The following is a 60,948-nucleotide window of genomic DNA, read 5'->3' as shown; positions in this document are numbered from 1 at the left end:
GATCAATGTGTATACTTGGTCGTACTTTCTAATTTTTCCCATGAGTTTATTGTCACAAATTAATGGTGAAAAACTTACCATTTGGAGCAAGAAAAACATTTAAAAATTAGTGATGAACTGGTACATTTTTTACCGCTTGGAAAATGATGTCAGAAGGCCCTACATATGATGCAGCACAACAGAAGCAGAATTTATAAGGTGAAAGAGAAAGCAGCATACAAAAGCCCTATGTAATTCTATTAATACATATATCGTACCACAGAGTCTATTCATTGCATAGATTCCATGTTCTCATGACTTGAATGCTAGCCAGGTAGGTTGAAGAGGAGAGAATTAAACACCGTTCACTCAGAAACTAAAACTTCACACAATGCAAATGCAATTTCCTAAGCTACAGCACATGATGGTATAGATGAAGATATTTGTGTAGTGTATATATTGGTAAGCAGCTACTAGAGAGAAGAAGAAGAAGAAGAGTTTCACTTTTAGGTAAGAGAACTGAAGGAGATGGTGATTAGAGAGAGAGAGTATAGTGAAGAAAGTCAACAAACACTTGCGGCTAGGCTAATGATTATACGTGGAGGAGAGTGGATGGAGTTTATAATACTAGTAATGATAATAATCATAATAATAAAGCAAAAAACACAAAGCTAGATAAAAGGATGATTCGATGGATGGATAATTGTAACGATAATAATAAATTATTGTACTTTAAGCTGCTGCAGTAGGAGGATTCTTTTTGGCGAGATTGTGCTTATTGTTGTGCATCCAAACCTTGAGCACTCTTCGCTTGACCCCAATCTCTTGGCAGAACTGTTGCACCACGGACTCTTCTTGTTTCTGGATTTTCCAGCCAACCCTCTCAGCAAAGTTGAGCATTTTCTCCTTCTGCTCCTGGGTGAACTTTGTCCTGAACCTTTTCTTCACTAGCTGGGAGGGTCTAGGCTGCACCATTCCTCCACCGTCTTCTTGTTCATCAGACTCTGAAGGGAGGTGACCAATGCTGTAGGGCATTATCATCTGGTGTGGTGGGACACTTCTAGAAGGAAGGATGTTACCCGTAGGGTAGCCAAGAGCCTCGGGAGGGAGGAGGTTCTTGTGAGGGCGCAGAATGAGTCTTCTTCTGTTGAAGGGGTGGTAGTCACATGAAGACGGCTCACCCTCCACTTCCTTTCTGTGGAAGTTTCTGTGACAATGGCAGGCCGAACAGTTCAGTGCCTCTATGGTGCCCTCTTCTCCACTCGGCATGAACTCGCCGCATCCATCAGTGGCATTCCCTCCCATGGCCGCTGCATGGTTTTTCAGGCATTCTCTGTATCTCACCGCTTTCTTGTACCCATGATCCTCCTGATGCATAGTGGGTGTGCCGTTAGTAGGAGCCGTGGAGGAGATAATGTGGTTGTGATGTGGAGGGTCATGGTGAATCATGAGACCATGACCGTGTCCATTACCGTGTCCCCCACCATAAGTAGTGCTGTTTATTGGGATTGGGATTTCTCCTTCTTGACTCGAAAGTTCCATTCCCTCCTAGCTACCTGTTTGCTTCTTTAGGGTATAGTGTAGTGCTAAAATGATTGCAATTCTAAGTTTCAGAAATCCTAATCTTTCAAAAGCTGGCTAGGAAGAAATGAAAATTATGGAGTGGTGTTGGAAGCAATTGAGTTGAGTAGCAGCACTATGGCACTACCACCACCGACCTCATTATCTTCAGGTGAATTAAGAAGAGAAAGTAAGAAAGCACAGACTCAGAAGTAGGGCACACAGGATATGGTCATGAGAAGACAACTTTTTAGGCAAACAAGACACTTTCCCACTCTGGGTATTTTCTAATTTCTATCTCTTGAAAAGGAGACACACAGAGAGAGAAAGAGAGAGAGAGAGAGAAAGAGAGTGTGGCTACAGACAACTAACCGTCTCTATATCTCAGCCAGAAGATAATCAATGAAGACAGCTACAAACAAACCCTGTAGCTTTCTTCTTTTTTCTTTTTTTTTTATAATTTCAGCCTGCTACAAAGTCAATTGAAGAAGAGGAAGAGGAAACTGACATGGATCAAACAGCTTGTGTTGCAGACATGGTTGGTTAGAAGGAAAGAAAAGGATGATTTGGTTTAGAGGGGAATCACAGTAATTAGAGTAATAGAAGAAAGCAAGAGGTGAAGAAGGAAGAGAGAGAAAGAGAGGAGGAAAGGATGGAGAGTTTTGGCAGTGAAACACTTAACAAGAGGTGCTTATAGAGGTGAGGTGGTGTGGGAGGACAAAAAGAAGAGGTCAAAAAAAGCAGATTTTAACAGACAAAGAGGAATGCAGAGTTGAGTATTTGGAGAGGGAGATTCAGATTAGAGACTCCAAAAAAAAAAAAAAAAGTGGGGTGCTTGCTTTGGTTTGCTTTGCTTGCACTATCAGCTATCGAGTTTACGCCATATAGAGGGGAGCAGTGTGTCAGATAGTGGTGAGGACAAAAGATGGCAGAGAGAGAGACAGACACAGAACCTTTCTCAAATTGAATTAACTGAAAGAAACGTTTTTTCAAAGTAAATAACTTAAACTTTCCTTCTCTATGCATCACAAATGCTCTCTTCCAACATTAAGCAAACCCACTCAACTAAATACCATTCATAATCCAATGGGGGACAAAGTTAGACATCACCATAAATATTTCCATCAAGTTCGTTAGGGAGTCATTAACTTCAAAACAGCATATAACTCTAAAGACTAGTATATTTCAGGTGAAGATGCACACATGCTTATTTGCTTCCCCTTTTTTAAGAATTCAATGCTGTTCAAATACAAATGTCTCCATTCAAACTACCTATCTCCCTTCTCACGTGGGGTTAACGTTTTACTACAAACTAAACTTAAATGTGTTAGCCGAGTAGAGGAGAAAATAATTAAAAACTATAAATAACTCTGCGTGCGTGTGCCTCACTTAATACTATTATTTTTTTCTTAATTACAAAAGCAGATAACGGATGAGCATATTAATTATCTTATAGTAATTTCCCATGTCTGTGTACTCATTACTGGCCACATACAAACAGCATTTATAGGAAAACATCAGAAATGCAGTTGTTATTTGATGCTTAAGAGATGAATTAATAGCCAAAACACATTTTGGGTAGGAGAAATTTTGGTCATAATTAAAGTGGGTGACGAAGGCATGCAAAAGTTAAATGCAGTGGTAGGGTGAGCTGAGGTGATAAATTAGGTTTTATTACTCCATTAATCTATCTGTGGAAGATGTAAATAAGAAATGAATATTATTATTATTATTTGGTTTGGTTTGCTTGTTGTGGTGTTGTGTCAATAAATAGTTGGCTCAAGATGTCAATGATGTTCCTTTGGAATAGAAAGAGCATTGAATTCCATTCAGATATTTCACATGTGAGAGAGAAAGAGAGAAACAATGGTAAATTGTTGTATTAGAGAGTGTTTTAGCAGAAGTAGAAAGAGAATAATAAAGTGGGATTAAAGAAGAAAGAAGAAAGAGGTGATGAAAAAGGTTGACAGTGGTACGTCAGGGTTAGTCTGTAAAGCTGTTGTTGTTTACTACATTACAATACATACATATATATATATTCTACTGGGAAGTAGGAAAAGGATTCTCCTTTTCATCATATATTTTTATTTGTTTATGAATCATTCATCCAAATCACTTTATTCTTTTATTATCCTTCCCTTTATTCCACTCTCCACACCACATTTAAGGCTTTATCCATCTTTACAATTTGTTTTATCTATGTTGTCTCTTCTTCTAGTAATTCTCCTCTGCATGGATATTACTTTTTCTTTCTTGCTTTTCTTTCTACTTTCTGTCTCAAAGACAAAATTATTCTCTACTTCTTTCCCTTTTTCCAATTTCTTCACAGCTACGCCCACATATACATATACATGTATCATCTGTCATATCATCCACTTAAATACAAATGGATTATTATTAGATGGGTAAATTTCTTCAACAGTTGATAAAGAATAGAAAGTTAGAAAGAGAAATGGTTATGGTGTTGGGTTGATGGGATGAAGGGTCCACATGAATAAATAGTGTTCATGACAGATGACAAAGCCTTGATCACAATTTTCAAGATGCTTCAGACCCCTCCAATACCCTTTTTTTCTTCAGGAAACATCTCTTCTCAACAACACTCAACACTATTTTTCCATAATCAAAATCTTATATCTCTGTTTTAAAAAGTAGAAGATGAAGTTTATTATTATATTTATAAAAAGTAGATAATTAAACTGGTGTGATTTAAGATATATATTTGAAAAAAAAAATGAAAAGTGAAGAGAAGAAGCATTAATGGAGAGGGTAAAAGACATGTACTGTGAGGTGCAGAGCAGTTGTCCAATCCTCCAATTGCATCAGAGTCACCAATGAAGATTGCATTGCACGAGTGAGTACACACAATAACACACCTCGGCCTCAGCTAAGGAATTTATTCACTTTAATCTGTACCGATTTTCTTTTTTTACTAATGTTTTTCTTTAATTACTAGTACTGTTAATTTATAATTTATTGGTTCAATCATAAAATAAAATCTCAGCCAAACTTTTAGATTTTTTACATTGAATATTGGTTTGTTTCAAAAGTTGTTTCTAAAATAGTTAAAATTGAAGAAAAATGGTTCAATGTGATAAACAATAGTTTTTGTTAGTTTTGTAATGGTTCAGCACTTTGCACTGGTTTTATGGGTTTTCTTAGCTCTTTTGATTGTATATGCAGAATCGATAGTAAGTTATTTAATTATTTCACATGTTCACAGTACTATTTTTATGCTTATAAATAAAAATAATTATCAATTAAAGTAATACTATTTTCATACTAATAATTATTATAATATCTCAATTTATTTTGTGTTTATATATATATATATATATATATATATATATATATATATTAATTTTATCTTTTCAAGTAACATTTTTTAAATTTAATTATTATTTTTATCTAACCATTTTTTTTATAAATTTAGTATTTTTAAATTAAATAAATAAAAATATTCTACAAAATAAATAAAAATAATCTACAGAATAAATAAAAATATCTACAATTAAACTATAAAAATTATTTATATTTACTTTTACAATTATAATTTCATAATTTTTTTTATCATTGAAAAAAAAGCTTATACTGATATATATGTATAAAGATAATAAAATTAAATTTTCATTTTGTTTCCTTTACGTAATTTTTTTTACCTGCACAAACATTTTTTTTTTATATTAATTATGATATGATTACAATAATTTTTTTTAGAAAAAGCAAAGATTAATATATATATATATATATGATTTAAATAATTTCATTTATAATATTATACCTATTCATTTATAATATATAATGATGAATATTTTTTAATTGAATATAATATTATGAAATAAGAGAAATTTGTTGGAAGATCTCATTCTCTTCAACAAATTTGAAAAAATTTGGCTAACAACATCCTCTGAGCCCACATTCAATTCTAAGAGTAGATACCTATTTAATGAAATTAATTATGTATAGCAAGTATGTGGTTGAAAATTTAAATAAAACATAAAAATAAAAATTATCTTTTACAAAACATTGGTTTGTCGTAAAATATAAATTGAGTATATAAAGTGTAGTATGAAAACATTAAACTATTTTTAGTTAAAAAAATATTATTTAAAACATATGTATAAACAATTTCTTAAATTTATTAGCGATAAAATGAATTTTAGATTTAATAAAGTTTTAAATTCTTAAAAAAATTGGACATTTGAATTTTATTAAAAAGTTATGTTCTATTAAATAGTAAAAAATCTTAAACTTTTAAAATTGGTATATGTCATTTAATTTTCTCTACAATATTGAATAAGGTGGTTTTATATCATACCATATTTATTTATATATATATATATATATATATATATATATATATATATATATATATAATTGAGTTCTATTGAAACTTTGTATTTTATTAAATATGTAAAAAAATTATATTTTCAGTTAAGTCCTTATCATTTAATTTTACTGTTAAGTGAAGTAACTTGATCATTTTACTTTTAGTCTTAAATACAAAATCACAATCCCGAACAACAATATAAAAACATATATAGGACCTTAATTATTTTTATTAAAATTGAAGTATTTCTTTTTTAAATTAAATACTAAAATCGAGTATTAAATATTAAATTTAAGATAAATATTAAATATTCAATTTATGATAAAGTTAAAATTTAATTGTATTTTTTTTAATGAAAACTCGTGAATAATAATAATGTAAAATAACAATCACAACAATCAAGCCAATGAAAAAAAAGTCCAACAGTCAATTAAAAATTATAAAAACTTTGAAACATAAATTCTTTAACCAAAACATAATTAGAAATTAAAAATATTTTGGACATAGAAAAAATTATTTAAAAGAAATTAAATTAAAAATAATTAAATTTAAATAAATTCAAAACTTAATTAAATTTAAATTCTAATTAAATAATCAAATACCCAGTTGCCTCATAGTACAATCACAAACGAAAAGCTACAACTAAACAAATTACATATCGCTTGAAAATATAAGTTAATTGTATCTATATAGAATAAACCAAACAATTAATAATATTACAACAAAAACAATAGTAAAATTTCAAAGCCTATATTGAATTGAAGTAACTTATACTAACGTGATTCATTGTAAATAGGAAATTGAATAAAAGTAAGACAATATGCACGAAAGAAAATTATATGTGGATATCTTTGTTCAACTTTCTTTTTGTGAAGGGACAATGTGGTCGCCCTAAGAGCTAAAGAGATTATATGTTTAGTATTTTTGAAATGTGTTGAATTATATTATTTAAGTGTGACAAGAGAGGATATATAATAATAACTTACATGTCTTGTGAAAGCTTTGGGATATTATTTTCTAGAGAAGGTGTCACTTAAGCAAATAAATATTATTTTGAGAAAGCAAAGTCACTCAAGGGACCAAAGAACTTAAGCGACATATGCATATAATGATTTTTGTGATGAATTGGTGAAATACATGTTTTGTATGTGTGTGCATAAGATGATACTATAGTGTATTATTGATATATATATATATATATATATATATATATATATATATATATATATATATATATATTATGTTATGTGATATTATATGATAATGTGATTGTGTTTGTTGATACTTATTATGGTACTTTGATCTTTTATGAGTGTGGTGATACCTATGATGATATTGTGTAATGTTAAATACAACTCATTATAAATAATATACACTGATAAAGATAAAGAAGATTAAGACATAAGTGATTAGTATTGGAAACCCTAGTCCGAGATTAAGATATAAATGATAAGTTACTTCATTTTATTAAAGTGTAACTTGAGATTCTAACAATTTTATAATTTATATCTTCAGTTATGAGTTGTGAATTGAAGAATATACCATTTAATCTATTATCTTTTAAAACTAAGAGGAAGTTTAGAGAAGATTGAGGAAAAGAATAGTAAAAGTAAGTAGAGATAGAACACAGCAAAAGGTGTTGCATTGAAACTATCAAAATGCATAGAACAATACATGTATGCGTTGTTACATCATGCATGATTTAAAGTTAGGTTAGTGTTGATTTCTGGTTTATTCTTTTCTTTTAGGAAGCCGACAAATGGAAGGAATATTATATAAAGAGTAAGAGGTGTTCGGAATGAAAAGTTGAAACCTTTTTCTGCTGCATTAAAAAACAAATTGTTGAATGTCCAAAGTAAACAAGAAAAGTAAGCAATTTTGGATGTAATTGAAAAGCAGATTATTCCGGGTCAACTAGATCCTCTTGATAATTTTTTGCAAGATGATGTTTCTTCTAATCATCCTACTATGCACTCTATTTCCTAGATGCCTTGTTTTAGGAAACAAGTGGTACCTTTGTTAAGCCAATCATTTTCCATTAACGAATGAAATTACCGAAGTTGGCTTCGATTTGAGCGTTCCCTTTGGATGATTTGTTTTGTACATGCTTGTCATGATGAAGACAGCTTATAATAATTGCTTTCCATTTAAAGCTACAAACACATGTGTTTTAAATCATGCAGCAGTGTTTGCTCATTTCAAGTTTTTGTTTCTTTGTTTAGATTTATTTTATGTGTAGGTGGGTGGGGGGCTGGTGTTCTTTGGGGTTGCAGGTGTTCTTAAGCACACACACACACATGAATGAATGAATGAATGAATGATAGTTATTATTAATACCTAAACACTCAACAATGTGCATGTGTCTTGGCAAAAGACAGACACATGAGATGTTGCAGAGTGCAATGTATTGCTATCATATCATTCTTGCTACCTTCATACTCATGGACAACTTTTCTGTTTCAGTCTCTGTGTCATAACAGGAAAGGATCATTTTACACTCTTTCAAAAGCATATATGCACACTTCCAAACTCTTTTGCTTTGGTTCCTTGTGTCTCAATTGTTCAGAGAGTAACCAATTTCTTTCCTTTCAAACTCAATCTGCCAGACTGGACTATCATTTTAGCTCAGCCTCCACTCATTGTCTTTGTTTATCACATTCTTCTTTCATACTACTTTCAAAAATAACAAATTAGGCACCCAATGCACAACATCAAAACCAGAAAAATTAATCAACAGTTTTGAGCCCAGCCACGTCTCTATCATGTACATAAAACTCATTCATTTCTGTCATTTGGGACCTCACTGCTTATGATAGATTCTGTATTTATATGAATCAATGTGTTTCCTTTTGTTTTTAAAAACGACTGAAAAGCAAGGACTAGCCGTTGGGAACATTCCCACTGCTTTTAATTTTTGTCTGGAGCAACAAACAAACAAAAGGGCACCCCACCATACTTTCTACGTGGCCTAGGCATAAGATTCAAAGCAACGCCATGTTCAAACAACACATATAAACTATTATTGTTAACATTATGACCAAAACCAAATCAACAAAAGGCAACACTTTTCCTTGTACACGGCTCTTTTATATCCCTTCCACTTTAATTTCTTCTCCAACCACCGTCTTCCAGCTAACATGAAGGACAATCCCACGAACCAAATTCAATGAGAAAAATTAAGCACAGATGATGTAAGGTCACGTTGAGTCATATCACGGTTGAACTTCTGTTTCTGGTAAAAGATCAACAACATGTGCATAGCTAAAGAAATGCTATGAAACTATTACCACTGGGTGGGAACATATATAAAATTTGCCTGAATACATACATAAAATGAATTCCAATTTGGTAGAAGATGCAAAATGGGTAAGAAGGAGGAAGATCGAAGTGTGGTACTAGTAGTATATCTGAAATTGGATGATTGGTTTTGAATTTGATTTGATTTGGCTTATGTATTGAATGCATATCTGGAAGAAAAAGTGGATAGAATTATCCTATCTAGATCTTAATGAATGATAAGGTGGAGAGAGAGAGAGAGAGAAGGTGATGGGTTTTAGACACTGACCATTTTGATTCAGTTGGGGGGACCATAAACCAATACTTGAACACTGTCATTATTATTGCATTTATGCTAAATGAAGAAAAACATGACCAGTTTTATGCATTGATTCATATGAAGTCATTTATTGAGAATGAACTAAAGACCATGACCATTCATTTGATATTTAAGGCTCTCTCTTTCTATCTCTTCTTTCCTTCCACACAGGTAAGACACAACTAGGCTCACAAATCCATCTAGGTTACTCATTAATACTTTATCAGTTCGTTTGTCTTTTTCCTGTGAGTTCATCAATTTCTTACTGTCCTACTTATCCTGTCACGTATGCATCGGTGAATGCTCGTGTGCCTCAGCTATCTACATGTATATGTCAATTCAGTATTTCCAATCTCAAAAATGAGTCAATTACTTTCAAAACAAGTTCTACGTGCTTGTTCATACTAGTGCTACTATTCATCCTTCTAACGCTCAACATCCTCTGCTGTAAACATATTTTTAGACTTCAAATCACAACAAATTTTATTTCTCATGTTCAGCTTATGTGCTATAACTGTGTATTGAGACACCGTGTTTCTCACAAGCGTACAAACAAAAACACACACACATATAGTCCAAAATGAATAGAAATAACAAAGTTAAATACCTTATAAGAAAAAAATACCTTTAAACCTATTGTTTTAAGAGTTTTCATTAAAAATGATGTTAATTTCTTCTTTAACTTGAAAATGATATTATATATATAAAACCTCTTCAAATATTTCTTAAAAAAAATATCAAAACTATTTATTAAGAATTATCTGATTAAGAATTATCTGATTGTGAGTTTAAATTCAACATTGAATAAAAATAACAGTTAAAGTGCTTATAAAGAAAAAGATCTATAAATTCACTCCATTAACAATTTATTAGATTAAAATTGATTTTAATCTAAGAATTAACATAACCTTCAATTCAAAATCCAATGTTTTTTATTTATGAATTTTAGTTCTTATGCTTACTCTTTAATTTATATATATATATATATAAAATATAGAAGACTTATATAAAATTTGTTTAAATTTAATTTATTAAAAATAATTTAAGTATGAGTTTAAGTTTCATGTTAGAAGATAAAAATAACAAAGTTAATTTTTTTATAAGAAAAAAATATTCATAAATAAATCGAATTAGGACTTTAAATTAAAAGTGATCTTAATAGAAGAATTAACATCACCTTAAGTCCAAAAATCTAATGTTTTTTATTTAAAATTTTTGGTTCTTATGATGCTTACTTTTTAATTTTTATTCTCTTTATATATATAATATATCTCTCATGAATTATTTTATCTTAAAAGAAAAATCAACCCATCATAATCCATAACACAATGCAAATAATTTGAGTTTTGTTTCTTATATGATTAATTTTTTTATTTTTACTTTTAAATTCATTTGAATTTCCAGTAAATATTAGATAGAACGATATAATAAAATGATGATATAATATATCTTTATTTCACTAGTTAATAAAACTGTTTTATGAACATTATTAAAATCTTAGTTTGGAATGAATTTTGTAAGCGTTGTTAATATAATAGCTGGTTAATGTATATTGTGTTGGAACCTATTAAATGATTCCTATGAAACTAGTTTCAGTAATTTTAAGTTTGTAGCAGTTGAACACGATTGAAGGCATCTATTTCCCGTGAACGAAAGGTTTAGTTTAGACATAGAAATACTTGATGTGAAATTATGTCTTGCTACAAAATTACAAAATTAGGTAAATGGTACTGTAAAAGGTTAAAAATGGGTTATAGAAAATAAATGAAGTACAGTGAAAAATTAAAATTAAAAAATACTAGCAAATGGAGGTGAGAGGGACGTACGCATGCGAAAGGTGGCATCATCATCATCTCTCTCTGCATTCCATTCAACTTTTTCATTCAAGTGTGCATCTTCCATGGTCCCACCAAGCTCCTCCTCCTTCACCCATTTTTTTTTACTACTGTTACTTTCTAATCAATGTTTGCTTCTTCCTTTTTTTTTTCCCATTATACTGCTACTTCTCCCAAAAGAAATACCCTTTGCATATCTTATTTTCAATGAAACATGTTATAATTGCAACCTTAAACGACAAAGACAATTTTAAAAGAATAATGACGTTGAAGATGGGAAGTGTGATCTGGATACGTTAAGTATAACAGTGGAAGCCATGGAAGAGCCGGTGTGCAATAAGTAAGAATTAGAAAGAGCAGAGCTGACTTTTTGGGAGTTGATTAATTTGCGTTGTGATGAGTGGAGAAGGGTGAATGGTTGTTGCAGAAAAAGTGGGTTGGTGGTTCAGTAGGTGCAATAAATAAAGAAAATACAAAATCCAATTCCCTATGAACGTGGGTGTATTGAATGGTTTTAGTGTGGATTTGGCAGAAATGAAAAGACAGTGTTGTGTAGCATAGTAATGTTACCATAAGGGGAATCTAATGTCATGCAATCATGCATTTACTTGAACCTTGTGAACTCAAAGTGTTATGTTACGGTGGATGGATGTGGCGTGTAAGAAAACTTCTCAGTCTCAGACAAACGAGTGTGACAACCAAAACAAAAAGTACACACACACACATATATATATCTGTTTAATATGCAAAGCTCTTTTTGCTTGCATTCATCTGCTGCACAATCTGCAACTGCATATCAATCTCCTGCATCACCTCTCTCACCACTGCTTTGCCAAAGATTCACTCTCTGTTTTATACACTGTGCAGTACACTTAAGATAGAAAATAAACCTACAACAGAAGCTGCCTCCACTCATACTAATAATTTTAAAATAGAATTTACATGAATATTGAACACATCAAAACTAAATTTCCTATATTCATAGTCATAACATCACCTGTTAATTATTATAGTTTTTTAAACATGACAACCATAATAATTTGTTGATGTTTTTTCTTCCATTACTGCCGTTATTAAATTAATTACGTTGTTATTATTATTATTATTATCTTTATTTACATTATCGTTTTCTTTAATATTATTACTATCATTATTTTATTAAGAGAGTTTATAAAAATTATATAAAATCATTAATGTTATGAAAGATATTATAGTTTCGAGAGAGGAAGAATAGTGACATTATGTTTGTCCATAGATTCTTAAAAGTAATCATACACCTTGATTTTGATTACATTTATTACACAGTGCAAGCCACACGATTTTGGACCATATAGTTTCCATAGATTCTTTTACACTTTGTTTAAATTCGTAGAAATAGGTAGATGAGACAAAGTATATTAAAAAAAAATATAAATGATTGGTTTAATTAAAAAGAATAATATAAAATTGTAACTTTTCTGATGAAAAGAGAAATACATTTTTAGTAGATTACGTTAGCCATTTTTTTAAGTTGGTTGAAAAGGTTAAGTTTGACAAACTTTTACTGCAATATTAAGTTTGTCCTCCCTCCTGTCACTCTATTTCTGATAGGTGCAACAAGAGAATTTTATCATTTTTAAGAAATATTTTTATTGAATTAAATTGTTTTAAATTTTGTTATCTCTTAAACATTTCACCGTTAAAAGAAAAAAGAATTTCAAAACATATAAAAATAATTAGAAGTTTAAAAGAATGAAATGTTTTATGAAAGAGAAAAATGAATTTATTTTATATTATATAGAATTTTATAACTTTTAATTGATAAAATATTTATTCTCTATTTACATAGTTAAGGAATATTAAAACATGTTATTTTGTATTGAGTATTTATCTATCAAAATTTCACTTCACGCATACAAATCATGGCTTATTTTGTAGTACTCCTAGGCATGCAGCAGTGATCTAAGCCATTGAATTTATATCTAACGGTTGTTAAAAATGATTGTATAAGAAAATTGATTATGCAGATATGGTGCTGCAACGGCTGCAGAGCAATAATGGAACTCTATACATCACCTTCTTTCTTAGCTCTTATGCCTATGAACCGTAGCTGCTGCCGCTATGAATTTCTGGTTACTAATAATAACACTTTTATAACTTCTATTTCATACAAAGTAAAATCTTCCGCACATGCAAGTTGCAGCGTAAAATCAACAAAAAAGAAATATGCCTAAACTTGTTTGGCTGTCTCAAGTGCTGCGGCATCTACAACAGAGTGAAGTTTGAAAAAAAGAAATGGTACTACTTAAATTTAACAGTATTATTTGCATGTGTGAATATGACTATTATATAAAAAGTTCAGTGGTTTAATTCCATAAAAGAAATTGATTAAAATCCCTTTTGACTTAAAGTTTTAAGGATATCATAAGTTAAAATCAGTTTTGTGGTAATTTGCGTGTTTTATTTATAGGTACAAAGATAAAGATATAAATATAATAATTATATATAAGATTTTTTTTTCTGTAAAATTGAATGGATTTAGGTTCAATTATTGAGTGCATAAACTATAGGTCACTTATTGAGTCCAAGTGAACGCATCCTTAATTCATAAATAATGAAACTACCCAAAATTAGTGACAAATAGAGGTTTCTAATAATTTCACGATGCCCTTTTTGGGATGCTAATATATGAAAAAAAAATAAGAGGTCATTTATTTCATTAGAAAATACTGGAACTAAATAGTATTGCTCTTCCCGGTGTTTATTTCAAAACATGTAGGAGCAACGAAGTGGTGTTTCCCCGTTATTGTCACACATTTGTGTCTGCATTTGAAGAAACTTCTAATCATTGGCGTGAGATAACATCAGCTATTAAACCATATTTTTTTAACGAAATTAATCTTCAAAGAACTCAATTCCTAATATCAATCAATGACAGATTACTCGTGCACACACAAGCAAATTCTGGGGCTGGTTGTTCAGCAATTTGCAGTCCCGCATCTTGTATTGGTATGTAGCAGTGTAGATATACCGAAAAAGGATAATGTTTTGTAGTAAGCAAACTAACATAGAAAAAGTACCGACAGGTCAAATATTACAACGAAAATTTTCATATTCAAAAATTTAATGTCAACTAGACTCCAAAGTTATTGTTAAAACACAGTGATGGAGGTGGGAGTCTCGCAGTTCTTGGTTCTCCCAGACATCCACATATAAAAATCACATGGGCTTTTAGAGTGAGGTGATTCTTTAAAATAACTTCTATTCTTTGCTAATTGATTGTTATTTCAAGTTAGACAATTTATCTTCTCCGTAATTTAAACATTTTTCATTTCATTTTTTTGTGCACCCTAAATTCAGTAGAGTATGCAGTGGATAATCACAGTACATGAATAAACTGGTGATATGTGGTATTGGCATGATTTACAATTTTGCTTGAAACAAAACTCCCAAATTTTGCCTATGTATCCGTAATGTTACGTGGAATTCATTTCAGAAAAACATATATTTGCAAAGACCATGTTCTGTGTTAGCTTGATATTCAGTCCCCTTTTACGGGGACATAGAGAAAAAATGTACAAGAACATACACCTAACAACCAAAATGTCTACCTTTTTGTTAGGACTTATGTACAATGGGAGAGTCTAACTCAAAACTGATTTATTAAGAAAGACTGCCTCCAGCTTTAAGTATGATATCAAGTAACTCATTTTATTCGATACGAGACTCGTAACATCGTCACCTCACCCCTTTGGGGACAAACTTTCACCCTATTGACCACTTGAGTCACTTGTCAGTATTAGGTTTAAACCTTAATCAATCTATTTGTACTCTCTTTCGTAGTCTAATTCACAATGAAAACACCAATAACTATGATTCAAACCAAGAGGAGAGCTAACTCAAAAGACTTATTAGTTGGAAGGGTCTTGAGACTGAAATATCAAGTCAAAACAGTTTATCTTACTTAAAAGTGAGACTGCTAACACTATCATCAGAAGAGGTCAGGAAAGTACGAGCTAGATCAAGATAAACACAGAAATAAGGTTCCCCTCTTTCTTTTGCTGATTTACTGTATTGGTTTTGTATTTTATCATGGCCATGATTCTGATTACTGCCATTTCTTTAGCTTTACTGTTGAATTCTCCATGCGATTAATTGATCAAGATGAGCGTGTCAAGAACAAACTTAGATACACTCTTTCTAACACACTATTATCAGATACAATTCATTAATAAGAATCATAAGTGATACTCATAAAAATGAGACCAACAAAATTTTGCATTTTCCAATAGATTTTAACTAATAATAAAGTTTGTTAGTGACATCTCTCTTCTGTTATAAATGCTTTTTTGTTTTCGAAACAGAGGAGGCTAGAGTTAAGCAACTAATTCAACAACCCGAACCAAGACACTACTCCAACGGAGAAGTCCAATTCAATTACCCAAACCAAAAAAAGACACTACTCCTACAGTTCAGTTTTCTTCCACACTCACAAGAGGGAATTTCACATATCTTGTGTGAAACCTCAATTTTGGTCCCTAAAATTGGCACATCCCAGTCCTGGACATTACTGAAGGTAAATTCAATCCCAAAACAATTGATCAATTTTATTTCCTAATAAGTCAGGGAGTAAATCAACTCACAGTTAGCTGATGTTGCTGGAAATACGAATATAACAAATTAAGGGATGGTTGAGACGTACAGGAATAAATTTGATGTCTGCTGAAAAAGGCGGAGCCATTGAGGCACATACAGGCAAAAACAGGAATGCGATGGAAAAAAAAATGGTATTTTGCAATGTCAACTATGCAAGAAGACATAAAATGTGGCCATACAAGACATGCTGAGAGGCAAAGAAGGTAACATAGTCTGAAATTTATACATTCAGTGAAGGCTGCGAGAACATGGATGAAGACAAAGCTTATTATGAAAGGGGGGAAAGCGACGATGGAATCCAATAGTTGAGATTAGTGGTGGTTCTCGGCTTTCACCTGCAAGAGGACAAAAGATAACAAATCATGTTCAATTAGCAGTGATAGTGTGTGGATAATTAGTGAACTGAATAGGAATAGGAGGAATACGAAGAAACCCTAATAAGAAGGAGAAGAAGAAGATAATAGTACGTGAGCATGAGAATCGGCATTGAGGCGATCGTAGACTTGTTCGCCGACGAGATAGAAGCCAAATGCAACGAGGGCGATGCCAAGGCCAGGGGTGGCGTGCCGGAACTGATTGATGAGCATGGGATGCTTCCTCCACGCATCCCTTCTTCTGAAGAACTCTGCCGTGTGTTTTCCCGATCCCATTTCCTCTTCCAATTCGATTCTCTCGCATTCTCTCTCCATTTTCTTTCTTTCCATTCTTATTGGGCTCTCCTCAACCCAGGCCCAGACCCATTATTCTTCTTTCTAATACACTTTTATGGCCATTGCTTTCCGCACCCATATGGTGGTGGTCAAAAGACCGAACTGCTCCCCTGTGCCGCCAACCACATTAAAATTAAAATTTAGGGAATAGAAATGGGCCTCTGGTTTTGCGTGGATGAAGCACATGAAGAAATAATAACGTTTGGTTGGTGGTGTGAGGAACAGTAAGGAAGAGTAGCAGAGTGAGTCAGAGATGGCCGCCTTTACACTTCCCTTTCATCTCCGTCTCTGTTCTTCTTCCTCGGCTTCTTCGTCTCTATCATTTTCACCGCTGATTCACAGACTCCCAAACACAGGCAAGTCTCTGAATGCCTTCTCCTTTTCTTTCCCTGTTCCTCCTTGCTTCCTGCTTCACTCTTGCTTCTTTCATATTCATCAGCTGCTCCCACTACTCAAATCTGCTCAAAGAGAAATGCAAAACCAAGCCTCATTTCCTGCTCTGCTCAGTCTCAACCTCAACCTTTGCAAGTCAGTGCTTGGATTCAACTTCCACCATTATATTATATGAATGAATTAACGATGTCAATGTGTTATGTAGGAGCAGACGGTGGAGTCTGGTGGTGATGTCGTGAGAGAAAGAAGTGTGTCGGTTGTCCTGTTGGCCGGAGGGCAGGGCAAGAGGATGGGAGTCTGTTTTCCTTCTTCCTAAATTCATTCATCTATCAATCCCATTTTTTACATCCTTCCCACTTTTCTTCAAATTTTTTTTAATTTATTTAATTTCATTCTATTTCTTTCCTATCACAGGCTATCGTACCAAAGCAGTATCTTCCTCTTTTCGGTCAACCCATTGCTTTGTTTAGGTAATCCTATCCGATCCTTATGTTTTATGCCATATGGCTTCAATTCTGTGTTTCAACAATCATTACATGATACATAACTCATGCGAACCATGTATTATTGCATTCTGCGTACCTTCATCAACCATGCATAAACAAGTCTACTCTACTAGTGCAGATTTGTTACTCTGTTCCTACAGATGCTTTTATATCATCTTTTATTTATTTTTGATACAATGAGGTCCGGATATGCCAATTCTTTGCAGTTTCCACACTTTTTTTCACATGTTTGAAGTGAAAGAAGTCGTTGTGGTTTGTGATCCTTCGTACAGAGACGTTTTTGAAGGTTTCCCCCACCTTTAGCTTTGGTTTCTTTTGCAAAACATGTACTTCTTCGTTATTAATACTCTTTTTTGCTCAGATGCGAAGGGAAATTATGAAGCGGAACTCAAATTTGCACTGCCTGGAAAAGAAAGACAGGATTCTGTTTACAATGGCCTTCAGGAATGTGCTGTTTTTAAAATCACAATGATGGGTTATTTTCAAGCTTTTTCTGTCATTTCATTAGTGTTACGTTTTACTTTTTTTCTTCCCAAATAATGATTATTAGTTGGGAATGAGTAACCTGACATCAAGCCCCTCCCTCCCCTGACAAAAAGGAAAAACAATCTGAAATGTGGTTGGACAACCAAGATTTTGCTGGCTAAGAAAGCCGTTTTCTTGGAAATCTTTCCAGATAACTATATAGTTTTTTCTTGCAATTCTTGGTAGAAAAAACTAGCTAACTCGCTGCTAAAATCTTTTCTGGATAAATTTGAGCATGGACGGAACTATATTGAATGAAATTAATGAGAGAGGGGATATCGCCCATCTAATGCAGAACAAGTTTTCAATACATGCAAAATTTTATATATTTGCCGCCCTTGTAAATTCTCATCTTGCATCCCTTATTACTGATATACAATAGTCAATTTTTCACTCCTTTTAGTGATATACATGGTACTTTTAGATTTGTAATTAATGCCAGTTTCTGTGTACTTTTTTATATATTATGCCTGGCAAAAGTTAGAGACAATAATTTTATCTTTTAGAAATGTTTATTCGTGGTATATAAGAAGCTGGTTGACGAAATATTAAATACTGTATTCTATTTATTCTTATACTTCAGTTTCAAGTGTCTTTTCTCAAACTGTACTTCCTTTTCAACCTTCAAAGAAACTTACAGGTCAATAGTAAAGTTAAGCAATATGTTTTCTTTATTAACTTGTGCTTACAGTGAGTTTTTTTTTTTTTTTTCTTTCTTTCTTTCTTTCTTTTAAATATTGCATCATTTTCTCATACAAACATTTAACTACTTTTTGAAATGTTTTCTCATAGGATCTTATTTTTTTCACATTTATATTTGATTTGGTCATTTATGTAGTTGAATCATGTTTAGTTCTAATGTATCATCACACTTTATTATATTGGTTTGCTACTTTGTTTTATCAGGGAGTTGAAATGTTGAATTATTGTTAAGAATATTATGCTATGCATATATGTCATAAATAAGCTTCTTAACATTACTTTTTATAATAGGCAGACTCTTATGATTTTATGACTTGATTCTACTGGAGCTCCACGAGCTTACATAGGCTCTCAAGTTTGACAACCTTGTGTGGTATCATTGAGTTGTTGAAACCTTGATTGAATTATTAGATGTTCTTTTTTATTTTTGCAGGCTGTTGATCCGAGCTCTGAGCTTGTTTGCATTCATGATTCTGCAAGACCTTTGGTGTTATCAAGCGATGTGAGAAAGGTCTGGATCAATTACATTTCTCTTGAACAAATTTAATTTGGCTTTTTGATTTTTTTTCCCTTGAAGTTACATATTCATTAAGGAAATTTAACAATATTACATTAGTTGGGTGTGTGAGATACCGAAGAATTCATGTCTTCAAGTTGTTATTTAGCCAGGAAAATTTCAATTTTATGTTAATGTTAGTGTCAGGGATGCACAGACACTTTAAAATAGTATGCTTTGTTCATCAACTTCAACCATGTATCCTTATTAGGACATCTCAGGGACACTTCAAAAAGTCCTAGCCAGAGTGCATTTTATAGTTTTTTGTTATTTTTAAACTTCTAAATGAATACTACAAATTGAAATTATTATATAATTTGGTGGATTGTAACACGAATTTTTTTTGTTAATTTTATATTGATTTAAGACATTGTATTCTAGTCGTATTTGGTCCAATGTTTTATGACATTTGTTATAATGCTGTGTTTGAATTGTATCATATCCGCATCCTGTGCTGTATCTTCACCTCCTAGGTTGATGTCAGTGATTTAAATGGAACAAACAAATGCCGAAAAGAACTCTGGGTTGTTATTAACTCCACAATCACACTAGAGTCCATAGTTCATGTAGAAGCTTTCATGCTATTTGGATCCACATGTGTCGATATGTATCTGTACTATTTTGCTTGATTTAAATAGTTTGTGTTTTTGGTCGGGTATTTTTCAAATTCTTCCGAATGCTTATTAGTTAACCTACCCACCCACTCCCTTGCCTTTGGGGTTCTCTCTCGATTTACAATTCAATGGATCGGTAAGAGGATGCTTAGATTACACCTTCATATTCTGTTTTAGGTCCTTGCAGATGGATTATCGAATGGAGCTGCGGTTCTTGGTGTTCCTGTGAAGGCCACAATCAAAGAGGTATTTACTATCTGTTGGTATCCGAATGTTAATTTCCTCAATTGGTTTAAGAGGTTGATGAATTTTCCTTTCTATAGAAGTGAACTTTTCATATCCCCTATCCACAGAAATAATTCTGTAGAAAATTTCAAATCCAAACGTGATCAGCAACTTTATGCAAGAATTCGCAGCTGTGTTTCCTTTGAGTCTTAATATCTGATTACTGTTCATTAAGGTTGACTACATTTTCTGTTATGAATTTGAACAACTAGCATTATCTTCAAACTTTGATTTTTTTTTCTTTTATATTTCCTCTCAATCCCTCTTACCTAATTGTGTATGGTAAACAAAGATGTAGGTTAATGAAGATAAATGTCTTCCTTTCAAGTAAAGTATTTGTTTGTCTTTTTGTGTGGCTATATTCTCTCCTTTTCCCTGCTTGTTGAAAATGTTTTATTTCATTTTTGTTATGGCATCTGATGACCCACAAGCTTGATTTTTATATTTCTCCTAAATTGCTTTTATATGTAATTTTATGTGTTATTTCCCTCACATTTTTGTAGCTGCTGCTCAACTATGGACAGTTTTTACTTCAGCTCCTTTTGTGTTTATACTTGATAGAAGTAGCAATAACTACATGAAATTTGTGCAACAAGAATGTTTTCTTTTTTCGATTGAAATTGTTGTACTGAATAACTAATATGTGCATGAGTATAGCCCTTTACTCTGATTGATGGGTAAGGGTACTGATGTTTGTCTTGCAATCATTTTGCAGGCAAACAGTGAATCATTTGTTGTTAAAACGTTGGACAGAAAAACACTATGGGAGATGCAGACCCCACAGGTCAATAATAATAATAATAATAATTTTATATATATATATATATATATATATATATATATATATATATATATATATATATCATCTTTGTCTGAGAACTTGGTCAATTACTTAGATGCAGTCCATTTTTACAGGTTATTAAGCCTGAGTTGCTGAGGAAAGGCTTTGAGCTTGTAAACAGGTAGTTTCTCATTCTCATACTCAATTTAGTTTAAACTATTTAAAACGTTTAGAAGCATTATCTTATTATTATTATTATGTTATGTACGATATCAAAGTATAAGGTATACTGTCGTAGTGTCATATTTTACATGGGCCCGAGTGCTATGCAAACACTAGTTGGATAGTTGGATGAGAACCCACCACTAAATTGGAATATGAAGTTACAAGTACATATTATTTGGTTTCATTAATTGCATCAATGTTTAGAAGATGGAGTGCTTTTCAGAATCTAACTTGAATTTATGCGCAACCTCGCTTGCAGAGAAGGTCTTGAAGTTACCGATGATGTCTCAATTGTTGAGCACCTTAAGCATCCTGTTTATATCACTGAAGGATCTTATACCAACATTAAGGTAAGCAAACTTCTCCCTATTTCTTCCCTATTAGAATTTGGAACCTTGATGATTATTGATTAGCCATTATGAATTGAAACCATACAAAGCCTTGTATTGTAACTCACGTCATATGCTGCCATAAGATGTGACATGTAGCCAGCACTCACTTTAGCCTGACTAAACCCAAAAAATAATTCAAGCTCAAGAATTGAAGCCGGAAAATTTGACCTTTTTCATAACTTATCTTGGGTCGGGTTATGTATAATAGAAGTCGGTTTGGTGGACCAATTTTAGGATATTTCTATTTGAATTCTACAAAATTCTACCACACCTTCCATTCATTCCGCGATGGACTTTCTGGACCCATTTTAGAATTTCTAGGTGATGCCTAAGAATTTTATGGGGATGCAGAAAAAAAGGCCCCAGTTTTATCTAGTTAGGCTTTTATTTTGCTTTTCTTGAGTATGATCTCTTTTACTTATGTTATTATGAACATGACTTGTTTCTCGTGAAAAACATATTTGGCTTAAAAGAAAAAACACTTTCTTCTATATAACTTACGCTTACCATTGCCAATAAAATAGTTACTCTTGCGCTTTATCTTAACTTTAGTTACAAAATATATAAACTGATGCGAACTGTTTTGCAGGTTACTACGCCTGATGACATGTTACTGGCTGAGAGAATATTGAATGTTGATTCCGAAGAAAGTATAGTGTTGCCAATTCACCTTTGAAGGGAGATCATCGATTAATTTTTTTTCATTATAGATTGATTACTTTTGATTCCGCTAGGTGCATGCCAAGTGTTCCTGCATGTTAGCCAAAATCCTCTTCAAATTGTAATGCACCGTGCCATCAGATTGTAACGATCACACGTGATATGGTCTTGTTTATCATGACTTTCTGATTTTTGCAATAGATATTTTTGTAATAAAATTTGTCTGAAAACACTAACAAGGTAGTTTTCAAGAAAAGAGTTGGATGAATTTTGCGGAAAAGGGTGCCAACACAGTTATTTATTTAAACCAAAGACAAAAAAAAGCAAGTGTCAAAAGACTTGGACTTTTTTTATTGCACACGCAGGAAGAAAGATTGAAAAGATAATGAATGGAAAGGAATGTAGAAAGCTCAAACGTGGTCTACCACTTTTGTTGCTCATTCTGAAAGTTTTGATGTGAAAACTTTTTTAAAGTAAGAAGATTAAGTAACGTGACTTGTCTTGAAAAAGACTCAAAAATGTATAACAATATGTTTGGATTCATTATTAATTAAGCATCTTTCCAAAAGATTTCGTTTGAAGTGATAATAGTTGTAAACTTTAAATTCTTAAGATTGGAAAAAGTTATTGGTACTACTATTCAAGAAAAAAAACAAGAAGCTAAAACAGTGAGTTTTTACCTATGTTAAAATTAAGAGTTTAATTGTTATGCATTAGAAAATATTTCATTAAAATTTTAAAGCTATTTTATATCAAAAAATTTATTATATACAGTAATTTGACAATTAATAGCGTGATCATTTGCATTAGAAAGTTACTATAATTTGCTTTAGTAATTTTTTACAAGTATTTAAAAAAAAAAACTAATCCATACTAAATATCTAACATCATCAAATTGCCTTTTATTGTCACAGGCCACAATATGCTAATAGTTTCGTAATTTTTTTTAGTTATTCACTTTTACTTTATAACATTAATTATATCAAAATGTTAGAAAAAAATTCTTAAACTATTATGAAGGATTTTACTTTTATCATGGTTGATCAAGGTCCAAGTTTGTGGGAAGTATAAGTAAGAATTATTTGAAAAGGCGTTTTAAAAAGGATTTTGTTGATGAATATATATTAATAATTTTTTGTATTATTTGAAAATGATGAACATTTAAACTTACGTTTTTATTTCTTTCAATATATACCTTTAATAAATAATTAACCTGATTCTATATATATAACTATAGTTAAGTTAGTTCTGAATAATTATCAATGTTAACTATGGAGAGCGGTTGAAGTAAGTTAGTCCAACAGCTGTAAAAGCACAAAAATAATGAGAAAACGTGAGGTGCTTTATTTAGTCTGATAGCTTTTATATCGTGTTAATCACTACTTAATCAATTAATTAATCTGCTTTATAAGGAAACCGAAAAGGTTTAAATTTCCTCTTTATTACTTGTTTGATAAAGGATGAACCACATAACATTCTCATTTCACGCTCTCATCCTTCAAGAATGCTCAAAGAAAAAAAAAATTAAAAATCCTTTCTTTATCTTTTCCGCTCCCTTTTCTTTGTCTTACCACAGTCACCGAACAACGCAAAACTTGCCCCTCTGCGCGCTCTAACTGGGGTGCCACCTTTCACCTGCTCACAACAAAAACAAACACAGATGTTATCTTTGTTCAGTTTTTTCAGAAACATGGTTATTCAGAGCAACATAATATAATGAAGTTACCTTCATTACCCTTCTCGGCTTCGACTTATTCCAACATAAAAACCCACAACCACCAGCTCCTGACCCCGATTCATATCCCCTGCAGTAACCAACAAATCAACACAACTTCATTTTTTTAACCACCAACCGTTTCTTGGTACGTCTCTGTGACTGTATTGAATGCATAAATCAGATATAAAGCAGCATCTAATATACTATAAGCATGTATGCCAACCACAAAATTAACTAAAACCAATCCGAAGTGTCCAAATAATAGTATTAGTAATTTTATGACATTTACCATTTAAATTCTACCTTCTATAAATTAACCACATACTCGTAGTTTCTCAAGGGAATAATTCAATGCAGTTTTTTCCATTGAGTTCAAGCGTCATTTTTACCATGGTGTCAAGCATCTCACAACAGTGATGGACAGTATAATGCAAGGAGTTCAACATGCAATATGTATTGTTTGTACAAGAGAGTGGGAATTGCAATGTTGAAGGAAGAAAGACTTACGGATGGTCTTTTCCAGAAATTGTGGCTAAGCTGGTGTCATGCAATAAACTTGGGGACATGGGATAACGATCTGCCTTTCTACCAGTCTGGTCCTTCTGAGGGACCCTTCCATTTTTAAGGGTCAAAACTTTGAGTTCATTATTGGGTTCGTCTTCCCAATGCTGGTGAGAGGAAAATCTTGTTGACTCCATGGACTCCATCGGGTCTACACCATTCTGTGGCAGTACTTGATTCTTTTCGGGTCTCAAACGATTTAATGATCCCGGGGAACCTTTCTCTACGGCCTGTAACCAGGCACTTTCCAGCCTCTGCTCACGAATGATGGATTCAATTCTATGCATCGGATTATCTTGTCTCCTCTCCCTCCCACCATTACCTTCACCCAAGATATCTGATGAAGCAGTCCTAGATTGAAGGTTTCTATCAAGTAAAGGAGGCAAAGTAGAATAAGACTCCGTTCCATTCACATGACCCTGTCTTTGTTCCTTCTCACTAGCCACTATTGACTCACCCTGCTTTACACCTGTTAGATTAACCTTGTTTTCACCTTCTCCACCTGCCAAGTGGATTATTCGGACCTCCACATTGCGCCTAAGAACCATTTCCATGGAGTTTGTGATGCTTCTTAAAAACCTCTCAGCCCGAACTTTAATATCCGCGTCACCAAAAGCAATATATGCTACCAAAACATCTGCAATGAGGATTATATTTTAGGAGGGAATTGTGCATGATAAAATAAATGTGTCATTATGGTGAAAAGCAGCTTCTTGTGAAGATGCAAATGATCCATTGTACTAAAACATTGCTAAAATATCTTCAGAATATCCTAGAGGGTGAGAATGATACATAATAGAAGATGAGTTGTGTTATTCTAGGGATACTTTTGTTCCTTATTTTAAAAATCTTTATGTCATCAGAAATTAAACCTTTTTCTTAAGGAATCTGTCATATTTTGTTATTTATTTGTTACCTCATTGGATTAGGATCAGGAATCTAGTACTTAACCTAATTCCTGGTATGAACAAGGGTTCGGGATAGTAATTCTTTTCTGTATTAGTATCCTGCTATTCTGAATCTCTACTGCCCCTTTTTTTCTCCTTTACCTAAATCCAATCATTTCAACAAGCACACTGAAGAAATATCAACAGCAGCTTGATAAACCATAAAAGATGGGAAAACTTCAATTTCGAGCAAAAAATGTTATTAGCTTACCTTCTACTTCACATATGGACACAAGCTTTCCATGATGGTGCAGCAGCTGCCTCAATGTCTTAGAGTGGCACTTCTCAATACAATGCACCCAGATGTCAGATAACTTCCCTGAATCTATGCACCTATACATTGTATTCCCCACCATAAGATCATCAGATGATACAACTGTAGAGCCATCATCTAATACTGGGCTGTTTGAGGGCTTCGATTTCAAGCTGAAACCTTCAATCTTTGATTCCTTTTGATGTTTGGAATCATCATCTACTGCCTTTTGCTGGGATCCAGAGAAAGGTGACTTTCGAGGCACATACTGAGGGTCTGACTTGTGCGTGCCAGAGGTAACATCTCGTGAAACACTTGATGGATCATCTTCAGTTGTCTTGCAGCTCTGCCTTCTACTGCTGCTTGACTGCGTGAGATCAGGAGAAGGTGTAGAACCAAGCTGCAAAAGAGTTGCTGTGAACCATGTACACCGTTCACTGGATGTTCTTAACTGTTTCTCGGCCTCAGAGAGAAGCTTCAAAGCATTTTTTAACCTCTCCAACTCTGATTCATTCACTGAGCATAAAAATACAAGTGTGCATTTCAATAATCATTAGATGATGATAGATTTTTCATCATAATATCACATTATAACAAAAATCAAAAGGGATACAAAGCACCCAGGAAGTCCAGGAAAGAACCAGAAATATAAAAACTCAAAAAGGAATAGGTATCAGAGTCACAATTATCAAATCTTATGATTCATAATTTGAGACACTTTGGTCACCAACCAATTAGTATTTGAAGATAAATGTTAAAAGATTTCATGTATCTTATGATACATGGATGAATGTACACAATTTCGTATTATGATACAATACGACTATTCATATATTTTTATTTTTTCAGCAATTTTTATAAAAAAAAATGGTAGAAAGTAGTGTGAGCAAAAACAGGAACCGGAAAGAACACTTGGAAACTTATCCTATTTAATTATTCCACCTTTGTTTGTCATTGAAACATTCAATGCATGTATTCCATTTAGCTGTTCAAATGTTCTATTTTCATTTCAGTAATAAAAACTTCACTAACTTGGACATAATTAATAGTTTTGCTTAGCTTGACCTCTTACAAAGTTGTTTTATCTATTTGTAGTTCAAGTTCTTTACGTTGAATACTATATATCATCTATATCATATATTTGAAATAATTTTTAATTGCACCTACATCTTACAATTTGATACAAAATTACAGTTCAGAACAAATAGCTTGGTGATTCATTATCTGAATCTCGATTTAACAACCTTGTTCAAAGCCTACGGTCACAACCGAAAAACAGGATTTAGAAGCAGATCCAGACTCTTTTACAGTTGACAAATGCATGTTCCAATAAATACAAAGCAAAAGAACATCCTAAAATAGAAATAAGAGAGCATAACTATAAATCACATAATACACATCCTTCTCTTGGTTTTCCATTGACGATTTAACTTGGATGATAAATCAGTAGCCTAAGCACAAGCATGATATCATTGTATCAAATGCAATATCCTGCTATTTATTCACGTTTACCAATATCCTTTGGCTATAGATGAAAGTTCATGAACTTATTGATCATTATAAACTTTTGAATAGGAACAGGCATTGCACTAAATAACACCGAAGTTATTTTATGTGTTTTAAGATGAATGACGTATTTTGGTGGACATTAAGATAAATAAATATATAAGTGTTAACAAATCTAATTAGGGATTGTACTCACAACTCCGTCCACCAAAGAATGAATCATCAGGTCTTGTGTCAACGACTGCATATGACCCAGCAATGATGTCCATGATAAGGCCAGCAAGTTGAGACATCAAAACCATTGGATCAACTCCAGAGTCCATCAATTCTCTAGCTCTTTTCACTGTCTCTACAGTATCTGACGACATTGCCAACTCCAAAAGTTCCAACAATTTTTCATCTGAAACAACTCCCACCTGTTGCAGGTAATATAGAAAACAGCATTATGTTTCTACATAACCACTTACGCAAAAAAAAAAAATTGTAAAGTTAAAAGCATTATTAGAACTGTTGGGCGTATTTAAGATCCAAAAGGCTGTTTTTGCCTATTTCCTGGGACAGCTGTTAAAATATGATCATCTCATAATTAGGTGTTTGAAAACATGAATATGGCAAAAATTAATAGTCGCAACAAACTCACAAGTTCATTGACAAGAGAAGTAGTAATTCTCTTCCCCAGCAAACTAAGCTGTTCTAACATTGTTTCTGCATCTCGAAGCGATCCATCTGCATTCGTAGCAATGAGGTCCAGTGCATCTGCTTCAACATCAAGGTTCTCCTGAGTAGATATTTTCCTCAACCTGGTCACCATATCCACATCTTTAATTTTATTAAAAAGGTACTTTTGGCAACGAGATTGTATTGTCCGTGGTACATTGTCAAGATCAGATGTTATAAATATGAATACAACTCGCTGGGGTGGTTCTTCCAGGAACTTGAGAAATCCCAGCCACGTCTTTGAGGGCAACAAGTGACACTCATCAATAACCAAAACTGTATATTGTGGTGAGGCTGACGATGACTCAGTTGACAATCTTTTCAGGAGATATCTAGCCTTATCAATTCCTCTCTTATTGGTTCCATCAACTTCCAAAAGATCACTGCTCTTACCAGAAATGAGATTAGTGCATTCCCTGCAGTAGCCACAAGGTTTATTCTCATCAGGACTTGCACAGTTCAAGGCAGCAGCAAATATCTTAGCGGTTGACGTTTTGCCAGTTCCACGGGGACCTTGAAACAGATAGACAGGAGCAATGCGTCCCCTGGAAACAGCATTGATAAGTGACTGAACAACAATATTCTGCCCAATCAGTTCGCCAAAGAACATCGGCCTATACTTTTGGCTGAAACAGCGACTATTCTCCGGCGTGCCCTCCTCTTCCCCTTCCCCATTGAGAGCTACAATCTCCAATCCCTCTTGACTCCTACAACTAGATGACCACCTTCTTCCATCCAAGCGGCTCAATCCCTCAAGATCAAGCTCCCCAAAGTTCGTGGAAAGTTCATCATCACTCCTTCCGGTTCCCACAGACGACCCTTCTCTGGCATCACCACTGTTTGTGAGTAATGGAATGACACCTCGAGCACTCCTCTGAGAAAGTCTTCTCTTTTGAGATGCCGAAACCGATCTGCGGTGTCTGGGATAAATATTTTGACTTCCACAGAGCATGCTACTCCCTTTCCTCCTTAAAGTGTCGGACAGTGAGGGAGAATAGCAACTCCCACACATCCCTTTATGTTTAGGAGTCCTCTTGGACCAATAGCAAGGAATTCCACATCCTTGGCGGCCAGGCAAATCCAAATGATCATCAATCTCATCATCTCCATCGCCATCATTCACGGAAGTGGTGGTGCCATCCCAGGATCCAAGGGTGCTGGGATAACGGTGACCGTACCGATTGTAAGAACTAGTTGACAATGCAGGGGTGCTATAAGAATAAGAAGAGTCCTCTTTTCGACTTCTTCTCAAAAACTTCGAGGAAGAGCGAGACCAGTTCTTTTGCCTGAGTTTGAGAAGCAAAGGGGAAGTCCCCGAAATCGGTCTCACGCCCTCAGAATTAGTGTAATCCTCGGTATCATCAGAGAACTCAACAGAGTCATCTCTGCTAAAAAATGGCAAAGAAGAATGGCCCTCGAGCATTGCCTTCGAAGAACTCACAAAATTTCTCCCTGGATTCGTTTGTCTATGCTGTTGATATTTTGCTAAAAAATCAAAATGAGGGTTATTTTGCTTACTCTTTTTCTTAACGGGGACAGTTCTTCTCGAAACAAGATTAGCATCCCCACATCTGAAAATAGAAGAACGAGTCCCACCACCGCCACCGGTACCACCAGCAGCCAGGTATGTATCACTCTTAGAGTCGCAACCATTGCGAGCATCACTCAAACTGTCTCTGTCTCTGTCCCCAAGAAGCGACGAAGACCCCCCATCATCACCATCATCGTCATCTTCTTCCTCGTTGTATTTCTCACTCGAAGATTTGTAGTTCTTCCAATTGTACAAGAACACCTTTTTCTCCCTCTCCTTCTCTTTCTCTTTGTCATTGTTGGCAAGTTGAGAGTTGGTGCTGAGCCTTCTACTTCCACTGTCTCTGTTCCATGCAGCCACGGATCTTGATGAACTGAGCGGTGACTTCCACGAAGATGTGGTGCCAGGATCTCTGAGAACTCGAGCAGCCTTGCGTATTTGGGTGAGTTCCTTTTTCAAGTGAAGCTCGGACACCCGCATTTCTGACATCTTCTTCTTCTTCTTGCTCTTCTTCAACCTACCGGCACCCACAAAGAATGACAAATGCCCATTTACCTTTACTCACCCTATGCACTACCCATTTCAGAATGCAGAGTGGAGTATGTGTTTACGGTGTAAAAATCACAGCTTTGTGAGTGGGAAAAGAGAGAGAAGAAGCAGATCTGACAGATGACACAGTTGAGCGTGTGTGAAAACGAAATGGGTGTCTTTTTTGGTTGACTGCTCCTCTCTTTCTCTCTCTCTTTTCTTTGCTTGTTCTTAGTGAGTGAGTATTTTTCTCTTAATAATACGTTAGGGTTTCATTTTTCTTTTGGCGCTCCGAGAAGTGAAAGTGTTGAATTGAAATGAATCTCTGTGAGTGTTTGTTTGTGTGTGGGAGGATTCAGTGGGTCGTTTGGTTGCTTTTGATGATCATCGAAAAAAGAACCAACAATTAACGTAACATAACGTGCGATGGGATCAAAATGAAAATAAAAATAGAAAATGGCCCCTACAAACACGGTGACACTCCCAACTCACATTTGGTGCTAACAAAGGAAATCATATAAGCGAATTCAAAAAAAGATTCTTCCTTCCTAAAATGTCTTTTTTATCATCGCCTTGATTGATTCCTGTCTTGTTCCTCAAATTTTTGACTTTTTGTCCATCCTAATTCCACCCTTCTCTCTATTATTTCATTAACATCATATCCATAAACAATAACATCTTTTTATGACAAAATAGCAACATTCCCTTTTTATTTCTCTCTTCTTAAAACTCAAATTTCCACTTTTTAATTATAGATCGCCCATAAAAACTCCAACTTTCCTCTCACCATATTTTCAATTAATACCCATCTTCCCATAAATAAATAAAAGTTATAATAGAATATGACTTGATTCTCTATTTCTCTGATCGAATCTTTGATTTGCCTATTCAAATAAAAATTACTATATTCAAGTATTCAAGAGAGAATCATGTGAAATATCTCAAAATTTTCATTAGGAAACTTAGCTTTAGGACAAACAAACGTAACCAAAGAAAGTATCTTGTTGGAATCTGTGGCTAACGAGGTCCATATTACTGGTTTGAATTTTGATGTGGGCATTGAAGTGTATTGGTGCAATAGGAAGGAATAGTGTTTGTAGAGTTTAGTTGCATCACCGTCCTAGATTGAGCACGCAGCTGCTGTTATTGAATGCATGGTGAGTTGATCTACGTCGGTTGAAGAAGCTACCTAATGATGTGAAATTCTTGTGACACTTTATGGTTTCTTTGTATTGCTTACATTATACCATTGGGAGATACCTGCCAATACCAGCCTATCACCACCCACTCTTCTTATCATTATTCCACACAAACAATAAAAATTAGGCACCACACTTAGCCTCTAAAATAATTTGGCAAAACAGTGAGAATGACAGCTTCACACCAGAGGGTCCTCATGTATAGAATTAGCACTAGTCTTTATCTTTGTGTCCACTAGTGCGACCCTACAAAAGTAGGCATGTGACTCAGATAGATACCTTCCCTTGTAGTTTTCACTCTCCATTTCTTATTCTTAGTATTCTCTTTAACCAAATAAACTTCCAACTTTCAGTCCAAGAAATTTTCCACACAAAATCTCATACCTCAATACATTTCAATTTCCAGTATAATATTACGTGGACTAGAGATAATTCAAATCTCATCTTATAAACCAATTTTGTAAAACTAAATTAGGTTTAAAATTCACTTCTTAGTATCAAAATTAGTTAGACTTACGATAAAAATAAAATCAATCTGTTTCACAACGGTCTTATCTCAGCTCATGTTTCTTATTGATAGGTGAACAATGCAATGGTGAATTCTGTTTCAAAATGATAGAAAGACCCGACATCAAAGGATAAAAAACATCATCGCTGTAGATGTTTGGCTGCCACAAATCTGTTATCCTTATAGTAACTTTTCTTCTCACACCTCTAACTTTAAATTTCGAAGAACTAATTAAGGATCAATAGGCCACGTTTTCACAATTCAGTATTGGAAATGAGAATCAAACCAGTTTTTTTTTTATGATGTGATCTAATTCAGGTCTTAAGAGTATTAGTATGGTATGTTCTGGGAATTCTCCTTCTTATGTTTTCCCTTGTTCTTGTAATAATCAAATCAGATTGATGTGAATCATTATTAGTAATGAAAAAAACAACATTCATTACTGTATTTGCCATAATGAAATGGTTGGTGGATTTAATTTCACCCTCTGAACGTGCATGAGTTACCACTGACAGATCACACTGTACTGCTTACTGTTCACAAAAGTACGGTTTAGACATGTCACCTGTTGAATTCGACGACAAACAACTGCAGAATCAATCTTATTAGAGGTAACTGTCGTTTGATTTTATTTTATTAACGTAAAAACAAATAGTAACTGTTTTTTTTGATAAATTTCACTATTGATAAAGATGGTAATTGCAGAACCTACCTTCACACTCCAAAAATGATGGGAAAGGGAGACAACGGTGCAGGTAAAGGGGTTGAATGCAGTAGGTATGGCGCCATTAATTAGATGTTACTTTAGCAGCACAATGTTGTTGTCATTATTGGGAAGGTCTTAAAACATCCTTGAAAAAGGAAATTTAAGATGAAGTTAATAATTAGCAGCAGAAAGAGTTTTAGTTTGTGGGACATTATGGAATCAATTAGGGCAATTGCAACTCTATTTTCGATAGTTAGAGCATTGATTTTGGTCACATTCACTACGTAAGATCTTATCCAAGTACACACATATTACTCATTCATTTCTTCCATATCACATTCCGTGTCTACAACAAATATAGAAATTTATCATATTTTTTCCCAAACAAACAAAAATTATTCATTCTTAAAAATCATAATTATCGTGTTTTTATGTCTCTTAAGGGTTCGTGATTTTTCTTAGGAGTTTATGGACACATTATATTTTAAAAAACAAAATAGCGTAAATGAGCAAATTGGATTTACATGCACTGTTATCGAACAAATTATGATTCAAGCATGTCGTGAAAGAAAAAAGATAAGTGCAGAAGTTAATTCAATAATTTACTTCAATAAAGCTTTTGTGTTTCATGGCTTCGTTTTTCACTAAAATTGTGTAAATGGTAATAATATTGGGTGGGGTAGGATGAGAATGTAGGTTGAGCATTTTTGTCCGTTTAAACATATATTACCATATTTTTTCATTTAATTAATATTTCAATCTTTAAGTTGATTTTCTTGTTTGTATTTAACATTAATTGTTAAAGTTTTTTTGATAGTTTAAATGATATTTTTTTTATAAAATATTTAACTTTTACATATTTATTTGATGAGATAGTAATATTATATTTACTTAATTTATTTCAATTTTATTATTAATAATAGACTCATAGATTACAAAAAAAAATTATACAACATTAAAATAAAATTATTATTACAACATTTATATAAATATTTTTAATTCTATTTATGTGTATTAACTCATAGGAATATGAGTTAATTAGTATGCAAGATAAACAACAAAATTAATGTGCATTTTTTATATGCGACTAAGTAAAAAGAAATTACTCATAATTTTTATACAAAATTAACTAATCTGTTTTATTTTTAGGCATTTTTTTCCTACTTTTCTAAACATTTTTTTCACTTCCAAACTTTCTTAAAATCTCAAAACTATCATTTGTAAAAAACAATTAACTTAAAATAATATTTTTTGAGTTTTTCTCTTTTTTTTCAACGAATTTCAAAATTAGTTGAAGCCTAAATAAATTTCAAAAGTCTTCTAAATCTTTAGTAGAGTTCGAAATCTATTTTCGAAAATTGAAAATACAGAAAAAAAACGTTTGGAAATGCTGAGAAAAATGTCTTTTATTTTTTTATAGACCAAATATGATATGGCCAAACACGAGATGGTATTACGATAGTAAGGACCAAGAAAACAATGAAAGAATGTATAAATTTAGTTATAAGATTTGAATTGGCAAAGAAAAGAATGGAAGCAAAGACAAATAGACTACAGTAGTCCTACCTTCATTTCAAAGTTCTTAATAGAATGCTAAAAGTCGTGTTACTCATCACCATTATTTCACCCATGTTCTAAAATGAAAATTAGAGATAAAACTGCTCACCTTATAATCCCATTTTTTTACTTATCTAAGGTGGTCCAATAGCAGCTCAACCAGCTTGTAGGGTGAGGTTTGCACTCACTTATAAACTATAAATTCACCTTATTTCTAGTCGATGTAGGATTTCCAACAACATTCATTACCATGACTAATGGCAACTTGATAAAGAGCACAGAGGAAAAGCTAAAACAATTATTTTAACTTTCTGTTAATGCATCGATGTTTCTTTTAGAAAAATATTACTAATTATCATCATGATGTATGTTATTATTTGTTCTTGAAGAGAGAGATTTTGGTAAAAAGATTCTTAATACATCATCAAAGTGTCAAACTTATTACTTAGGTCTTATACGATTCATAAAAGTTGTGAAAAAGAATGGAACCTATTAGGACTCAAATAAAATAAAGTTTTATAATGTAACTCTTATTCTAGAGATAATCCAATAAATTATGTACTTTTATTAATAAAGTTACAGGGATTTGAATCCCTTGTGCTGTTTGCTTGTAATTTAGTCCAAGGCCTTTCTTCCTAAGAGAAAAAAAGAAGTATTGAGAGTAAACTTTAAGCATCTAAACATGGACAGTTTCTTATTGCATTCTTTGCACTCCATAAATTATTCTAAATTGTGTAATTTAAAATATAAATTTTGTACTTTGAAATGTGTGGATCAAAATAATTTTTGAATTTCTAAATTTCTTCATGCATTTTATAAATTTTTATATTTTAAATTGTACAATTTAAAACCTAACTTTTATATTCTAAAACATGAAATATACTTTTTTTATATTTCAAAACCTATAATCTAAAATATATTTTTTTTACATTTCAAAATACACAATTCAAAATACAAAAATTGTATTCCAAACCTAAAATACAAAAAATGTATCATGAATCCAAAATATATTTATATTCAGGTTATGTAATCTAAAATGTATTTTTTATTTAAATTTTATATTCCAAAATATAAATATTTACGTGAAAATTGAATTATGGGAGTGCACGAAGAAATGAATTATGAAAGTGCAGAACGAAACGAGCCTAAACATGAGTCTTCTAAAAATAACATAATAATTATGTAGGAAGAAATGAATTAGCTTGGGTTTATTTTAAACAACGTTGGGTAATTATGTAGGATATATAGAATTAAATAACATAATAATTGTTAGCCTTGATAGTAAATTTTGATAATTGGAACAGCTTAAATTTTGCTTCAAAGTTGAAATCGAAGAGGCACTCAAATTTTCTTTTCACCCTATTAAAATTGGGAGCAGAATATCGGTTCCAAGACAAGCATTCTAAGCATATTGTGACAACCTCCGATCGATATTCAAATTGTGTTCGTTCAGTATTCACCAGAAACGACAGAAAAAGGAGTAAAAAATTACTTCCTCCGTAGTGGCTGAATCCAAGCATGCCAACCTTCTTGCTTTAATCACTACGGAACCTGCTAACAAGACTAGCCTCCAATAATGGAAAACAATATTTCGTTCTACAGAACATCGTTGTCCTTTTGCTTTTCCTTCCTCAAAATGAGAGAAAATTAGACTAACAAAATTAAAAACCGGCTCAGGCAATATCAAAGCCCCTTTGTGGGCACTACTGATCTTGGAATTGAATTCCGTTGAAGCCACACTATGTAACCATGGCTCCCACCACATTATAATGCAGAAGTAAATAATATGTTATTAAATCAAAATCAGAAACTGCATAATATATTCATATAATATCTTTGTTGTCAATGACTACTTAACACAATTCCCAAGAAGATTAGACAGTAGGAATGAACACAGTAGCAAAACTTGAAATTCCATCTGCATAGTCATTAAAGAGCACCATTGACTAGAACAGGAAGCAATTTTCACTGGTAAAAATGTTATCAAACATTCTAAATCTTGTCTGTTTAATTGCTGATGGGTCCAAAGGTTAGAGCTTTCAAACTCTAACCCTCTTGTTACTGCAGCTAGGGCACTTGTATTGCTTGATGTGCTCAGCCTTAGCGGGAGTGATTTTAACACATTTACCATGGAACCATCTTTCACACATATCACAACAGATCCAGAATTCATCAGTGCCATAATTATCACCGCAAGCACCACATGTTGCACCTTGTTCGTCATCTTCTTCTTCTTCCTCTCCACTATCATCCTCCTCTTTAGGTGGTGCAGACATCTTCATCCCCTTGGCTTGAGATTCAGACTGACGGGACTGTTAACAGGAAGCATCCAAAACAGGAGGACCGAAGTGACTTTCCACACAAGGGCAGCCATACAAACATAAATTAAGAAATGATTGAAAACTACATACCACCTTTCCACTCGATTTGAATTTGCTACCATTGTTGTGAGCAGCTGGTTGATCCTTTGATTGCTTAACACTTCCAGTCACAAGTTCGAAGATTGTTGGCAGATCATTTATCATCTGAAAAAGCCTTTTCCTGTAAATATCCGTTCGAACCAGAATTAGAAGAACCTTCAAAAAGGATATCATATACGAACTTCAAACCAAGTTTCTCAAGATTTGTAGCAGTGTACTTTTTCTTCTTGCGCTCCTTGAGTCTTTTTTTTTTTCTTTTCATTTTGTTTTACTCACCCTCCATATGCCAAAGGACCAAACTTTCCGTGAAAGATACATGATTTATCTCCCGACTCTGGTATTTAATTCACTCGGACTAACTTTGTACTCAGATATTACATTGAGTCACTGCCAATGGTACATAGACTATAAAGGGACCAATGGGAGGCTCAAATATACCCAAGAAGAATATAAGTAACCGACCTTAGTTCAAATATATAGAAAATATCTACAACTAATATATTGACTGTATCACACAGTATTTCTCAACACGTAAGAGAATACTATTCAAATTTGTGTATTCTTAATTTCTTTCCCCAATAGCTAGAACCCTATAATTTCAACAGGGTCCGTAAGAGAACTCCCAAAGTTGTTCTTTGTCTTTTAACTTTAGTATTAGTGATACATTTCATTTTTTATGATTTAAGCATCCATATTCCTGCACAATTCACCAGTAAAAAGCTGCAGTATCCCTACCAACGTTGGGGGACCTTCAAAAGTTTAAAGAAGCCACAAACAACTATTTGCAACTTGACCCTTTGAACCCATTCTTCAAATTTTTTTGGCTTAAATATATTTTTCATTCTTATAAAAGTATCCATTTTTTTTTGTTTTAGTCCCTAGACATTTTCCATGATGCTTGATTTATTCACATTGTTATTTTTAGTCCCTGCTGTCGTAATATTATTAAATGACGACCAGGCAAATAATTTGCCACATTATCGTGTATACATGGAGAACTTTTACCGTGTCACCTTCCAAACCCACCATTGTATGGTAGTAGTCTCTTACCATGCTCCAAAGCCACTTTACATTCGGACCATAACTACTATCTATAAAATTTCAGTCAGTTCCTTCTCCCTCACACTTAGAAAACCAATTTAACTACACCACAAACCAACTTCGCACAATATTGATTCCACTGTTCAAGTACACAATCAACATGCACTGCCATTCTAGAGCTCCTCCAACGACCAAAACCACAAGTAGCAACCCTCTCTGCATACACCATCACAAGTGGGCATGAATCCCCAAATTGCAAAACTAAAAACTGTCTTCTTCAGGTCTTTCCCAAATCCCCTTTTCCTAATTACACATTACTAAATCCATACAATTTTAACCACCATCCAATATACTGTTGTTTCGTTGGTTCTAATATACTGACCCCAAAGGAAATACGGGTTATCGTCAATTGTTCACTTTCTTTCTTACGCCAACCTTTGCTTCACTTTGGTTGGCTGTATTGACTCTTCAATTATCACTTACGCTTGGCTTTGGTTTAGAGTTATTCTGTGGAATTTAAGGACCTTGGAGGCAATTTTGATCAGCAACAAGTTGACAACATGGGGTTTGGGAGACTAAGGCACAGAGGGGGAATACCTCCTAGGGGTAGTTTGAAGGTTTGTGTAAGGGTGGATCATTTCCATGGTATTTGGATGCAACGCAGCAAGAAGCTTCAATAGTGGCATGGAGTATTGACAGAGGCAAATAGGAAGAAGGCGAGATTGCTTTTGTTTTCCCCATGCTTCTTAGTGCGAATTAGAGGAGGATGTGTGTGAAAACCCCTACCTAATTCTAATTTCTGTGTTGCGCTCAATTTCCTCCCTCTTTATTTTGCTTTGGCTTGCTTACTTTTGAGGTTAGTTTTGTTTGACTTGCCTACGGAAAAAAAAATTATAAAATATAGTTTATCCTATATATTCACCATCAGTATATCACCAGACTCCAACGTTTCATACTTTACTATTAACAAGTATAAACTTCAATTAGAGTGTGAAGTTAAATGACAAGGAAAATGAAGAAAGGTTAAAACTGAAAGTGGAGAGAGAAAATTAAAACATAAATCATGCCAACAAATCAGAAAAGGAAGTTCCTCTAGACAAATATTACAGATTTAACAAGTGATTATCTCTACAGTAAAAGAAATTTCCAATATTAAAGAAACATATAGTCACTGTACACAAAAGAGTTAAAGGGCGAATAGGGGCGATACATTTAGGCATAGACATGGTCAGTCAGTATCTAGCAGGGTGAGAAAAAAATGATTGAACATGCAATTTATAGACAAGTATAAACCTTAAATAGTGAGAAAGAATATGAACGGTCATGCCATTGGTTTCTTGACAAGATATACATGAAGAAAACCGGTATTTTGGTCTCTCAACATACTTTTTACAATGATAAAAAACTTTCAAACTCATCAATTAACTATATAATTCTTCAGCTGAACCCAACCACCAATGAAATTCCGCCTTCAATCATTGGGCGCATAAAAATTTTGTCTTAAAAGCACTGGATTAATTTGGAGACTGTGGTGACACTTGACAAAGTCTTTTTTGAGAACCGTGTTGAATTAAATCCATTCTTCCAAGAACCAAAACATAAATTTAATAAACACGAGATTTATTGAAATTTCCCTATCCATTTCTATAACACTCTTTTTCTAATTATCACTTGCAATAATATTTTTTTTTTATACAATAGCCTTATTTTAAGTCCATAAATAATAAATATGCTGTCATATTTTTAGTATTTAAACAATTTAAATGTTTTTTTAGTATTATTAACTACTGACTATTGAACAATCAATTTAAATGTTATAATAATTTCAGTATTTAAAACAGTTCTAATGTTTTATGTTTTACTTTGGACACAATTTAGCTTAACAATGCAAAAGAATAAAAACATACAATGGTAAAAAAAAATATTTTCTTTTAAAAAAAAATTGACAGGCGGAGTTATCTATGGCTTTGTGAAACAAGCTACAGATTTGAAAAACAAATCATTTATTTTGTAGGCCGGATTTATCCAGCCCATTTAAAACACAGACTTCATGGGTCAAACCTTAAGTATACCCACACCTATCTCTTAGGAAGATTGATAGTACAAGAGTTTAATTTTTAAAATTAAAACTCCACCACCAATATCTTTCCATCATTATTTACTAAAGAGAATTTCGGAAAATATTATAATTACTGACAAATTAAACATTACTAACAGAATTATAACCAACTTTCTTAAAAAATGTGAATTAGTTATTCTTAGAAAATGGATTTAGGGCTTATTCAACCATTCAAAACAGATTTGTAGAGTAAGGTTTGTACTTGTGTATATAGACTGTAACTTGATCATATCTCTGATCGATATGGGGTGTGGGATCTACAAAGACTATCAATGTCATGTATTTAGGAATGGAGGGATATGAAGTGTATTATCTTGATCAGTTATTTTCTAACAATTCCATCCACAGTATGCTTATCCTGTAGAATTAAAACTGAAATTAAGTCTACAAATACACACAGAGAAGAGAACCATGACTTGCATTTGGTGCAGCGTTTCATGAAAATTTACTCGTATTGCTACGTTTCATCTTTAACTGTGGACTGCAATAGATTATTGAAAAACATAAAAATCTTGCAATATCTCACTGTCGTAATGTATAAAGTAATTCAACTAACGATAACTTTTATTCCAAAATCTTTGTACTGCAAGTAGATGTATCAAAGAAGTTCAAAACTAGCAGGGCTGTGAAAAGCCTTATACTTATTGGAAAAATACAAGGAAAAGATGGAAGCAAGTTTAGAAGGAGGTTGTAGTTCTACAATAAATAATATAAAACAAGTTAACAAGGATAATAAGAATAAAAATGTTCTGCAAGTGTATAATAGAGAACGGGATTCTTACCTTTCATTCTTACCAAATCCAAAGCGGGCACCAAAGTAAAAAGCAACAGCAAGCAGCCATGAGTCACTGTGAACTGCAACCAGTGATAGCCAGTCCTTCTCTTGCATGCCATCCCTGGCAAAGTTTATACCTAATGCCGGCTCAGGAAGTTCAGGAGGCACTTCCTCGACAGGCAAATTTACTTCCCAAGTTTCATTTGGAAACCCATATAGACACAGATTCTCCTTCTCTACAATGAGAATAACATATTGTTAACAAAAACATTTAAATAACACTTCAAATACTCACTATTTTCGGTTCTTCCTACTTAGGAAGACAATTTCTGTAAATTAATAACATAATGTTAACAAAACATATTTCATATAATACTTTAAATAATGGCTCTTTTGGGTTCTTTCTATTTTGGAGGTCAAATCATGTAAATTACTTCAATAACAATTTATGTTTTCTATTCAAATCACATTTAACTGCTGAAATTGTATTTTGGCATAGCACTTTAGGATAAACAATTATTTGAAATTGATACTTTGCTCCCATTTTCTTTTTAAAAAATTCCCTTCATATAACCATTAATTTCTTTCTAACAACTTTCAAACATACCAAAGTCAGAAAGAAAGGACAAGCCATGACGAACATTAAAGACACCCAGTCGAGTGCTCACACTAAACCTTGTAGAAATGACAGTTGTGCACAGTGACAACCAAATTCACATTAAACACATAAAACTTTAAACATTTGCAGTAGAGGAAGAAAACAAAATGGTTGTTACTAATGGTTCAACATCACCCGGAGATTCTCACATTTAACTGAATACATTTGAATCATTGTTACCATCAGGTCAGTATCACCCGTAGATTCTCACATTCAATTGAATACACTCGAAAGGTTGTTACTAACGGTCCAACGTCACCAGTAGATTCTCATATTCAACTGAATACATTTTAATGAGTATTACTATCTGTTCAACATCACCCGTGGATTCTCACATTCAACAGACAGCAACTATGAAACTTCAACGGCCTGATATATATCACATTAAAAATATTCACAGACACCCAAGGAAGGAGGGGGAAAGGGTTACATGTCCCTCTCAGTCTCATACACACACAAACCCTGCAGCGCATGCGTACTCTCAACTGTCCCTAGCTAAGGCGTTACACGGGGTGTAGTAGACGTTAGTTTTTTTTTTTATGCGGAGGGGTAGAAGTTAGTTTAACCGAAGTAGAGGGGAAATGGTACTCCCTCAAACTAAAACTTTTTTATCTTTTTCGAAATAATGGTTGTACAGTTTTTTTTTCCTCTGAAATTGATCAGAAATCTTTAACCTGTCCGCCTCCAACAATTTGCGTTTCCCAATAGCTTCCCAAAGACAAATTGTTAATCTAACTCCACCAAAGCAAGCAGTGCAGACAAATTCTCAAACATGAACGGATGAGCAAGCTAGACATAAATGCGTGCTTTGAAAAGTAGAATTATTACTCGAAATGAAATGCAACAGTTGAGAAAGGCAGAAAAGAGTACATGAATTTGGCTATAGAAGCAACATTCATAATTCTGGCGCATAGTAACAATGCTTAAAAAAACGAATAATGGGTACGAAGGAAATGTTAAAAGCAAAAAAAAAGAAGGGTGAGTGACAAGCAGCTAGCGAAATAACAAAAAAAAAGAAGACATTAATTGCAGAAAACCCAAACCCACCAGGATCGCACTGCTGGTAAAACTTTTCAACGTCTGCAAGAGGAAGAAGAAGAAAATGTTATGATAAGTGTAATAAAGAGAACAATAGAAAAAAAGGGAGAGAAAGAAAAAAGAGTACCGGTGGTGAGGGCCTTGATCAAACCGGAGCGTCTGCCCTTAAAGTCGGTGAAAACCTCTTCGACAGTTCTGGGTACTGGGTGCGGTACTCCTTCCATTTCTTCTCTTCTTCTGTGCTGGACCAGTTGAATTATCCACCCACGCCACCCCAACGAAGGAGGTTTTTGTTTGAGATATATCCTAGGCTAGGGTTTTGTTTTTGCCCTATGAGATAGAGAGAGATTGAGGGAAAAGGAATTCAAATACGGAGAAGCAAAAGCATGAAAGAGTAATAGTAGCAGTGATTGAAATAAGAAGGAAGATGCATTGGAATTTGGTGGTGTGGTTTGTAGAGAGATAGAATGATGGATGGGGTTGGGAGAGAAAGAGAAAGAGTTGAAAGAGTGAGAGAGAGATAACCAAAACGGAAAGGGGTCTGGTCCAGGATCATTCATTATTTAGTACTATATATTTACACTACCCTCTCTCCTTCTTTATTTATTTCTTGATTAATTACTTGATAAGCTTCTATAATTACAAATATTTTTTCTTTTTATTTTCTTTTATTAAAAGTAAATTCTTTTAGATATATAATGTTTGTTTAATCCCAAATATAACAAATTAGCATCGCTATAAAATGTAATGTTTTTAATAAGTTACAACTCTCGTTTTGTCATCATAATACTTAAGATAACATTATTATAATTAATATATTTTTATTGTATAGAACAATTTCTTTTATATTATCTAAATTCTTATGTATTAAAAGAAATCAATCGATTTTATTTATTTAGAGACACAAAGTTAACAAGTAACAGTTTTTATGTTTATTTCTTCTTTGTTGCTTTATTTACAACGCCCTCTTCCCTCTTCGTTATTGACAGCTTTTATGTTACAATACCAATATATTTAGAAAATATTAAAAACTGTCATGTCTTCTCACGTTTCATTAAACACTTTTTAAAATGTTTATTTTTCTCAATCATATTATTACTCGTAATATTTATTTATTTTCAACATTTTCTTGTAGCATGATGAGATGATTTTTTACTTTAAAAAATATTGTAAAAACAAAGGCAGTGAGGTTGTAAGAAAAATCATTTAATTAAATATATGGTTTTGAATATTCCCAACAATTTTACGTGTGAAGATAAAACTATATTGATTTGAAAATTGGATAAAAAAAAACAATTAATCTAGTTTAATAAAAACATTTTAAAATTTGTATTTAACGTATACGTACAAGTGTAGCATTATTTGTTCCTTGAATTTAACGGAATACACATTTGTTTTTCTACATTTGAAAAACGACAAACAAAACACTCAAACAAACTAGGGAGCCATCTCATGGCAACGCAGTGTCTTGTAAACTGCCCACAACGTGTTTGTTAAAGTGCTTATGAAAGTTTCACATTTTTCGTAGCGTAGCTCGAGGGATCAAATGACCCGCATCCGGAGGCTTCTTCTTTTCCACAAATTCGCTGGTATCTATTCCTTTCACTTCGCAATATGTAACGTCACTATCAATTCTCTTCACAAAACAAAGCTCTTCACTTTCTTTGCAGTTGCAGCACCACGGTTGGGTGTCACTGTGAGGGGGTTTTGTACCCGTGCTGCTCCTCTTGATTTCACTCAAATTCAAATTGCTCGCCTCCCCACTGTCGTCATTCTAGGGCGACCTAATGTGGGCAAGTCTGCATTGTTCAACCGGTGAGCCATTGAAATACACACTCACAAACTTTTATTATTGCTTAGTCATAGTCATAGGCCCCCAGGCAGTTGTTAATTATTATTGGTTTTAGTCTGATTCGGAGGAGGGAGGCTCTGGTGTATAACACCCCTGATGATCATGTTACTCGTGACATACGAGAAGGAGTTGCCAAGCTGGGTGATTTACGATTCAGGGTCTTGGACTCTGCTGGCCTGGAAGCTGAAGCCTCTTCCGGTTCTATCCTCCATAGAACTGCTTCTATGACAGCAAATGTGTTGGCAAGGTCTAACTTTGCACTCTTCCTCACTGACGCAAGGTTTGTTTCCAGTTTTCTATTGTGTGCATATACCATGCTTCCCTTACTCTGCCTTCGATTCAGTCAGACAGACAACTTGTTAGAATATACTCCGGTTTCTCTTTCCTCAACTTGCATGGGATGAATGAATCATACATGTCAGACAGATTTAATATATCACTTTCTCTCTATTCAAAGTACTAATTTGTGCTAGTCTGCTTGTGTTCCTTTGGCTGGTCACCAGAGCTGGAGTTCATCCTCTTGATCTGGAGGTTGGAAAATGGTTAAGAAAGCATGCACCTCAAATCAAACCTATTGTTGCCATGAATAAATCAGAATCCCTATTCGATGCCGATGATTCTCTGGCCACAGCTGCTAATGAAATGTGCCGTTTGGGTTTTGGGGATCCTATTGCCATATCTGCTGAGACTGGACTGGGCATGCATGAGTTGTATGTGTCTCTTAGGCCTCTCCTGGAGGACTATATGCTTCGAGTCTTGAAGGGTAAGTAAGAGCTTATTTCATTTGGCAATCAAAGAATGATAACTATTAACCACTACTACAAGGTTACTGTTTGGTCACTTATTATAACTTTCATCATTTTGGGTACGTGGAAGGGCTTGCTAAACTAATTATTTGTTGGTGAGTTTTTTTGTGGTGACAGAGAGGGGGAAAGAACATGCTATTTAAACTTGTCAACATTAAGTTCACCGCTGCGTTGCTGTGTTATCACTATGTTAACTCCACATTCAATTGTTACTAATCATAGATACGGATGAAGGAGATCATGAAAATAGCCACGACGAGAACAGCAGCAACCTTGATGTTGATGAAAGTAAGCTGCCATTGCAGTTAGCCATTGTAGGACGTCCTAATGTCGGTAAATCAACATTATTGAATGCGTTGTTGCAAGAAGACCGTGTTCTTGTGGGTCCTGAAGCTGGTCTAACAAGGGATGCAATCAGAACCCAATTTGAATTTCAAGGAAGAACAATTTATCTGGTAATCACCATTGAATGTCTTGGTTCTTGATTTGTGGTTGTATTGACAAAGTCAGAGACTGATAGAGATTAGAGATATAAGTCGGAATGTTGCTTGTAAGAGGAAAACATGATAGTTCTCTGTTTCTTTGACCTTCAAGTTAGATGCTATTTGGCACACGCATCTTTTCCATTTAATGTGTGCATGTGAGCATACATGTACATGTCTTTTGTTCTGAAATACAGTCTGGAAAATATGCAATTTCTAGTCAGCATGTTCTCTTTGAAGTTCATATACCCTTGAAATGTAATTCCATAGTAGCTATTGTGCAATTTGTCTGTTGAGCTTGATCAAACTTGCTATACTTTTGATTTTCCTTTTAATGTTTTAATATTTATTTTTGGCACATTATTGTGTAAAGTGTACCTAGATTTAGTGAACGTGATGCTTAGCATAGTTATAGGCATCCGAAGTTATATTTCTATTTACTCACTAAATAAAAATATAACGGAGGGGTAAAGATAACGGAGGTTGGGCTTTCACTAGGATGGTTGTGGAATGGACTAGAAGGTCGCTGGCTGGGGTCGATAAAAGGAGGAGGTGGAGGAGGGGTCTCCTCATGATCAAAATCAGAGTTGATAGACAGAATCTTTAAAAAGCTCCTGATACCATAACAAATAAAATAACAAAAGCAATGAGAGAAAATGATTGGTATTCTGTATTGCATCAGAACAATGATTACAACTTATATAGAAAAAAGAATAACAGAAAAAGGGAGAATAGGACATATTCCTGTACTATTTACAACTCATTGTACTATTGCTTTCTGATACTATTTACAGCTCATATGTTCTAGAATATATATCTTCTATTAAGGTAAGAAACAGAAAAGAGAATCAGTTACTGCATTGTGCTCTAATTAATCAGGGTCTTCTTCTTTTAGAATCTGGTATAGCTTCGAGGCCAATACACTTGAGTATATATTTAATATTAAAATTTCAGTTACATTTTATAATTATAGTCATTTTTGCTGTCATTCAGGTTGATACTGCTGGTTGGTTGCAGAGGACAAAACAAGAGAAAGGAGCAGCATCCTTGAGCATTATGCAATCAAGGAAGAGTCTTCTCCGGGCTCATATAATTGCTTTGGTACTGGATGCAGAAGAGGTATATGATTTGGACAACGCCATACAACTATGGTATAATAAAGACAATTTATTAGCTTGTTAAATAGCTATTCCACGAAGTCTATTTTCTAGTTTTTTTCGCATGTTTCTATGAATAAATACAACTTTGGAGCTATTAAAATATGTGCTGGTAATTCATTTATTGGTTGAAAATGTTAACTTAGCAGCTTAGGTTTTGCTGATTTTGGTTTGAAAAGCTTATGGCTTAGTTACACATTCTATCATTAAACTATCATTATTACATGAGTTTTACCACTGAATTTTTTTTTCTATATTTTATCATCATATTTTTAATTTTTGCATTTTATCGATCCATTAAATATGTAATAGAATGTCGATATGTCATAAAGAAAATTACGAAAACGAAACAATGTCAAAGCTACATCGTTTTGCAAGTGTTTTTTTCCTTCTTTTAACTTTTATTTTACATGTTAGCAAGCTATTACACATTTAATGAATATGTAATATACGGAAAAAAGAACTAAAATGATAAAATTTGCAAAAAATGATGAAAGTTTCCTAGTAAAATGTACAAATGAATTAATATTCCATAGAGCTTGTGTTTTTTCCTTCTTTTAACTTTTATTTTACATGTTAGCAAGCTATTACACATTTAATGAATATGTAATATACGGAAAAAAGAACTAAAATGATAAAATTTGCAAAAAATGATGAAAGTTTCCTAGTAAAATGTACAAATGAATTAATATTCCATAGAGCTTGTGTTCTTTCTGATATGAGCACACTGTGTTTCATTTCATCCCCTTCTGTAATGTGACCTACCCCTTATATGAAGTTATCCTGTCTATTATGATGGACTTGGTGCATGATTGCCTGTGAAGTTTATGATGCATCTTTGCGGAATATCCTCTTTTATATGTGTGATCTATATAAAGATTTGTCTTCTCATCTCTCTTTCTATATGCTAATTAGTAAGTTTTTTTTTTTAATTGAAAAAAAAAACTGTTTGACCAGATTTTAAATGCAAGACGAAGTATGAAACATGCCGAAGTCGTTATAGCCAGACGGGCAGTGGAAGAAGGGCGAGGTCTGGTTGTGATTGTGAACAAGATGGACCTTTTAAGAGGCAAACACAAATCATTATCCTATGAGAAGATTATGGAAGTGGTCCCACAAGAAATTCAGACAATTATACCTCAGGTCTGTCATGTAATAATAAGTTCAACTTTTGCAGTTCAATAAATTAAACCGTCACACATCAAGCTTTTTAGTGTTTACGCCTTTGACAGATATCAAAATTGGTCATGGTACAAACTGGAGAAGATATGTGCTATGAGAGGCCGTTGACTAATCATACAGTCCTTACCAATTTCCCCCTAGCTTTTTTAAGGGCACGAATAATGAACTTATTTTTTGTTTTTTGATTTAGCATTGACTTTTGACTTTCTCAACAGGTAACAGGAATTCCAGTTGTATTCATTTCAGCATTGGAGGGAAGGGGCCGAAGCACTGTCTTGAATCAGGTCATTGATACATATGAAAAATGGTGTTCCAGATTACCTACAGCTCGTCTTAACCGTTGGCTGCAAAAGGCATTACTCCTTCGTCACTTTTCGTAACAATAAAATATGCAATTGGTAGTAAATTTGCTTTTTTAACTCTCATTTTGGGTTGGTTTTGATCAGGTTATGAGCAGGCATTCTTGGAAAGGCCAAGCAGCACGGCCTAAGGTCAAGTATTTCACGCAGGTCAAGGCACGGCCACCTACATTTGTTGTGTTTGTGCGTGGAAAGACTCAGCTTTCCCATACAGACATCAGGTTCATAACCAAGTCCTTGAAGGAGGACTTTGACTTGGGTGGAATTCCTATACGGATCATGCAACGTTCTGTAACTAGGAATGATACCAGTGGAACTAGCAAGAATAGTCATTCAGTAGGCAGAGTTGTGGCCGAAAGGGTTGTCTCTGACAAGAGAAATATCTTAGCTGAATAACAAATTTGACTTCTTATTAAAGGGCATAACCATCATTCCCCTAATTTTTCTTAAACGAGTTTAGAGTAGTTCAAAGGTGCTGAGTTGTGTGTATACAACAACAACAATAAGATATACCAGTATAGCTGATAGAATTCTAATAGATTATTTGCAGTTTGCTTATCTAGTGATGTGTATCATGAAGTGCAAATGATTTTGAACAGGGCATTACATGAATGAATTGTTGCAGTTTTCTCATTAACACTGAATAATTTTACACCTTTCTTTTGTCATTCAGTTTACTACGTATATCTTAGAATAATATATATATATATATATATATATATATATATATATATATATATATATATATATATATATATATATATATATATACACACACATTGACAAACATATAATATTAGGATCAACTGATGATAGTAGGAAAAATTAGATTTTTATTTATATTATTAATCTAAAATTGGGTAACAAAATATCTTGCTTGCATCTATGTTCTCTTCCCTTTTTTTTTCTCTTTTCTAGTAATACATGAATGAATGACGCGTTAATTAAAAAACGGTAAACCATGCATTATTAAAGTTGACTCCTTTAAGTGACTGTATTAAGTGATGAGTGAGTAAAATTGTATTAATTATTAATTAAATAGTAAATAAAATCAAACAAAGAGCAAGATACACTTTCTTTTTACTTTATACATTTAATATTTGCTACGACATTGTAACAGGAGGGAAATCCCACTCTTTTATAGACACAAAAAATGATGACCCTCATACGTGTGGGCGCTCCCACCACATGCTTTTTAAAAAAATTGTTGAATGAGGTGAAAATACTACATTGTATTGTATTGTATTCAACACCACCTAAGTCCAACCATTAATCTAATTGCCTCCACAACTCATCCTTCACCAAATCATCATTCACTTTCACACACCTTTTTCTTAGGTGTTGAGGCCACGATTATATTCTCATGTATACGTGGCCACACTACACAAAATTAACCTCATCATCCATACAAAATTATAAACCACCGACAACTTTTTCGACAAGGGACAGAAAGATACAACCAATCTGCATTTCCCTTTCCTATCAATTTTTGAACTAAACCAGTAAAATCTGACACAGTCATCATTTCTTTCTGTATAACCACGTCTATTACAAGGTAGCTGATTTTTGTTTTACTGTTTTTAAGATCATCATCATATTATCGATCTAGAAATTGATATAAAATGCTTCAGAATTAAATTCCATTCACTGGGTAAGAAATTAACATTCATTTATATATGACCGAAGAAAAAAGCAAAAGAAGAAGAAAATTAGTTCAAAAAATTGGAAGTTTTTTCATATAATTTTGGTTATTCACGTTCTTTACACAAATTTGAAGGTTTTGACGTAGAGCAAACCAGACACATGGTTGGTATGGATGGATTGGTTTCAACATGTGCTACACAGAGCATAGCCAGCCAGCAATCTCTTAAGAAAATTGGAACAGCTGTATGTGCAGCCAACAAAGGTGTACCGAAATAGCATGTGATGACAATAATAATAATAAGATTTCTGAAGAGACATTCGATCACTGTTTCATGGAAAATAATTTAATTGGCTCTCATATATATATATAACTCAGAAGTTCTGCTTTCTACAATATCAGAAATCAAAATCAGACAAATATTTAGGCTAAGATAGTGTAAAGAATCAATCAATTGAATCAACAGAAGAAAGATGAAATATTATTAGTGAAGATGATATGGTATAGTGGAAGAATCCGAAAACGACAAGGAGTGGGAAGTCTGGTACAAGGCACACATGTCTGGGATGAAGCTAATGTTTCCCCTGGTATCCCCATGGATTTTTGCTCGCCCAATTCCATAGGTCTCTGCACATTTCCTCTATACCGTATTTTGCCCTGTGCCAACACAGTCATTTTAATTCTCAAGAATATGCAAATTTGATTCCTAATTTTAGTTTCAAATCAGTGCATTTAATCTCAAATTTTGCTTTTCCTGTGCATCAATCTGGTCTATAGAGATCAAATTGGTAGGGAACTAAAATGATTAAATCAAGTAGCAGTATCAACTACAGAGAAAAAATTATCGATAAATATAGCTTTACGAAGTAACATGATGTAATTGGAGGTGAAATACAAAACTTACTTCCAACCAAGTTCTTTCTCAGCTTTCTCCGTGGATGCATATACAGCAGTAGCATCTCCTGGTCTCCTGGGACACATTTTCATCGAAATTTTCTGGAAAAAGGAAGAGGCAAAGATCAGTTAAGTTGAGTTGAGTGCGTAGGTTCACTACATTTACAAAGATCATGTGATGTGATGTGAGTGAGGAAGATACAAAATGAACAATGACCTTGCCGGAAGCTTTTTCAAATGCAGCGACCATTTCAAGCACCGATGTACCACGCCCAGTTCCCAAATTATAGGCAGTACAACCTAAATAGTGAAGAAATTGTTTGTGAGTGGTAGGCGAGGAAAAAACAGATAAGAAATTTAAATTGGTTTTATGACAGTGATGACGGACCAATGTTGTCTGTTGCAAAAAGCTTTCGAAGGGCAGCAATGTGACCATCTGCCAAGTCCATTACATGGATATAATCCCGGATCTGCATTCAAACACAATCATAAACTGTTACTGGTAACGTAATTTGCAAGGTGAAGAAGAACAAAGGAGATTGAATGGCTCACCGGGGTGCCATCCTTGGTGGGATAATCATGACCATAAACTTTGAGCTCAGGCAATCTACCAACAGCAACCTGATGAATGTAAGGCATGAGATTATTGGGGATACCCCTTGGATCTTCCCCAATCTGCCCACTCTCGTGAGCCCCAACCGGATTGAAGTACCTCAGCAGAATGATCCGCCAATCTCCCTCTGCTCTCTGAATGTCTCTGGCAATTTCTTCAACAAAGAGCTACACACGCACACGTACACAACAGTGTCTGTCACGTTCTTTCATCTTAAATTCAACCAGAGTATAGTGTGGTACCTTGGTTCTTCCGTAGGGATTCATGGCGTGTAAATGCAAGTCCTCCTCCACGCAGGGAACTTGATGAGGTTGGCCATAAACAGTGGCGGAGGAGGAAATAACCATGTTCTTGCAGTTAAATTTAGCCATTGCCTGAAAAAGGTTGATAGTTCCCACTACATTGTTGTCGTAGTAACGCCGGGGCTTTGCAACGCTTTCTCCTACACCCTTTAGGCCGGCGAAGTGGATGACAGCATCAAACCTGGCGGCGATGGACGAAACAATGCATCATGCAAACGGAAAGAGAAAGAGTGACAGAGAAAGAGAGAGAATAGAAGGTACTTGGTCTGGGAGAAGAGTGGCTCCAAATCGTTTGGATTGCGGAGGTCGCCGTGGCAGAAGGTGAGGTTGTTGGAAAGGTGAGGACCGACAAGACGGCGAACCCTGTGAACGGCTTCGATGACGGAGTTGTCGAGGTTGTCGATTATGGTAACCCGGAAACCCTGTTTGAGAAGCTGAAGCACCGTGTGGGATCCGATGAAGCCCGCCCCACCCGTCACCAGAATCGTTGACATCGGGGACACCATCTTTTTCCTCACAACTTTCCCTTCTCCGACTTCAACCTCATTTAAACTACTCTTCTCATCACCCTTTTTTCTTTTTATTTCTTTTTTAATTATAAATAAAGACACAATAATTGCTTCTGTACTGTTAGAAAGCAATCTCTCTTCTCCTTCAACAAAACCTAATCACACTTGTCCCTTTACCTCACATATATTACAGATTACATTACAAACTCTATCGTTTTCTTTCAAATTAATACGATCAAAAGCCAACGTTAGAAAACCTAATGCTAACCCATTCTCCTAAATTCCACTCTTTTATCGTCTTCTCAAACATACTTTAGTAAAGATCACTTTTTTTTTAATGCAGCCTGAACTTCATAGGAAGATCAAGTTTGTAATGCAACCAATGATAAACATTGGTATCTAGACATTGATTGTACAAATCATATAAGTGATTATATAGAGTGACTAAGTGAATTTGATGCGATAGCATAATATTGTCAATTGAATGTAAGACAAGATAAGCAAGACAACATTAATTAAAAATGTGTTGGTTGTGCTATAAAAAATATATTCACAACAGATAAAAAAGAATAATATACATAAAAAAATTGAGATATTAAGCTATGAAAAAAATAATATGAAAAACATGATATTTCTCATAAAAATAATAACGTCATTCACTCCCGACAGACTAAGCTAAAGAAGAAATGAAGAAATAATTGACATAAATATGAACATGTTGGTTATATGTTTAACACGAAACTTTTGGTGAGGATTTTTTTTTCTTCAGACACATCTTTCATATAACTAATACAATACATTCATCAAATTTCAAGAAATTTATTTTGAAATGGGCCTTGTACAGAAATGGGCCGAATAACCAAATACGAATCCAATTTCAACACACGGAGCCTATGATTCTAGATTGTAATATTTTTCAAATACAAAGAAATTAAAAGTATAAATTAGTTATGAGAAATTAAAAATATAGTAAGATAAAATAGTTGCACATTACAGTTGTCAGATTATATATATTAATAAACTAAGGTGTTGCTTTAAAAAAATAAAATAAAAGTAGTTTGTCCTTTATTTTGTTCACGGGTAACACTGTGCGATGCTGTGACCACACACCATGCCTGTCATTACATACTTATTATTCAAAGGACTTTCTCCTTATACACACTCATTTTACTTCAAAAATCTTTCCTTTTTTACTTTTTAATATTATATACAATTCTTTTCTTAAAATTATCTTTAAATATAATTTTTTCCTTAATAAATAAGAAACATATCACTCCAACAATAAACTTTTTTTTTTCCTAATAATTGTCTTGTTAATTTTTTCAATATAATATTAATATAAATTAGAACCACTTAAAGAATTATCATTAAAAATGACATTTCAGTGAAAACTGTCGTTGTGGGGGCAACATAAAAAACTGTCTCTTCTATCACAAAGACATTAAAAAAAGTCATATAAACATCATGACTTTATATATAGGCTGTATAATATATTACACTATGATTTAATATATTCATAGCATAAGTTGATTTTATATACTAAGAAAGTTTCTATTAATCTGATACATTATTGATTTAGTATAGATCCATAATTAATGTATATAAAACCAATTTAATAATACTAATACAGAGTAATCTAACGTTCATTTTTTCTCAGCGGGTCAACTTTTCATTTTCAGCTCAAAAAGGAAGTAAAAAAATGCGGCATGCTAATAAATTTGAAATCAATACCATTAAGTGTTATGCCAGTCTGCATAGTTAATTTTCTATACCAACCAACATTCTGAATATATTAAAAAAATATATACCTTTATTTATTTATATAATCACAATTAAAATTTAAAAACCGTAGTAATGTTAATTTTAATCTTTTAATAACATAGCATTCCCTTTTCTGTGAAAAAAATATAACAATTTTCAATAAGAAAATGTCGTGTTCAAATCATAAATAGTTAAAATTTAATTCTATAATTTTAGTACATAGACAAACATATATTTTTTTAATAGTAATATATATATTATATGTTCAATAAAAAGTCATGTTAATTTAATTATATATATATATATATATATATATACATATATCTTCAAACTTTTTATATCAACGTGATAGAAGTTTTGCTTAAAACAATCGCATTGGTATACACACGTAAAAACATATAACTAATTAAATTACTATTTTTCAATTAAAACATTCAATAAATATATTTTTATCACAATCTCTTAAGAGTTCTACCACGCAAAAAATCCGATATTGCGTTTACAAACATATTTCATCTGAAATGTACGTGAAAATCTGTTTATATAATTACTTTCACAACATTTATGTCAATTTTTATTGCATGTTCTTGTAGAGCTATAAATTTCATATTTACTTTGTTGATGTTTTTAATTATTTGGAAGCTGGCATATTGATATCTGTATATGATTTTTTTATATACGAAGCATATGCATTATCAATATATATTTTATAGAATCGAGCATACACTCCACTTCCAAATGAAGTTCTTACACAAGCTTGCATCGGTATAAATATTACACATATATGAAATGAGAAATATATTAAAATAAACTTATGAAAACACGTATTACTACCCAAATCCCAGAATATTGTTTTAAGAAAATATATGAATGTATTTTCATCGATCACATTCAAAGTGTAGGAGAAAATATTGATAGCAGTAAAACGAAAGCTTTGCATGTGAACATAAGACAGATTTAATCGTATTTTAAATGAGGATTATATATGTTGTTAAAATGCGTAATACTAATTAACAATGTATAATACATCATAATATAGAATTCACTTTTTAAAAGCGTGGAAATACATGATTAAGAGATTGATAGAAAGAAGTGCGGGAATTAATCTTAAGAACACATTACCATATCCATATCTGTGTAATTTATTCTTGAAAACTTGGCCTTATATATAATAAACTGTTCTTTGATTTCTTAAAACATTCCTAGTAAAAATTTGTCTCCCTTTTGATTATTACTCTGTAGTCATATTTCAAAGTGTATTCTTGAAATGTAAATGGCCATTTTTCTTATTCTAAAATTACCCTATCTAAATGGCTTTTGACTTACGACTTTTCTATATCAGCAAAAAATATCATAAAAATTACTTTTGACTTACGATGGTAGGCACTTAATGGCCAAACACCTCATCTATATAAATTTGCAACCCTAAAATCACACATATATTATGTTTCTCTCCATTAAATAAGCTGAAAATTGAGGCTGGAATCTTCTTTAATGATTTGGTATATCCTATCTACATTGGGACGAGTTTTGTTTGAATAAAATCTTACTATAGTATATTCTATCTACTCTAGGATTAGTTTTGTTTAGATAAAACCTCACTATATATGTAAAAATAATCTAATAATAGTTTTGCGTTTTGAATTTAATAGAGAATTTCATACTTAATTACATTATAACAGAACTGGAATATACAGTCCTCGTTTTATGAAAAAACTGGAAAGAAACGCTACTCTGCCTATCCATCTAACCCATATATATGATGCCAACATTTAACACAAAATTTGTAACTTGAAAATCCAGTTTTGCTTGTGGTTCTATGCACAATCAAAAGTGCGTATATATAAACAAGAATAATAATAAAAGTGGCTTAAAACTAAAACCCTAAAAGTGCTACCGACAAATACATATATTGATGATTGATGAGAATGTGTCATACAATTATGTTATTGAATTCTAAGATAAGACACAGGATTAATTAGAGTAACGAGAACAACCTAGATAAAGTTGATAGTAGAAATTAGCACAGATAAATGTCTCTCTCTCTCTCTATATATATATATGTATGTGCAGTTCACAGATATATAATATTGATAAGTGATTACTTGAAGGACATGTTGCTGTACTCTTGATTTGGTGGCTCTGGGATTGGATTCCACTCCCACAGTCGGTCAGAGAAGGTGGTTGGAAGTGGATTTGGTAGCGAGCTGAGAGACACTACCGGTGATGGTTGCATCAGCAGAGTAGAGAACTGATTGGGATGGCTTTGAACATTGTAGTACTGCTGCTGGTAACTCACTAGCCTATTCAGATCATCCATGTTCACCACTCCATTGTTATTGGAACTAGAAGGTCCAGCAGAGAAGATTGTGCCAATCCCAGGAGCACCTGCGTGTGCTGCCGCTTGCTTAGACTGCTGCTGATGCTGCATCATCATCAGCCCTTCCTCGTCCATCGGAACAACCGGAAGTGCCATTGTGCTGCTGAGTGCACCCATCGCAGCACGGTAAGCATTGTATTTCGAAAGTCCAAGAGCCGTGTTGACATCACTGCTTGCTTCCGTTTCATTCATTTTGTCAACTATGTGTTCGGTTGGCTTCGATTGTCCCACAAATCCCATGTTGTGATGAACCAACTCGTTGTGCTTCTTGGTTTCGGAGTGCGAAGAAGCTCTTGATGAAGATGGCCTTGTTGGGAGACAGCGAGGGAGGGAGGGATGATCCTCTACTCCAGCTCTCTTGTACACGCGGCAAAGCGATATCTCAGCCTGGAAATAGAAACAAAAATCATTTCAATATTCGAGAATTAATTAAGCATTCCGTGAAGAGAGATTTTGATGAAAAGAAATGACCGGACAAAGTTTGAGAAAAACTTTGTACCGGTACGGAGGGAGGCACGAATTGAATTTATGATAAGACTTCAAAATTCATGCATGCAGTCATAAATGTGTGCGAGAGAGAAGAGGATAAAGAAAGTGAATTAATGACAAACGGTGCTGGTTGTTTTGATTTTCTGCCAACACTTTTATTTTAAATTTCCAATCCCTCCTTCTATCACGTATTCATTAATTGTTCACCTCTCGGCTTCTCGATCTTGGTCGAGTATCTTGACTTTAGACCATGAGTGGCTGCAAGTTTCGCGCAACTATAGCATTTTGGTGTGCCATAGCTCCGAATCTAGCTATGGTTTCGGAAGGAAGAATCTCTAGCAACACCAGATAAAGTCTAGCCAACGAAAACGATCTCAAACCCAAAACCAAGATGAACTACTTTAGGTTTAAAACAAACTAGGGTTGAATAATTATAAAACCAAAACTAAGAACCGGCGGGTTTTCCTACACATATCACGAAAGAAGAAGGAGAAGCAGCAAGTGGATCGATTATTGCAAATACAAACGTACGAGGTGTGAGGTATGTGGTACCTTTTGATATCGTTCGGTTTCGTGTTGCGGCAAGCGATACTCGTTCATAATCCAACTAGTTCGTATGCCTTTGGGAGCTTTCCCAGAATAGAAAACTAGGGTTTTCTTGAGGCCGATTGACCGAAAATTCTCCGTTCGGATCATCCTATCAGCTCCCGTCGCCTTCCAATACCCAGAGGTGGTGACACGATTGGGACGATCACCGTTTCGATACTTTCTATCTCTCGGCACATAGAAGTACCACTCCTTCTCGCCAATAGCCGCCAACGCTGTTCATCACACACACACACACACACTTACTTCATCAAAATTGGAGGATCCATGAACACAACACACATCCGAATTCAATTAAATAACCACCATGAAAACAAAATTGCACACGAGATATATATGTATGTGCGGTAATCATCCGTATATATAAGAAGCGGGAAAAGCTAGCCGTCTAGGAAAAAGGAAAGATATATACATATATATATATATGTGTATGTATATATATATATATATATATGTATAATTAGTGGGAGATGGCAGAAAAAAGGGGGAGTTAGTTCCCAGAATTGCTTGAGGAAAAGGGAAGCGAAACTTTAATATGTGCGTAAGTGAGTGTGTGTATATATATATACCAGGAAGCTCCCAAGGGTCATAGCGATAAAGATCGAGGAAAGTAATGAGTTCAACGTTGAAACGCTTTCCCTCCACCTTACGGCGAAGGTAGAATTCGACGAGCTCTTCTTCAGTTGGATGGAAGCGAAAACCAGGCATAACCATGTCATGCTCGTGATCGTCGGGCTTGTTATCGTTGTTGTTGTTGTTACTGTTGGTGTTGTCGTTGGTGGTTGAGGTGGTGGTGACGTCCTCCTGGCTCTGGCTCTGGCTGAGACTCATGGTGGGCGATGAGTTTGCGGCTGCAATTGCCATTCACTCTTATGTCTATGTAAAGTAAGTAACTAACAAGTAGTTAATCTCAGACTCAGACTCAGACAGACACTTTCCTTTGGCCTCACCTCTTTATACTCACACAAGTAATATTTGTACGAATTTGGTGGTACACCAGTGTTAGGCAAAGATAAGAGATTGATGGTTAACATCACTACTACTACTATGTATATGTATATATGTATATGCAAGTAAGTCACTTTTCAAAAATATTTCTTTTTTTTTTTTACATTTCAAAAATATTGTCTTTTCTCTTCTCTCTCTAGAAAATGCAATTTATTAAATTGAAAAAAAAAAGAAAAAAAAAGAGAAGAGTTAAAAGAAACATCTACATAGCTTTCAAGGAGGGCCTACATGGGAAGAGGGCATACGCTAAGGTGTTTTTAAGATGAGAAAATGACTTTTCAAAAAGAAGACAGGGTGTCTACAGCCCCAAAGCGGTGCCCTTGGACCTTTCTTCCATCTCCTACACAACACAACAACACTACACAAATATGTTTCCAAACTAAATTCTTTTTTATTTTATAACCTTCCATTTTCCATTTTTTTTCTACCTTCACCAAAATATATTATTATTATTATCATTATTATTATTTTAACTTTCTCTCACCTCTCTCTCTCTCTCTCTCTTTCTTTTACCCCCACATGTATATCTAATTTTTTTAAGACAAAAGGAAACACTCGTGTGCTCTTCTCTCTTTCCTCTTTTCTGTCTCTTTCCCTTAGATTATACATTTTAGCTCTAAACTTCAACTGTTTTTAACTAAAACTTTACATTCGGTATACCTTTTTTTTTAATCTAAGAATAATACTATATAAAGAAGTAACGATGAATTATGTATTAAGAAGTGTGTTTTTTATGTGAAGAAAGAAAATTAAAATGGTTGGGTTGTTAGAGTAGTGGGATATGTTCCATGCAAGTTCTTGAGTAAGTTGAATTGTTGTGGTTTGGTTATTGGGTTGATTGGTTCTTTTCCCGCCCGTACGTTGGCAGTTCACGTGCACCACATGAATCTTGTAAGTCTCATCAATTATAATACGATGAAAATGTCATCCAGCCTTCGACTTCATCTTCCATAAGGATTAATTATATATGGAAGTTAACTGATTAATAACTACTAATAAGGTTATTATGTCAGCTCCTGTTATAAAAACACTTTTATACTATCGTCTAATTACAACCCATTATGGATTATCAGTTCGATACTGTCATTATTTACAAAGCCACCTCAACATTTTAATTTCTATAATGGCTTTCGGTTTTTAGGATAAATATTTAAAAGAAATCAGAATCAACAAAAAACTGTAAAATAATAATTACCAAAAATTGCAAAACAATAAAAATAAAGTAGAACACTTAAGGTGTCCTAATAACTTTATATCCAAAATTGCAAAATAATATTTAATACTAGTAAAGAATACTCACAATATATACATTGTTTATAGGTTAAAAAAAAACATTCACATGAATAACAAATTTTATTGTCAATTAATCTCTAGTTAGGATCGTAATGAGAATACTTTAGCCTCTAAACGATAATGTGGTAATCCATAATTGTTGTTTCTTCATCCTCCACAACACATTATAGTTTTGACCCTTAATTTACCCATATTAAAGAAAGATTAAATAGAGAGGGCATGTGTGCAATCCTTCAATTGTTATCCATAACTATATTTTCATTGATATTAAATGTTCATGCTTTCAAACTTGAATTTTGATGTGCAGAGTTAGCACATAGCTCCTTGCGACATGTTCTACAACTTTTATGCATCAACACCTTGCTTTCAATGTATCATGCACTTACGGGCAAAGTAGAGTAGAACTTTCCCAAATGCTTACATATCATTTCATCCTTCCCTAGCATTACTGCCTCTTTTCACCCAAAATTGTCAACTTTGTTACTACCTTGTTGATCATATACATATGAGGGGACAGAGATACTATTTATGGTATGAAAGATGAGTCTTATTGAATTTATGTGCCAATTAGACCCAATCGTTAACATGTGTCAAACAAAATATTCTGTTTACATTTGCTATAACATTCTTAAAGATAATTATGTTTTTTTATATTCCAAATACTACAACTTATTGATATCCACAACCACTTCTAAACGATATTACTTTTTATTACTTAGCTCTAAACTACTAAATTATATAAAGTGGTTTACTGTTTCGCTACGTTGCACTAAGTTTGTCCATGTGCATCTATTACACTTGTTTTACATTTTAGTTACAACCTTACAAGTAAAAAATAAATGATACATTTTTTTTATTCATCTCGTTACACATTACATATACTATGTTGCCTAGTAGAAATATCATGTTAAAATTATCGTATATCCGTACAGATTTTGCCTCAGGTTACATGTTTCAGTTTTGAAGAAAACAAAACATATCAAGACTAGTGACAATTTTAAAAATTTCGCGAACTTGAAGGCTTATGTTGCATTTGAACCGCAAATATATACCTATTTTGACTTCCGCTATTCCAGAGTTAAGGCTGAAAAGTTCGTGAAATCTTTTAAAATTTTTAAAACTTTTGTTATTTTTTAAATCATTTTATCCAAAAGAAGAGATTTGGTTTTGATTTTCAAATCATTGAGATCATACATATTAAGTTATTATATAATCAAGGAGTAAAAGTGTGTCAAGATTTTAAAAAATCGTATTATTTATTTAAATATTTCATCTAAGAAAAGGGATATGATCTCGTTATTTATTTTATCTACAATTTTAATATTTTTTTTATTTAATGTGTCTTTTTGCAGTTTTTGATATATGATGCATTATTTATTTTTTTATAATTCATAATTATGTGTTTATATTTTATTTATTTGAGAATCGTTATTGAGTCCGGTTTTTTCGTTTGAGATTTAATACAAAAATTATGTACTCTCACTAAGTATTTTATACACTAAGTATTTTATAAAATATAAGTTGTTTTGATTTTGTGTTAGATTTTTAT

At 33.4% G+C, this 60,948-nt stretch overlaps 8 protein-coding genes across 11 annotated transcripts; 2 read left to right on the top strand and 6 right to left on the bottom strand.

Annotated features, from left to right (window-relative positions):
• Positions 1–216: 216 nt before the first annotated feature.
• Positions 217–2,393, bottom strand: LOC108331526 (zinc-finger homeodomain protein 4). Its single transcript, XM_017566256.2, has one exon. It carries the CDS (start codon positions 1,519–1,521, stop codon positions 712–714), a length of 810 nt encoding a protein of 269 aa, XP_017421745.1. The 5' UTR covers positions 1,522–2,393; the 3' UTR covers positions 217–711.
• A 13,584-nt stretch (positions 2,394–15,977) lies between these two features.
• Positions 15,978–16,653, bottom strand: LOC108321910 (NADH dehydrogenase [ubiquinone] 1 beta subcomplex subunit 3-B). Its single transcript, XM_017553822.1, has 2 exons — positions 16,402–16,653; positions 15,978–16,269 (listed from the first exon to the last, which is right to left on the bottom strand). The coding sequence occupies exons 1-2, from the start codon at positions 16,636–16,638 to the stop codon at positions 16,246–16,248; spliced, it is 261 nt and encodes an 86-aa protein (XP_017409311.1). The 5' UTR covers positions 16,639–16,653; the 3' UTR covers positions 15,978–16,245.
• A 160-nt stretch (positions 16,654–16,813) lies between these two features.
• On the top strand, positions 16,814–22,501 carry LOC108321897 (2-C-methyl-D-erythritol 4-phosphate cytidylyltransferase, chloroplastic). Of its 2 annotated transcripts, none has more exons than XM_052871927.1 (12): positions 16,814–17,000; positions 17,084–17,172; positions 17,249–17,332; positions 17,452–17,507; positions 17,750–17,829; positions 17,905–17,988; positions 19,205–19,281; positions 20,118–20,186; positions 20,941–21,009; positions 21,141–21,187; positions 21,491–21,581; positions 22,213–22,501. In XM_052871927.1, the coding sequence occupies exons 1-12, from the start codon at positions 16,898–16,900 to the stop codon at positions 22,297–22,299; spliced, it is 936 nt and encodes a 311-aa protein (XP_052727887.1). In that variant the 5' UTR covers positions 16,814–16,897; the 3' UTR covers positions 22,300–22,501. The 2 variants fall into 2 exon arrangements, with proteins under 2 accessions (XP_052727887.1, XP_052727886.1); XM_052871926.1 differs by having other exon boundaries at positions 17,243–17,332.
• Positions 22,502–23,706: 1,205 nt separating this feature from the next.
• Positions 23,707–30,520, bottom strand: LOC108347060 (protein STICHEL). The gene is made up of 6 exons (XM_017586177.2): positions 27,908–30,520; positions 27,464–27,683; positions 25,720–26,277; positions 24,508–25,198; positions 24,010–24,088; positions 23,707–23,918 (listed from the first exon to the last, which is right to left on the bottom strand). The coding sequence occupies exons 1-6, from the start codon at positions 30,002–30,004 to the stop codon at positions 23,823–23,825; spliced, it is 3,741 nt and encodes a 1,246-aa protein (XP_017441666.1). The 5' UTR covers positions 30,005–30,520; the 3' UTR covers positions 23,707–23,822.
• A 5,263-nt stretch (positions 30,521–35,783) lies between these two features.
• LOC108344087 (PHD finger protein Alfin1) lies at positions 35,784–42,624 on the bottom strand. Of its 2 annotated transcripts, none has more exons than XM_017582555.2 (5): positions 42,192–42,624; positions 42,074–42,106; positions 40,376–40,604; positions 36,425–36,554; positions 35,784–36,325 (listed from the first exon to the last, which is right to left on the bottom strand). In XM_017582555.2, the coding sequence occupies exons 1-5, from the start codon at positions 42,286–42,288 to the stop codon at positions 36,053–36,055; spliced, it is 762 nt and encodes a 253-aa protein (XP_017438044.1). In that variant the 5' UTR covers positions 42,289–42,624; the 3' UTR covers positions 35,784–36,052. The 2 variants fall into 2 exon arrangements, with proteins under 2 accessions (XP_017438044.1, XP_017438051.1); XM_017582562.2 differs by having other exon boundaries at positions 36,428–36,554.
• Positions 42,625–43,449: 825 nt separating this feature from the next.
• LOC108345582 (uncharacterized) lies at positions 43,450–48,574 on the top strand. Of its 2 annotated transcripts, XM_017584230.2 has the most exons (9): positions 43,454–43,653; positions 43,735–43,879; positions 43,972–44,196; positions 44,420–44,679; positions 44,945–45,177; positions 46,198–46,323; positions 47,319–47,504; positions 47,759–47,896; positions 47,990–48,574. In XM_017584230.2, the coding sequence occupies exons 1-9, from the start codon at positions 43,611–43,613 to the stop codon at positions 48,296–48,298; spliced, it is 1,665 nt and encodes a 554-aa protein (XP_017439719.1). In that variant the 5' UTR covers positions 43,454–43,610; the 3' UTR covers positions 48,299–48,574. The 2 variants fall into 2 exon arrangements, with proteins under 2 accessions (XP_052727885.1, XP_017439719.1); XM_052871925.1 differs by lacking the exons at positions 47,759–47,896; positions 47,990–48,574 and adding an exon at positions 47,594–47,752 and having other exon boundaries at positions 43,450–43,653.
• A 1,300-nt stretch (positions 48,575–49,874) lies between these two features.
• On the bottom strand, positions 49,875–52,199 carry LOC108331498 (UDP-glucose 4-epimerase GEPI42). Its single transcript, XM_017566211.2, has 7 exons — positions 51,615–52,199; positions 51,294–51,534; positions 50,991–51,218; positions 50,827–50,908; positions 50,656–50,738; positions 50,449–50,540; positions 49,875–50,201 (listed from the first exon to the last, which is right to left on the bottom strand). Exons 1-7 carry the CDS (start codon positions 51,857–51,859, stop codon positions 50,117–50,119), a joined length of 1,056 nt encoding a protein of 351 aa, XP_017421700.1. The 5' UTR covers positions 51,860–52,199; the 3' UTR covers positions 49,875–50,116.
• Positions 52,200–55,514: 3,315 nt separating this feature from the next.
• Positions 55,515–58,115, bottom strand: LOC108336281 (NAC domain-containing protein 35). The gene is made up of 3 exons (XM_017572675.2): positions 57,668–58,115; positions 57,045–57,313; positions 55,515–56,390 (listed from the first exon to the last, which is right to left on the bottom strand). Exons 1-3 carry the CDS (start codon positions 57,960–57,962, stop codon positions 55,725–55,727), a joined length of 1,230 nt encoding a protein of 409 aa, XP_017428164.1. The 5' UTR covers positions 57,963–58,115; the 3' UTR covers positions 55,515–55,724.
• Positions 58,116–60,948: the final 2,833 nt, after the last annotated feature.

This window comes from Vigna angularis, chromosome 1 (genome assembly GCF_016808095.1).
Source record: "Vigna angularis cultivar LongXiaoDou No.4 chromosome 1, ASM1680809v1, whole genome shotgun sequence".
In the NCBI taxonomy this organism is placed as follows: domain Eukaryota; kingdom Viridiplantae; phylum Streptophyta; class Magnoliopsida; order Fabales; family Fabaceae; genus Vigna; species Vigna angularis.
The sequence above is the reverse complement of the archived record's forward strand: the minus strand, read 5'-3'. Positions and strand labels throughout refer to the sequence as shown.

Bases quoted from the DNA above. Each gene is read 5' to 3' on its own strand.
- LOC108331526 (XM_017566256.2), bottom strand. From the start codon at position 1,521: ATGGAACTTTCGAGTCAAGAAGGAGAAATCCCAATCCCAATAAACAGC.
- LOC108321910 (XM_017553822.1), bottom strand. From the start codon at position 16,638: ATGGAAAGAAAGAAAATGGAGAGAGAATGCGAGAGAATCGAATTGGAA. The intron at 16,270-16,401 runs GTACTATTATCT...GTCCTCTTGCAG, and splicing joins ATGCCGATTCTCATGCTCAC to GTGAAAGCCGAGAACCACCA.
- LOC108321897 (XM_052871926.1), top strand. From the start codon at position 16,898: ATGGCCGCCTTTACACTTCCCTTTCATCTCCGTCTCTGTTCTTCTTCC. The intron at 17,001-17,083 runs GCAAGTCTCTGA...CATATTCATCAG, and splicing joins TCACAGACTCCCAAACACAG to CTGCTCCCACTACTCAAATC. The intron at 21,582-22,212 runs GTAAGCAAACTT...ACTGTTTTGCAG, and splicing joins GATCTTATACCAACATTAAG to GTTACTACGCCTGATGACAT.
- LOC108347060 (XM_017586177.2), bottom strand. From the start codon at position 30,004: ATGTCAGAAATGCGGGTGTCCGAGCTTCACTTGAAAAAGGAACTCACC. The intron at 27,684-27,907 runs GTGAGTTTGTTG...TACCTGCAACAG, and splicing joins CTTCTCTTGTCAATGAACTT to GTGGGAGTTGTTTCAGATGA. The intron at 25,199-25,719 runs GTAAGCTAATAA...TCCTCATTGCAG, and splicing joins GTCCATATGTGAAGTAGAAG to ATGTTTTGGTAGCATATATT.
- LOC108344087 (XM_017582555.2), bottom strand. From the start codon at position 42,288: ATGGAAGGAGTACCGCACCCAGTACCCAGAACTGTCGAAGAGGTTTTC. The intron at 42,107-42,191 runs GTACTCTTTTTT...TTCCTCTTGCAG, and splicing joins GATCAAGGCCCTCACCACCG to ACGTTGAAAAGTTTTACCAG. The intron at 36,555-40,375 runs GTAAGAATCCCG...GGATATTTACAG, and splicing joins GGATTTGGTAAGAATGAAAG to GAAAAGGCTTTTTCAGATGA.
- LOC108345582 (XM_017584230.2), top strand. From the start codon at position 43,611: ATGACCCGCATCCGGAGGCTTCTTCTTTTCCACAAATTCGCTG. The intron at 44,197-44,419 runs GTTTGTTTCCAG...GCTGGTCACCAG, and splicing joins CTCTTCCTCACTGACGCAAG to AGCTGGAGTTCATCCTCTTG. The intron at 46,324-47,318 runs GTATATGATTTG...CTGTTTGACCAG, and splicing joins TGGTACTGGATGCAGAAGAG to ATTTTAAATGCAAGACGAAG.
- LOC108331498 (XM_017566211.2), bottom strand. From the start codon at position 51,859: ATGGTGTCCCCGATGTCAACGATTCTGGTGACGGGTGGGGCGGGCTTC. The intron at 50,739-50,826 runs GTCCGTCATCAC...TTCACTATTTAG, and splicing joins TTTTGCAACAGACAACATTG to GTTGTACTGCCTATAATTTG. The intron at 50,202-50,448 runs GTAAGTTTTGTA...GTGTTGGCACAG, and splicing joins GAGAAAGAACTTGGTTGGAA to GGCAAAATACGGTATAGAGG.
- LOC108336281 (XM_017572675.2), bottom strand. From the start codon at position 57,962: ATGGCAATTGCAGCCGCAAACTCATCGCCCACCATGAGTCTCAGCCAG. The intron at 57,314-57,667 runs GTATATATATAT...TGTGATGAACAG, and splicing joins TGACCCTTGGGAGCTTCCTG to CGTTGGCGGCTATTGGCGAG. The intron at 56,391-57,044 runs GTACCACATACC...TTCTATTTCCAG, and splicing joins AAACCGAACGATATCAAAAG to GCTGAGATATCGCTTTGCCG.